This window comes from Abrus precatorius, unplaced genomic scaffold (assembly GCF_003935025.1).
Source record: "Abrus precatorius isolate BTA unplaced genomic scaffold, Abrus_2018 Scaffold8, whole genome shotgun sequence".
Classification (NCBI taxonomy): domain Eukaryota; kingdom Viridiplantae; phylum Streptophyta; class Magnoliopsida; order Fabales; family Fabaceae; genus Abrus; species Abrus precatorius.
Genome location: NW_020874428.1, coordinates 8,069,112 through 8,141,200, shown reverse-complemented (window position 1 = coordinate 8,141,200; position 72,089 = coordinate 8,069,112). Strand labels below are relative to the sequence as shown.

The 72,089-nt window shown below is 33.4% G+C and overlaps 2 protein-coding genes and 1 non-coding gene across 3 annotated transcripts; all 3 read left to right on the top strand.

Annotated features, from left to right (window-relative positions):
- Positions 1-10,790: 10,790 nt before the first annotated feature.
- LOC113874169 (formin-like protein 5) lies at positions 10,791-16,471 on the top strand. Its single transcript, XM_027512391.1, has 7 exons — positions 10,791-10,952; positions 12,237-12,786; positions 12,885-13,554; positions 13,635-13,843; positions 14,574-14,809; positions 15,560-16,289; positions 16,326-16,471. Exons 1-7 carry the CDS (start codon positions 10,791-10,793, stop codon positions 16,469-16,471), a joined length of 2,703 nt encoding a protein of 900 aa, XP_027368192.1.
- A 24,157-nt stretch (positions 16,472-40,628) lies between these two features.
- On the top strand, positions 40,629-40,735 carry LOC113848681. Its single transcript, XR_003501944.1, has one exon. It is a non-coding gene; the product is annotated as a small nucleolar RNA R71 (small nucleolar RNA).
- A 23,194-nt stretch (positions 40,736-63,929) lies between these two features.
- On the top strand, positions 63,930-64,701 carry LOC113874168. The gene is made up of 2 exons (XM_027512390.1): positions 63,930-64,259; positions 64,633-64,701. Exons 1-2 carry the CDS (start codon positions 63,930-63,932, stop codon positions 64,699-64,701), a joined length of 399 nt encoding a protein of 132 aa, XP_027368191.1.
- Positions 64,702-72,089: the final 7,388 nt, after the last annotated feature.

Here is a 72,089-nt window from a genome sequence, read left to right as displayed (position 1 = left end):
AAATTATGTTAATGAATTAAATATTTATAATGTATATAAATTTTAAAAGAAATAATTTGAATAAAAGATAAATAGTTACAATAAAATTTTATAATAAAAAAATATACGTGTATATTAAAAAAATTATATTTTTTTATCTGAAAAAATTAACAAATAAAAATTAACAATAATTTTTTATATTTATATCTTTTTAAAAACTTCTTTGAACATGAATAAATAGTAAGAATAATATTATTAAGATTTAATATATTATAGTTGTGCTTGTAATACATATGTTGCATAGAAAAATATTATTTTAAATTAAAATATAAAAAATAAAATTTAAATATTATTAATAAATAATAAGTTTACGGTAATAGTAGGTGATTGTAAAATTTATAAAATATTTACAATATATTTATTATTTATAATTTACTTTATGATTTAAACATCAATATGATTTTATTAACAAAAATATTTATGTAAAAATTATTTTATGTGTGTCATATATAAATAATATTTTAAAAAAAGTCAATCTCATATTAACTATGTAATAATTAAATTGTATTAGTCTAATTAAATGATATAAAATAGTAAATAAATTTTTCTATTAAAAATATAAACCAAAATAATTTTTTTGGTTTACTTTATTATCAAATATATTTTTATATTAATCTTATATAACTTCACATAAATAATATAATAATACAAAAATTCAATACATAATTGTAACATGAAGTTCAAGTATATATATATATATATATATGCGGGTACGGGGCAGGGTGGGTACTTAGATACCCATACCTGCACCCATCTCCATTAAAATTTACGAGTTTTTACTCACATCCATACCTGTTTCCGTATAGCGGGTAAATACCCTATCCATTGTGAGTAAATTTTGTGAGTGTCCATCGGGTACTTTACTCATTGCCATTCCTAAATAAGTGAATCATTGAAATGATAAAAAAAAAAAAAGGGTAAAAAAGATAAATTATACAATTCTAACGACTGCACATGGTTTTCGAAAAAAACAAAGAAGAAGAATGAAAGTTTTAAATGCAGTCAAAATACAAAACGATCATCTCCTCATATGAGACAACAAATCTGTGTAGCATATTCACTTTATTTAATTTCCTTTTTAAACAGTGAAACATAGCCAATTACAAACAAAACAGCCACGGTCGAATGAATTTTCCTCCCCAACGAATTTTATGTTTGAAACGTGTTTTCATGCATGTATTTATTTATTTATTGTCATTCCTTTTAACTTTGTTTATTCCAGCAAAACATTTATTCACACTTGATTCCTTAAAAAAATAATTGATCCTTCCTATTATCATCATTCAATGAATATAGATGAGGAGTCTAAACACTGATTGAGAATCTAAGGCTAGCTTGAGCACCTATATCTAAAAAAATGACCGGTGAAGCAAACATGCTAACAACCGGATTAGAAGTGTATTATTATCCCCTAATCAAACACAAATCCTAATCAAGAGACTTTGTCACATTCAAAGCAAATGGATATTATTTTCAATCGTCAATCCACCAACTAAACTTTTGTGCGAAAAGCAGGAAGATCAATCTCATCATGCCCGTGCAGTTGCCTCTTCAATTTCTTATCAAAGACCCACCATATATGGATCGGTCCCAACTCTCAACCACGGTGACACAAATATGATAATTTTGGTAAAAAATATTTACTATTATATCCCTTCATGTTACTTTAGATTTGTCCTCTTTGTCTTTTACCATTATGATTATTCATTAGACATACAAACAATGGAAGGACACAAGGCCTGCGATAATTCCAAGACATCAACATCATGTCGACCACACACCCTAATGATAACATAATTACGTATTGACAATCATTAGAATTGCGATTTTGATGATGCCCAGATTTGACCCTCCAATTAATAACCACAAGTCTATTTCCAGTAACTATTTACAGTAGAAATAAAATGTAGATCTATATTGCAATACAAGTCTATTTTCATCTTCCGTCCTAATTTTAATTCAATTATCAAAATTTTGTGACATATTTCTTCATATGTTCTTGTCTTTCCGCGTGAATAATTTAAGTTATATAGAAAACATTTTTTGTTCACCGACTTAAGATTTCATCAACTTGATTAAAAGATAATGGCTTTTGACAGAATAAATACAAAATGAATATATCGTATGATATTTTTTTTTAAAAAAAAGAGTTATATTTCGTTACTTAAAAATGAAATTACTACCCATTTGATTGTAACAGAATTGGCATCTACTTTAGACTTAGTAACGTTGGTGTCAGCTGATTAAAAAAACAAAGGTAATGTTGATGTCAATGGTTCCATTATCTGACATCATTTCCCCTTTCGTACTTGGTTACTCGTATTTCTAATGTAATTAATTTAAAGTATGTTTAACAAAACAAATTAAATGTATTTCATATTACATAAGTCACAACAAAATTTTAAAGTTAGAAAATCTCAACTTAATTTTTTATTTTAAAAAATTTACTATTAATATTAATTATTCTCATGATTTAAATACTATATAATGCTAGAAAAACAATATAAGTCTGTTTGTTTTATAACCCGAAACAGAAAAAAAATATTAAAGAACAGTTCCACATTGTTTTATAGAGCAATCTCTAATAAATATTGTTATCTTAAGTAGATATCACTTCTTTAAAGTATGACTATAAACTGCGAATCTAAAATTTAATTTTTTTTTATGAATTTTTCATTATGAATACACATTTTTTTTCTTTTTTTTAATTAAATAATGCAAAAAGAAAAGGAGACTCCGTGAAATGAGGAGCAAGCAAGCTCCAGCCACCTTTAAACATCTGCTCAGGATTGAAGTTACACAAAAATGGAATATTGTGCATGAACTGAGGTGAAAAGGCATGAATCAGCGGCAAAAAAAATAAACACATGGATGATTCAAAAACTAGAACAAAGAAGGGGATAAAAAAAGGAAGAACACTCAAGAGAGGGGAGGAACCTGAAAACAGAGGGGGACACTAGAACAACATAGATTGATAGAATAAAAAGAAAAAAAAAAAAAGGGACGGGAGACAGATATTAGGAGACTAGCAAATAGAGAGGGGAGGAAATATTTTTTTTATTGCTCTAGAATAATGAGAAAAGGGAGGAAAAGAGAAGATAATCGAAGGAGAAAAAGTATGCTTTGTGAGAAAGGACCTTCTTGAGAGACATTTTTTTCAAATCGATTCTTCTAAGCCTTTATATTATAAACAATGTCCCTCTCCTATTGACCTTCAGAGTTATTGAAGAACGAAGAGTTATGAATCGTTCTTCAATAACTCTTGCCGTGAACATGTAATATAGTAATGCATTGGTGTTTTGTTCATAATCACACACACACACACACACACACATATATATATATATATATATATCATGTGTTTAATTTTTTTTTAAAATATGATATTAATAATAAAAAGATTATTGAGTTAGTCATGTTTAATATTTGTTTGAAGCTTTTATGATGTTGATAATGTTAAAAATATTTTATTTTATTTTTATTTTTACCATTTTCATATTGTTGTTATTATTATTTATTTATTTATTTATATATTAATATTGTTATCTTTATCATTGGTTTATTTTAATATAAAGTTGATATGATTTGATTAGTAAATTATATTTAAGAAAATTATAAACAAATATAACAAATATATAAATAAAATTATATCAATTTATGATATTAACGTATAACTTTTTTATTCTTAAATATTATAAATTGATAAAGTCTACATGTACCTGCGTTATTGAGACTTTAGACAATATTAATTTATCATATTTTTCTTTATTGATAAATTTTTTTATCAATTAAGATGTATTCTCACTCTAATTACTATTGTACTAATCAATCAATTTAGATCAAAATATTTTTCATAAAATGATTTATGATATTAACATGTAGCATCTCTACCTTTATGCATTATAAATCGTTAAAGTTAATGTGTGCCTACGTTGCCATTAACTTCATGTGATATAAATTTTTTTTTAAAAATTAAATAATATTTTACTAATTATTTTACCTTTCTAAATTGTATCCTTTTAAATATTTTTATTTTAATCAGCAAATGATCGATTTATTAATTAAGTTAATGATAATAATAATCTCGTTGATACAGTAATTTATAAATTGATTAATCTAAATATCTTCTTTTAAAAATTTATACTTTAATTAATAAATAATTAAAAAATTATTTTATTAACTAATTTAATTGAGCAGTTTATATTGTCATTGTGTAGCGTTTCTATCTTTGTACGTTTTAAATCGTTGAGACCTTCGTATACTAATGTTATTTTAGTCTCACACAATGCAAACCTATTAAAAATATATTTCAACTTTCCTTAATCAAACGTCTATCTTTACTAATAAATTTAAATATATTAATTTGTTATCTTTAAATATTTTTCATTAAATACAATTAATTTCATATTTAAAAATTTTAAATTATGTTTCTAACTTTAATAAATTAAATAACCAAACATTCAAATTTTTTAATATATTTCTCTATTTTATTATGTTACACTTTGCGACATAGATGTGCGATCTACATTGCCTTTAGCTAACGAATAAGTCATGAGATATTTATGTATAGCTTACGCTGTCTTAAATTCCTTCAATATTAATTTTTTATATATATTAAAAATACTTTTTCATAAATTAAAATATTTGATCTTAATTACCACACTTTTTTACAATGACTTATAATATAGTTGTGTGATCTTATTTCACCTTCTGTATTATTTCTTATGGGGTACATGTATAACATCGGTATCTTTTATTCTAAACATTATAATTTTAAGAAAATAATTTTAATTTCAAAATAAACTTTCTTTTATTAAACTTATTTTTAATCAACCAACTTTGTAATTTTTTTAATATAAAACTATGTGACTTTAAATTCTCCATTGCACCCGAGAATACGTAAGAGCGGAATCATATCCATCGAGTGAAAATAATTTTTAAAAATATTTTTTTCTTTTCTAAGATATAAATATTTTTAATAAATAAATTTTCTTTCTTTAAAAATAAAAATAGCAAAATTTATTTTTATGGATTAAATAAATACTTTTCAAAATTATAATAAATTTGCACAATTAATTTAAGGTAACTGTTATTTAAACGGACGTTGTAGGGTGCTAACACCGTCCTTACACGTAAATGACTCTCGAATTCACTTTTGGTTTCAAAGATCAAAATTTTAAGTTTTTCTGAGATTTTCTTTGATAAACTTTGGTGGCGACTCTAATGATTTTTATTAAAAAAAAGTTTGTCATACCGTTGTGACCGTCTGGTTGTGACATAAACCAAAATTAATTTAGTATTTCATTTAAATTTGAATTTGTATGTTAGACATTTAAAATTTCTTCATTTTTATCTAAAATCAAAATTGATTCTTTGTCTCACGTATTAAAACTTGAGTCTGTATGTTATGTTAACTAAATAGTCTACATCTACATGAACCAAGCACTAATAAGCAAAGAGAAAAAGAATAAATTTATAAGATGTTTCACGGTTAATAGAAAGAAAAAGAAAGAAAGAGAGAACTTTGGGAAATGTACCTATAGATATGAAATAAATCAACTTTGTTAGCTCAATAAGACCAAAAAAAAGAACAAAACTTACAAACGTGAAAGAAACTAACTTTGTTAGAATAGATAAGACGAAGAAGTCAGAGAGATTTATAATGTGTGAGTTGAGCCATGTTTTATTTATAAAATAGAAATTGATGTGTATTTTAAAATTTTAATTTATGAGAAAATTTAACACTTAGAGAGACTTAAAGGCTCTTTAAAAGTGACTTTAAAGAGTATGTTTATAATGTAACAACTTTCTAAGAATAACCTTAGAAAGCAATTAATATATAACTACTCTCCAAATTCTTTCTTAGAAAGCAACTTTGAAGTAATTATTCTCTAAGTGTACTACGAAGAGCGATTTTTTGTAAACCGCTCTCTTAGTTGGTGAATTATAAAGTAACATTTGATGTAGTGTAAATTTTTGAACTATCAATATTGGCACGTGACGTACTAAGTATTCTCATTAATATTGTTACATCTAAATTTGCATTTGACATTGCCTCATATATCTTTAATAAGTGTAAGAATCGTCTCTTATCAAAATACATCAAAGCTTTGATGTGTACTCGCAATTAGATACATAAATTTAATAATTGTAGTAATTTATTTGTTTTACATATTACTATTATTTTAATTTGAACTATTAATTTTTTTAAAATTTAATGTTAGTAATTACTTCTTTAATTGTGATACGTAATTATATATATAAATAATGATGATGTTAGTGATAAGAATGACAATCAAAACATGTAACTATTATTTTTTAATGCAGCATCAAATTTAAATGTTTTAATTTAGAGGATGATGATTAAAACTTAAAGTTATTGTAATTTGAAATTTTATTTTGCTCTGTAAATTATGTTTTATGATTTTGACTTTAATTTATAGATTATTTATTTTGATTAAGACTTAAAAATATTGTGAATTATTATTTTATTTTGGTTCGTAGATTGATGAATTATGGTTTATAATTTAAACTTTTAAGATGTTAATTTGTGTTTTAAAATTATAAAATTATAATTATAATTGTAATTATATTTTTTTCTTTAATTTGTGTCACTCCTAAACGGGACATACTATACATTTTTGTTCAAATTAAAAAATGAGTAGTACTGCCTCATTTTCAGGCTTACTATAAGCGGGTCGAATTGACAACCTACTTTTAGTATCTAGCCTTCATATGTCTCATGCCCATCTACAGTGCTTTGGCTGGAACTCTTTAGATGAGACAAAAAAAATCTAGCTCAAACTCCCACAGAGGGAAGGCATCATATCAGAAGGATCAAAGAACTTCCCAAATAGCATTGGACTGAAAAGTGATCCATCAGCAAAAACCTTATGCACTGTTGGATTAGTCTAGCTGAAGAATCTTTTGAAAATCTCTTCTCCTAGTGAAACACACCATTCTTGTTAGAACTAGTCATTGATGCTTAGAGAGACTGAACAATTGTGAGTGGTGTAGAAAGAGTTTTAAGACCTTTCTCTTGTAGTGTGAAAGAAGCTATATGATAAAATAGAGAACAAATTCTTTTGGCATATTTGGAGACTGTAAAGCTATTAAAGGAATATTTTCTTTTATGGACTTCTCTCCTTTCTGGAGAGAAGCTATGTCAGGCAAATTACGCATGGCTAAGCCTATGTGGTATCCCATTGCATTTTGGTTGTTTAGCACAATAAGTGAAAAAATGGAAAGGGCTACTAATCAAGTCAAAGTCTTGTGACCGGTGGTTAATGCTCTAGCAAAATCTAAGAACCCTTATAGAAATGCTTTGGCTTAATTATTTGTATTATAATAATTTATTCTTATGAAATTCAAGTCATTCTTCTGTAATGGTTACTGATTTATTTACTTGCACTGTATATGTTTGGTTTAACTTGTTTTAAATAAATACTGGTTTACTTGTATCATCTTTTATAGAGAACTAACAAAAAAATGATTATTTCTCTAGAAAAAAAGGTCCCCACACATGCAAATATCAACCTCGCTCTATTTGTTACACAAACATAAGATGATTATAAGGATTTCAATCTTTAATTTCTATCTTCAACTATAAACCATATTCTTCTTCCAAGAGTTTGCTAATCACTGAACTAGACTAATTATGTGGGGCAGGATTTGTTCTATTCAATGAATCATGAATGTTTCTGTTTATTTGCTCTCTTGTCCAAACTCCAATTGAAGATTACTGTTCTCACAGATTGAGAACCGACAAGCATCAATTCTGATGTTGTTTTTCTTTGCCAATATACTTATCAGCTTACTTATTTAACTGTTTATCACGTGTCAAGCATGAAGAATTGATGCTTTCTTCCTGTAGATTTTTTTTCTCTTGCAACAATAGTGCATAAAAAAATTTAAATTTTCTAAGGAGATGTAATAAATTGTTTACATTTAACAATGTAATTATAAATTTTCTTACTGGCATTGATTTGCATTTTGCGGATCAATGTCAAGGTCCGCTTCCCAGTGATAAAGGTTCTGAATAGTAAGATTCAATTTTAATCTTCTCAAAAAGAGTAATAAGTCCTTTCCAATAATTCTGTAATTGGCTTTTCATGAGTTATGAGTTATCACCCAAATCCATGGCATATTAACTCCAGATTCTTCATGACGTGCCTTTTCAATAAGCAAAGGAGTGTGAAAGGAATCTTGATTCTTGCATGCCTCGGAAGGAATGATGTCTATTGTCTTGATGCGCATTCTCAATCAAAATAAGAATACATATACATGTATAGAATGTATCTATATGAGATAATTTTTTTTTATCACAGTAAGGAGTAATATTTTCATATATAGATAGTTAAAACGTTACGTAATAATTATATAAAATTAAATTTAATGGTTAAAATTTATCATTCTCATTCCCACGTTAAAAGTTCATCTCATTCAATACATTCTTTCTATATATATATATATATATAAACAGGAAGAGATCCAATTAGTGCAGTAATAAAAATTAGTTACTTATTTTATTTAATAATTTTTATAAACATTGAAATATCATCTTATTATACATATCAAAATTTAGATAAATTTTATTTAAAAAATTTATAAAATTGATATACTTTTAAAAAAAATTTAAAACAATGATTAGATTAATAAAATATTTTTTTAAGAAATTATTCAGCGAAAGAAGTTAACCAAAAAACTTAGAATAAGGTTATCTCATCCCTTCCTTGTATTTATACATTATGATTTTTTGTAAAGGACATTGAGCTTTTGACCGGTGGCAAGGAGGGTTAGGGCATTGTTAATCATTCATGGGACATCTCATAGACTTGCTTTTTTTGGCAAAAGCAGGGTTGAAATCTACTTGATAGATGTTTAGAGTTTTTAGCACATCAAATAATGAAGCCACTATGGACGGTGGATCCTTTAGCAGCAGGGCGGCGCTGATAGTATTTGTAGTTTATTATTTTTAAATTAGGATAAGCCAACTTCCCCCAGCCACCTCAAAAATATAGCAGTTGGGAATAAACCATAAAGTTGTTCAATTACTAATTGGAATTATATCCTCCAGTCTAAAGGGCCTAATTTTCATAAAGTAATAAATCACTGTTCGGCTGAAATGTGAGAGTTTCTTATTGCTACAAATATTCATATGATTTAAAAATTAAAATTATTTTATTACAATGTCAAATAATAAAAATATTTTAAAATAATTCAATAAGCCTTTATTCACTTCAACTCATAAGGTGGCTAAATATTAAGTATTTAAAACAATTTAGTTTACCAAATAAGTAATGTGCTGTTAATAATTCCTGCAATTTACTAAAAAACATTATTTGCCTACCCTTGATGGTTTTTTTTTATTGTATAAATCATCATCATTATTAAAAATATATTAAACAATGTCTTTAGAACACCAATTAAAAAATATAAAATACAAATATCTTATTAAAAAATTTAAAAATATATTCACTTTCATGTATTTTAATATAACTTTTTATAAAAAAATATATATTTATTGATTTCTTAACCATACATTTATTATTATTATTATTATTATTATTATTATTATTATTATTATTATTATTATTATTATTATTATCACTACGTGACAATGGTAAATAAAATTTTGATAAGATTTGAAGCATATAAATAACAATCAAAATATAATGGTACAAACTAATGTGTCTACACTCTAGGAATTTGCACATAAACAGAACAATATTCAACTGTCCAAATTATTTTTTACCAAAGGGAGATAAATAGTGAATCTGCCTTCATTATTATGTTGAGTCATATAACTAAAGATAGAGAGAAAATAATGAAATCTCTTATTTTACAACGGCTCATAAATTTTCATGTAATTTCCACAAAATTAGAAAATTGTAAAAGAAAAAAAGATTTGCAAAAAAAAAAAAATGAAAAAAAGAGAGAAGATGAGAGAGAAAGAAAGGAAGAGAGAGAGAGAAAAAGATGCATAAAAAGAGAAATATGTGTTTCAGAGTAGTCGCCAATGTCCTAATCCAGAAGAATTCATAGGACGGCCCTTTGCGCATGGTGGTGCTTGCGCCAAGAAACTCCCCAACCCCATCATCTCTTCATAATCCAAAACACATGAAAAAACCATTCACCAACTTTATCACTATTACTCATTATTATTACCACAAAAAAAATTGTCACATCTTTCAACATTTCATGATCAATAGCATGGCTTATTTGCATTGATCCAACATTATACATTTTTTGGTTACTTTCCCAGGATCTTGTCTCATGCAAATAACACAAAAGACCCCTTTTTTTTTTTTAATCTTCCCTAAAGCTTTTCGTTTGCATTTGCATTGAATTTCAACCGTGCATGTGCCAGGACCTATGGGATGTTATTCAAATGGATAAAATTTTTTGGAGCTATTTTTGATTGCTTTGTGGTGGATTTATATTTGTTGTTATTATAATTATTACCTTCTATTGATCGTGATCTGATTCAATAATAAATTGACAATTTTGAAGGGGTAGTGAAAAAAGGTTTTTGTTTGTGATCATTGCATATGATCCCATAATTGTGGCTTTGGCTGCATCCTCGGTGGGTATTGTGGAATTTGTGTCTGCAGTAATCTGCAGAGGAATAGAATTGGGTTGGCATTGCATGACAAAAGATGAAATTTTGTGGGTCGATGAAGACAATGTAGACCTGTGTGCTTGTTGGTTTTAGGCATTGATGTAATACAAAGCATACGAAGCACTTTGGAATGGCAATTCAACCATATATAGGTATCATAAAAGCTAGCTTTTGCATCGTTTTGGTTCTTAATATTGTGGCAGCAACCACAAATGATGAACAGAAGGAATTTCAAGAAAAATTCCTTAGCCAACTGTTTGATCCAGCATCTGGACTGTTGGATGAAGACACGGTGAGACTCGCTTCACTAGCTATTTGTACGTAGATACTTTTTAAGTTCAATCACTACCATCATTTTAACCCCCTTTCCCTTTTTTTTTTCCTTATACCAACTTGGAAAATTTGAGGTTTTGACTTTCAATGAGAATAATAGTTGTGTCTTTTGTTTGGGAGGATTCACTAATCATTAAATCATGCAGGTCCCACTCCTATCTAACAAGTTTTATTTATTATTTAGTGAAAGAAATATGAATCTTACTCAATAATACAGTGTGTTTAAGAATATGTTGCTGACATTTTTATTCTATTTCTTAACTTACTGTCTTAGTTGTCAACACCTTTATTCGACAATCCCATTCATGCTGTTAAACCCAAATGGTGCGAATGCCCAATATCTACCCTGCCTCATCCTAATAAAAATGTTACAATTTAGCATTTGGTTAATTTAGCAACTTCTCAGTCTCACGTAGGTAGCTAGTGTGATTACATAAACCCATCATTCCTTGATCGAGGGAAAAATTAAAAGCAACATTTTTAATGATGCCAGTGATAATGATAAAGTATACGCAAGAAGGATAACAGTTGCTATTTTCCTTCTATTTACCACGATTCATGGATTTGATAGTAAACTTGCATGCTGTCCGCTCGTTTAGCATTTTCTTGGTGGCCATTGTTTGTGTTATTGTGATTAAATCTATCCTTGCAAATGTCTTACCTTAAAGATCACCATAGGTCATACAGTTGCAATGTTTTATTGGATGACATGATTGCTTGAGTTTCTATATGAAATCTCAGATTTTTATTTTTTTTTTTAAAAACGCGTCCTTTTGTGTTTCATGTCAAATGAGAGGTATAAATACAACTGTGTTTTTATTTTAACCTGACTTTTATCTGAAACAGTAAACTTCCACAAGATTTAACTAAGCAGGCACTCTCATTTATAAGGATAAGTTTCAATATTTCCTTATGTAATTATTGTGAAGACTGTTAGATTTTTTTAAGAGTATTAGGTAGGGAGCCTTACAATGAGTAGACATCATAATGTAACTCCAAAACCTTAAGGCAATGAGTATATAGTCCATCTCTTTATAAACCCTTAACTTACTCATATTTTATTTTATGTGGGACTCAATTCACACTTGATTTCAATAAAGATCATATGCACTAAATTGCAATGCTTTGATTATTATAATCATTCATTAGATTTGAAAGCACATAATGGTTAACATTGTTGTGAGCCATTATTGTGAGAATGGATGAATGGACTCTAAAACTGGTTATAGTTTTATGACTGCAGGCAGAGGTACTCTGGATAACTTGTTGGGAAGATTTGATACATCTAAAGAAAGAAATTGGAGATCTTGACTTGTGCCCCCAAAGCACCAATGAAGTTAGTTCAGAAAATGGATTAATAGCCAGAGAAAATATCCAAAAATTGATTAATACCTGCTATCCTCAATTGAAGGAAAACTTTCTTAACTGTTTGAGAAAAAGTAACTTTCCATTCCATGTCCCTAAAGAAGAGGATGACTCCAAGATTTGGCATGCTGCTTTTATGGGATCACTTTCTTCTAGAAGATTGAGTCATGTTTTGCCCCAGCGCATATCACAAACACCAGACGAGGAAGACAGTAGTTCCGAGGGTCAAGACTCAAAGGCCAAAAAAAATAAGTCCAAGTCTTCTAATCAAGAAGAATCGCTTATTACTGCCATAGGTATAACTGCATTGGTGACATTTTTAGGAGCAGCATTGCTCTTTTTTTGTTGTTGTCGGTTATGTGGGAGTGGCCAAGTACAAACTGATGAGAGACCCCTTCTCAGCATGAGCATGAGTGACTACTCAGTTGGTACATATCTAATATTTCATTCCTTTATATTTTTCCTAGTTAATGTGATATAACATACATCTACATGCACTATTCTTGACAAAATGTACTTCTTACAGGTTCTTCCCCTCTTCATAATTCTTGTAAAAATTCAATAAAAGAGGAGAAACTTGGGTTTCAATCATCAAGTAAATCTTTGGTTGATGACAAGAACAACTCAGTGCACGAACCTCAACCAGTAAGAATTGCTAGTTCTGCTACTAGACCTTCATTTGAACTTAAACCTCCTCCCGGGAGAGCAGTAACTGCAATGCCTCCTTTGAAACCTCCTCCTGGAAGACCTAATCGTCTTCCACCTGAGCCACCTTCAGTTAAGCCTTCAGTTGATGCTGCTCCTCCCCCTCCTCCTCCTCCTCCTCCTCCTCCTCCTCCTCCTCCTTCTTCTTCTTCTCCTCCTCCTCCTCCTCCTGCACCACGAAAACCTGCTAGTGCTGGTCCTCCACCTCCTAGTGGCGGCCCTAAGCCTCCCCCACCACCACCACCTAGAGCAAAAAATGGTCCTAGACCTCCACCACCTCCCTTCAAGGGTGGTGTAGGTCCTCCAAAAGCTCCTCCCCCACTTGGCCCAAAGGTGACTAAAAATATACCTAATGGACCCAAAGCTCCTCCATTTCCTAATTATGAAGGTGATGCTCCTAAAGCCAAGCTAAAGCCTTTTTTCTGGGATAAGGTTCAAGCTAACTCAGATCAAACAATGGTTTGGAATCAGCTCAAAGCAGGATCTTTCCAGTGAGTAATGTGTCTCAAACTTCTTTTATTTCTCCTGAAGAAAAAAATGTTATTGGTTGCTAATGATGGATATTTGATAGGTTTAATGAAGAAATGATAGAGACGCTTTTTGGCTATAATGCTCCACCTGCAGCTGATAAAAACAAAGGCCTACCAAAAAAGGACGCTTCCTCCCAAGATTCACCTCAGTATATCCAAATCATTGACTCAAAGAAATCACAAAATTTATCTATTCTGTTAAAAGCATTGAATGTGACACAGGAAGAAGTTTGTGATGCACTTCTTGAAGGTGAGTATTTTGTTGCTTCAATTTTTTCCCCTAAAATTGTTGATAGATGTAATATTAAGTAATTAGGTTTTTCTGCTAAAAAATAAATCACTGCTTTATTAGTTTAAGTACCAAGTGATGCCTGCAATGTCGGATCAGCAGTATAAAGTAGGTTCTTTGAAACTAACATCATTTTCTTGTAGCTGGGGCAAACATTATAAGGGAATTGTTATTTTTTAATATTATTTTAAAACTATCTGACTTATTTAATCATGAAGTTAAGGATCAAGTGCTTCTCAAAACATTGTTATGAATTCTATTTTTTCTTTTATGGGAGAAAGTAGCTTCATCCAACTTATGCAATATTCTGACCCTAAATCTATAAATTTAGGCTTTGACATTTATTTAAGATGTCTACATGTGTGTGTCTGTGTCTACGGTTTAAAGACATACAATAGAGAAAATTCAATCTCTCTCTCTCCATAGTCACACACAAAACCTTCTAAATATTGGCCAAACAAGATGTGATTAGCTTGGTTATTTGGATTTTTTAAGTTTTATTTAGTTGTTCTATGTTACTATGATAAAGATTTCCTGTATAGATGCATTGTTTCCTTTGGAGCTCCATATGTGCTAAATCACGACACACATGTTGATCTGTGATAGAACTACATAGAAATGCAAGACAAAATAATTTGTGGTCTCTAGTTATGCTTGTATAATAGCTTTGAATCTTTTTTTGGCTTATCAGGAAATGAGCTCCCTCCAGAATTCCTTCAAACCTTGCTAAAGATGGCACCAACGCAGGAGGAAGAACTTAAGCTTAGATATTTCAATGGGAGCCTATCCCAACTCGGCCCAGCTGATAGGTTCCTGAAAGCCATGGTTAACATTCCATTTTCTTATAAACGAATGGAAGCATTGCTTTACATGGGTACTCTTCAAGAAGAGCTCACTACTGCTCTAGATTCTTTTGCAATTTTAGAGGTAGGATCTTCAAATTACATCAATATTTTGCCATCATAGCCAACGTGTTGCAAATTTTATACATTTTATATCGTGATGATCTTGACATCTAAGATATAGTTAAGCTAATGCAAGACAAAACCATGGAATGACTTGAGTGTGCTATCTCATGATATTCAATATCAGGAACACAATAACTCATACAAAAACTGCCAGAGCTAGGTAGAGTAAGACATTTGTTACATGTGTCCAAATGAATGTTGTAAGTAATATGCTAACAAATTTCTGGCCAAACTTGCTCATAATGATTTACAAATTACTTCAAGATTTATTTATATTCACACACTCTCGCTCTTTCAAACACATGCACTCTCACTGAGATCAAATTTAACAGGTATACATCATATAATTGGCATCCTTCTATTATTGATTTTATTTCCTTAATTTGTATTTATTTGTTCTCTTTTCAATATTAGTTTTGTTGTCTTTTATAAATTATTGAGTTCGAAGCTATGATATAATAAATTAATTTTTTAAAATTTAAAGGATCATGACACATGAAGTGAATTTCTTATACTCTTTGTACCAAGGTTATTATCGTGAAATCTGAGATATTGTTGAAGTAATGCAAAACAAGAACATATAATAACTTGGCAGGGGGTTACTTTCATGGGAATTCAGGGAAGGATTACACTCAATATTCTATTTTTGTTTTAATTATCCCCTCTTGAAAACAATTCTGATTCTTCTTGGACCTTCATATGATGCCAGGTTGCTAGTAAGGAACTAAGAAGCAGTCGATTGTTCCTTAAGCTTCTAGAAGCTGTTCTTAAAACTGGCAACCGTATGAATGATGGAACATTCCGTGGTGGTGCACTAGCATTCAAACTTGACACACTACTAAAACTATCTGATGTAAAAGGAGTAGATGGAAAGACCACTCTCTTACACTTTGTTGTTCTAGAGATAATGCGCACTGAGGGCATAAGAGCTGCACGCATGGCAAAAGAGAGTCACAGTTTCTCTAGTATAAAAACTGAAGACCTACTTGAGGACATCTGTTATGAATCAGAAGAGCACTATCGTGAACTTGGCCTTCAAGTGGTTTCACGTTTGAGCAGTGAACTTGAGAATGTGAAGAAAGCAGCAGCTCTAGATGCTGATGGCTTAATAGGAACAACTGCAAGACTAGGGCACGGTCTCATAAGAACAAGAGACTTTGTGAAGGATGACCTAACTAGCACTGATGATGATAAAGGGTTTTATGAGACAGTGAAGAGTTTTCTAGAGAAAGCTGAGGTAGATGTCACAAATCTGCTAGAAGAAGAGAAGAAAATCATGGGTCTTGTGAAAAGCACCGGTGATTATTTTCATGGGAATTCAGGGAGGGATGAAGGATTAAGGTTGTTTGCAATAGTACGTGACTTTCTAATAATGTTGGATAAGGTATGCAAGGAGATAAGAAATGCACCAAAGAAGCCAGCAAGCCAAGCACCAAAGAGTACTGTGAAACAAGAAAGTTCTAAACAAGAAAAAGAAAGTTCTAAACAAGACTCTTCTACTAATTCTAAAAGGTCATCTTCCTTCGAAATCCGTCCTCCCCCTCCTAATCTTCATTCGCGGCTTTTACAGGCCGTCCCAGATAGGAGGATGGACGATTTTAGTTCAGATGATGAGAGTTAGGTTCAAGTTGGAAGTGGCACTTGTAACTATTGTTTTCTTTGGCCATGTCCGTGTGTAGATTATTAGAGTCATGACTTATCTAACTTTGAAGGGACGATTATGGAATTGATCATTGAGAATTTGAATGTAGAGTCATGGTTTTACTATAGCTTTCCTTTTGCAGAGGGATGGCTTGGTTAAACATGTCTCTTCTTCAGTGGATGAACTGGCATGGTCTTAATGCTTCCCAAACTGAAAATGCCACGTCCACAAACATGGCTGCAGGAGCTGACATTAAGCAGAGCAATTGTTAATATTTTTTCTTGTTGGTCCAATTGGATTAGCTTCATAGTTTGAGAGAAAAAACCACTTCTGGGCCATAGTGACGTAGGGTTTTGATTGTTTATTTCCACTTTTTTTTTTTAACCACCTTGATGTTTTATGTCTTGACATATTTGTCTTGAAAGAGACAGGATGTAGCATGATATTCTTCGTATGTGAAAATTTAAATTATTTTTTCACCCAGCTCGATCCAGCCTTTGGATACTTAATCCAATTGCAAATTATTGCCTCATTTGTAGAAATAGAATTATCGGTGGAAGATGATCCGTTTCTATGCAAAAAATTAAATTTCAATAAACAAATGAGTTGATTCCTTAATACATTTCTTAAATTTTATTGAACTAATTCATCGCCCTTCTATTTAAAAAAATCAAAAACAAAATGAGGATCAGAACTATGAAAATAATGATAACTTGATATCAAAATAATGACCAGTAATAGTAAATGATAATTAATTAATTAATTAAAATTTAAAAGATCATTAACATGAATATATAAATCTTAAGGATGTAAATTCATACAACCCACTAAATTAGGCAAGTCAAGTTATAGTATTAAGACCCAATAATTCATCTCTCCCCCTGCATAACCTATTTAAAAATATGTAAAGGCAAATTCAGGATAGGTTGGTTAGCTGAGCTATTTTTTTTTCCTTTAAAGTGAATATTTGATAGAAGAAGAAAAAATAATTTAACTAATGTCTTTGATAATATCCCTTTTTAAATTAATTTTTGAGCGAGTTGATGGGTTAGCTCGTGACCCATTCTTAAATAGGATAGACTACACATTTTTATTCAAATTCAAAAAAAGAGTTAGCCTGATCAATCCATTATTAGTCAAGCTATAGCTCGGATCGACAACCCTACTCACATTCTTTTGTATTCTAAAATTAAGGAATGCTACCAACACTTTTTTTTAATATACTCTTAATTTTTTGTTATAGATTATTAAAAATTATAATATATATATATATATATATATTAAATTTAATTATATAATTTTTTTTAATATTTTCCCCTAAAATTAACAGCATGAACAAATAGCACTCAAAAATAATAACAATAAATTTAATAATTAATTTTAAAAATTATAATGGTATTATTTTCAGTTTTTAAAACTATGATTTAGTAATTAATAATAAAAAATTATTAAAAATAAAATATTTATTATAATAAAAATATTTTAAATTTTTTAATATAATAAACATTTTATTTTTTTAATAAAAATTATTATTTATGTTTAAACTCAATTTTAAAGACTGATAGTATTTTAAAAAAATATTAGTAGAGTCTCAATTACTTCATCAACGTGGAACACCACTTTGAATAGTAAGATTATCACGTCTTAATCTTGAGTTTTTGTTTATTTAATAATAAATTGAAGACATTCATTATGGTGCGAGGAGGACGAGATAAACAAAAAAAATAAAATAAAATTAAGGGATAAGATTAAAATGAAAGGAATAAATAAATAAATAAATTTTTACATTGTTTTTTATGGGAAAAACAACAACATAACAACAAAAGTACCAAAGTACACAGAAAAATAATTTTTTCAATTTGTAATAACTAACTAGAAGCAACAATAATAGTAAAGAATAATAGCAATCATAAAGAGACACAAATATTTTTAATGTAAAAAAATCTTCTCAATGTGAAGTAAAAATACATTGGTACAAGCCAATAAATTAAGCTCTACTGTGATCAAATAAGAAGTACAATAGAGTCAAATCAAATACACAAAAAAGTGCTTACAATCAACCAATACATCAAAATAATAAAGTTTCTAATTTAAAAGACGAAGAAGAAGAACTCTAAAACCAAAGTAACTGTACGAAATTGATTTATTTAACAGTAGACTTTCAATCCACGATTCCAATGGTCAAAACAAAGAACACTATGTTATGAACTGCTGTCAAATTTTCAGCCTGATCTAATGGTAAATGAAGCGAGAATCGCGATTTTACTAAGACTGATATATGAATACGTAAACTAATTTTTTTTTGCCCTCTTTCTCTCTCAAAAAGCTATGAAATTAACATCTTCTCTTGACCTAGAAGACCTTTCTCTACTTGAGTGAAGTGAGATAAAATAAGCTTGACAAATTTAGACTTTTTAAATACATAATTGGGATCTCAATTCAACAGTTTCTTCTCAATTTGAAGAGAAACGATTTTTGTGTCCATTTCATTTTTTATCTCATCATTCCCTTTTGTTTAGTAGAGTGAGAGAAGGAAAGAAAAAATAGTAATAAAATTGAAGAAAAAATATGCACAGAAAAATTGAAAGGAAAAGATATTTTATTCATATTTAAACAAATTTTACAACTAAATGTGTTTAGTAATTTTCTTTTTTTTTTGTACGATAAGTGTATCATTGAAACGATAAAAAAAAAGGTAAAAGGATAAATTATACAATTTTAACGACTGCACATAGTTTTCGAGAAAAACAGAGAAGAAGAATGAAAGTTTTAAATGCAGTCAAAATACAAAACGATTATCTCATCATATGAGACAACAAATCTGTGTAGCATATTCACCCTATTTAATTTCCTTGGTAAACGGTGAAACATAGTCAATTACAAATAAAACAGCCACGGTTGAATGAATTTTCCTCGCCAACGAATTTAATTGCTCGTTGCTCATTTATTTTAAGTTTCATAATTTTATTTATTTTCAAGTAACTATTTATAGTAGAAATAAAATGTAGACCTATATTGCAATACAAGTCTATTTTCATCTTCCGTCCTAATTTGGTTTAATTCAATTATCAAAATTTTGTCATATTTCTTCATATGTTGTCCCTATCTTTCCGCGTGAATAAAAAAAAGGTAATGTTGATGTCACTGGTTCCATTATCTGACATCATTTCCCCCCTTCTTACTTAGTTACTCCTATTTCTAATTAATTAATTTAAAACATATTTAACAATAAATTAATTGTACTTCAATTTGTATGCATTTGTAAAAAATACTAACTTTGGTTAAATTATTAAAAGAAAAAGGAATAAGACTTCAGAAATTAAAGTCCCTTAAACATGTAACATTGTCTTGAAACTCGAAACGTACATGTACACCTTTGTCATCTCACTACTAATATAAGAGTGGCAGGTGAGAATATTTTGAATGAAAAAATGAAATAAAGTATAGAATAAGATGCTTCCTTGTAGCGTCCGTCTTGTTGCCTTGAATTGGCCAGCTGGAACTATATAGCACACTTCAACAAAAATGACAAATATATGTATACGTGGTTTGTTTGTAAATGCGAATCTAACGACAATCTGGGCGTTCTGCTCTTTATTGTAGGTTTGGTTTGCATTGAAGTGTGGTCACTGGTCAGTGCCCCACTGGTGCTTGTCCCCATTTATTAGTACTTTGGGGAGATCTGATATATAATTTTATTTCTCTGGACCCATGTAATTAAGATAGCTTGCATATATGCATTAATCATTGTTGGTCTTTGTAATAAATCTCTAGAGTTAGTTAATACTACTTCTATTCTTTTTTATAAAAAATAAAAAACTAAAAAAGGTAATTAAGTCCCTTATATTTTTCATAAATATAAACTTTATTTTAAAAATAACTATAATATTAAATATTGTAATTAATAGTTTAGGATCGAAAGTAGTAATTAATTAGTAAGATACACTTTGTTTGTTCTTTATTATTTTTTTAAATTGTTATGCTTTTTTAATAATTACAAACGTTCTTGATTTCTCATAAATAAAATATTAAGTTTATATGGAGATGCCACAAATATTTATTTTTACAGCAAGCCACGCATTAATTACATGCTACACTAGGATTTAATGATGAGGGTATAAAAATTTAATATATGTATGATCCAATAGTCTTGAAAATGTATTTTTAGTCTAATCATTATAATAATACACCTAGGCAACATATTCCTTTTGAATAGCAAGATTTATAGACTTTATTGTTATTATTATAAACATTTTTAATTAGCTATATGTAAATACTAGCATAAATTGATAGATTGGAAAATAAACCTCGATTGAAATGAAATGCTTTTAGTATTAAAAAGCGCGGTGCATAGTTTTTATTGAATATAGAGTTAAATTATTAATTTTAATAATCTGAAATTTTCAAATAATTCAATAAAAATATAATAATAAATGCTTTTTGTATTTTAAATATTAAATATCGTTTACTTTTTATATTAACTTATATATATATATATATATATATATATATATAGACACACACTAACCCTTAAAGTGATTCTAAATATTTAAAAATGACAATTTTTTATTAAAAAAATTATCACATAAGAATATAAAAATATAGTAAACAATTTTAGTAAAATTTTATGATTTTTAATCGTTTAAAAATGATTTTAAGAATTGATATTAATATTTTTAAATAATTCTAAATTTTATACCTTTTATTTTTACAGATTCTCTTAATTTCTAAATAAAAAATATTAAGTATATTTTTATTTTATAAAATAAAATATATAAAACAAAGAGATTTGTTACAAATCTCTTTGTTTTGACCATTGCTCACGAATTGCGAAAAGATGTGTAAACTTGGCAAGGGCAAAGCAAGCACTGCTGGATTTGGGAGCATCACAATCACATTACCCACTGCTTACAGTTTTTCTCAAGTTCATGCAAGTGCAAAGTAAAACCAATTTATTCGTTATTCGTTTGGCAGCGTTTATGGGCATCTTCATGTGAAAAGGTGTGAGAAGCTTTTCACAACGCTATCACTAATCTATTTTTGCACACTTCTCTAACCGAGTCGTAATTTCCAACTCTTAACAATGAGGGTAAACAAAAGAGTGGTGAACACTTTCCACCCGTATCAATAAAGCAAAGTGGATCAGATCAATTTTATGAACGCTTGTCTAATGTCAAGAGGTTGGTGAATGATTCATTTCACATTAATGTTGAGCCAAAATCATATAGTTATTGGATTTACGGATATTACTTGTAAGTAGTAAATGACTATTCAGTGTAGCTCCCTAGTGTCTAGAACATGACCTGTCTGTGAATAAGTGCGGTGGTGAAACAGCGTTGTAGAATTGGTGGGATACAATGATGACCAAACATAGAGCGTCATTTTTAATAATTGTATAGCCATGCGTTTGATCTTTTGGTGTGGAAATTTTCAACCTTGCTTTGTTGGTACGAAAGAATTTTCTTGACAATGCGGGGCTCAATGTGGGGTAATGTAATGGGCGTGGCATCATCTCATATTATATACACTCTGTGGGCCCATCTATATACATAACGTCAAAATAATTCATGTTTCTTTTCTATTTCTATTATCCCAAAGATCTTTTATTTTCTTAGTAATTTTTTTAACTTTTTTCTTCCCTTCTTTCTTCGGATTCGATTTGCCTTTGGTATTCGTACAAGCAATCTCTTTAGCGCAAAAAAATAAAGCAAAAAGTCGCCGCTTATACTTCCTATCGTGCTTTCTGTTATTTTTCCCCGTCTCCCTCTGAATACTAAGTGTACTGCGTCCTATGATCCAGATCTTAACAACTTCTGTATTTTTATATTTACTTTTTCATATTTTATTTTCTTTTTCTTTTTATCTTTCTCTTTATTTTTTATCATACCATCAATGATAATTTTATCATGATAAAATTACTGCATGTTTAAATTTACATTTAAATAATCATTTATTTATATTTTTTTATGCAACTAATTATAACTTTTTCATTAAATTTATATTTATAATTTTTTAACATATTTTCAAATGCATTCTCAATAATTTCCACAAGTATTTTTATTAAATTATACACAGTTCCATAAAACTTTTGCTTTAGGATGAAAATAAAGGTAGAATATTCACGCTAAATGAGCGATTAATGTTGTTTTTTTATTGAAAATAAACACCATACTTATATCTAAAACTAGCAATTGCAAAATAAGAATAATAACAATTACTTTTTTAATATAATTTCCTTTGAAATATTTAGTGAATGATTTTTTTAATTATATTTCTAGAGAATGTTAAAAATAAGTTTAATATTTTTATGTGAGCGGGTTCATTTGAAAACAAAACATGAGTCACACAGAACTAATGCAACTTATAACATGAGGTGTGCTCAAGTTAGCACGGACACGTATGTTTCTAAATAAAATAGAAGTCGCTTAAAAGATAGATGCAACCTAGTTGATTTAGAAAAGGAACATAATATGTCCAAGGGTGATGAGATTTACAATACAGGATGTGCTCAAGTTAGCGTAGGCATGCTCATTGAAAATAGAACATAATTAGTTGCTTACGACTTATAGCACAATATCCTTGAGTAGCATAGACATGTTTGTCTAGATTGAATTTTCAGGCATTTTTAATTTTAAACTTCAAAGAGACATAACTTTTGTACATAACTTTAATTTATGCAAATTATATGTCCATTTAATATGACTACCTTTCTATCAATTTTATGAATGTGAATATTTGTTATGTAAGCTCACCCTTACATTTGTTGTACTAGTATGTGTACTGCGATGACTGTATAGCAGTAAATGAGCAGATGTGATAGGTGGTGCATTTACTTCCCATGTTAGAAGGTCTAACTGAGGAACATCTAGAGTTTAGCATGCTTTTGGGAAAGTTGTAGCCCTACTTATTTTGTTAGATTAGGCCCTAGGCAGCAAGTCTAGACTATTTAGGCATGATCTTGAGACATGTAATTATGTTTATAATCTTTATTTAAGCTTTATATTGAGTAACTCTTATATAAATATTATTATAGAATAATTATGTATGCATACGTTTATGATTGTATAATGATGTCTCGAGGTTCCCTTCCATTATTGAAACCATGAGCTTTCACTTTTTGGTAATTTTGTAGAATAAGACTCAAATCTTTCTAAAATAAAAATTTTTTGTACATGGGTGAATTGCATTAGTATGTCATAGATCCTTCCAAAAATGAGTTGTGACAGTAGCCAATTGTATATACTCATCATTGAGGCCAAAATATTGTTGAAGCTCTTGCTCTTAGTATGGCTTATTCTCATATACTTCATCTTCTCCCATTTCATACAAATCTCATAGCTTTAAATGTACAGCAACACTCCATCCTTCATTGACTATGTAACGCCTTGAATTTTGGTAATATTAATTATTATTATTATTATTATTATTATTCTTTTATATATATATATATATATATATTCATATGTGTGTTGATTTATTTGAAAATGATATTTTATGTGTATTAATTACATGGATATGTGTATGTATGACTGATTGGGCTGAAATGGGCTAAGTACCTAAGTACAGGGCAAGATACTGGGCTGTTCTCGTTACAGCAAGAGGATTCTCGCTGTAGCGAGAAGGCCCTGGGAGGAAGGACCAGAACTGTCGCCTTCTTGCTGTAGTGAGAGACGTCTCGCTGTAGCGACAATTTGGGGTGCATTTTTGGGTGCAGTATCGCTGTAGCGAGATTCTGTAGAAACCAGAGTGCAATTTTCTCTAGTTTTTTTGCTGTAGCGAGAGGGCGTGTCGCTGCAGCGAGAATATCTCGCTGTAGCGAGACTGTCATGACCAGAAAAGGATTTAAAGGGGGCTAGGGTTCGGGGAGAGTAATTTCTCCCTCTCCCTTTGAAATCCCTTCGATTCTTTCACTCCCAAACCCTATTCCACCGATTAATTGCCTCCATAGCCGTTCGGGAGCGAGATTGGAGCTTGGATTTGTGTGGGGAACGCTTGGAGGTGAGTTTTAAACGGTTAGGATTTTCGTTTTTCCTTCCCTTTCTCTGTTCTTGGTAATTTTCGGGGTTCTCATGGAATTCTTCCATATGTTTAGGCTGAAAGTTGTGTGGGGAGCATTTCCGTGGTTGAGCTTGGGTGTGGGTCTTCAATCCAAGGTAAGGGGGACTCTACCCTACTCCTTTATGTGTGATTTGCTGATATTTTGTGAGATATGTGATGTGGGCACTTGTGCCGTTTATACATGTGCGTATATCTGAATGAACATTGTGAAAATGTGGACCCGAGGGTCGTGTAATATGAATGGAAATAGGCTAGGGGCCGTGTGTCTTGAATGAATTGTGGGCTATGTGCTGTGAAAATGAAATGTGGGCCTAGTGCTGTAAAGTTGAACAAATATGGGCCTAGTGTCGTGTATTGTTAAATGTGGGCTATGTGCCGTATACTAAAATGTGTGTGATTGGGGCGTGTAACGCTGTTATAATGTGCTGTGAATGGTTCAGCGATACACTAGGGGTGTGGGAGATGAGGACGGTAAAAATACCTTAGGGAAGAGGGAGTGGTGGTCACACCAACTGTGGAACGGGTGCACCACGGGCCACACACTATCTTCCTGACTAGACCTCTGACCATTACCTTTGCTGAGCGACCCGTGACTACCCACGCGGTATCCATGAGGCGGGGTAACCGGCGACCATTCATGGTTTAAATCTGTGATCACAGTGTCAATGTGAGTGTGGCTGGTGTGAGTATGCATGTGTTTATGAATTGTGCTTATGGATGTGATAATGCTGCCTGTGCTTGTATTTGTTCAATGTATTGGAAATGTGCTGGAGGTGAGACTTTATGCTTAATTGTATGTTTTGGTAGTGTAGAGTATTCATTCTTACATTCATTTTTCAAATAATCAAGACGATCAATACCAGACTCAGTGAAAGGGGCAGATGAAACTGCTATAGGACTAGGATTTTGATTTGAAACTAATGTATTTGAATAGGTCCTGTAGTAGTGACTTAATAGAAATTGTAACCCCTTTCCTTATTTTAAAATATTTGATGAAACTAAAGGTTGAGAACCTTATTTGAAATGAAATTTATTTTATTCCGAATTTGTAAAATTATGATTTATTGAAATTAAACATAAGGTGTTACAGACTAGATCATCCATATAATACACCATTTGTGCTTGAGATGCTTCAATGTAGGACTTATGTTCTTCATGATCACCCATATGAATCAATCTATCAAAATTAACACAATTAAAATTCCAAGGATTCTTTTTATATCCTCTATGTCGAGTAGTATCAGCCCATTTACATTTGAAAAGAACAATCTTGAACCGACCATAATAGTTAATTTCAATAATATCTTCCAACTTCTCATAATATGGTAAGTCTGTTTGCCTTAAGTTCCTATCAGCACTGCTTGCAACGCAAGATGTGTTAGAGGTTAAGAAAACTTCATTATTTTGCGTTTTCAATCCTTTTTCTCGAGTCAAAGTTTGAAACTTAAACCCATTGATATTATAAGTAGTAAATCTTCTTGCATCATCTACGGGACCTCGAGCTAGAAACTTTAGATCAGTAGACATTGTATTTATTGAATCTAGATTCATAATCTAAATAAATAAATTATTTTAGTCATGTTTCTAATTTGAAAGTAAAAATGACAAAGAGAAACAAAACTACTAATTGGCTACTCACCCTTCTTTCAAACCAATCAACAAATTCTCTATACACTCTTTTTTCTATCTTTGTAGTTGAAGGTTTTTTTTCCCTTGAACTTCTTTTTATGAATTGTTTGAATTCACTACACCAAATATTTTCATTGTACTTAATGCACATGGCTAGAAAATGACAAATAGTATAATGGTGAATCATTTAATGTTTACCCTATGTACTTACTCCACAAATGGTGTGACTATTGCACAATTCAAAAGCACATATCCATGAGCTTGTAGTTTTTGCATATGGGTTAAAGTGAACATTAAGAAAGCTCTTACCGATTTACCCAATCAAGGGAAGATAGAGGACATTTCAAATGGCCTATTATCATTTGGGTCATCACAAATATATATAAGCACTACACAAAAAATGAGCTTTTAGAGCGCTACTTAGACAACGATTAATAGAAACCGTTCTATAATAATATACTTAGAGAGCGGTTAGCATTGAACCGCTCTCTAAGGTATACCTCTGAGAGCGGTTAACAGAGAACTGCTCTCTAACGTACACTGTTGAGAGCGATTAACGTTGTACCGCTATCTAATATATAATTCTGAGAGCAGCTCATAGATAATCACTCTCTAATCTATATATTAGAGAGTGGTTCTCTGTTAACCACTCTCTAATATATATATTAGAGAGTCAAAAGTATACATTAGAGAACGGTTAATGAAGAACTGCTCTTAGAAGTATACATTAGAGAGCAGTTCTTTATTAAGTGCTCTCTAAAGTCACACACTTGAGAGAAAGGCTCATAGATAATCGCTCTCTAATATGAACTGTTAATGAAGAACTGCTCTTAGAAGTATACATTAGAGAGCAGTTCTTTATTAAGTGCTCTCTAAAGTCACACACTTGAGAGAAAGGCTCATAGATAATCGCTCTCTAATATATAAGCCTTTCTCTCAAGTGTGTGACTTTAGAGAGCACTTAAAAGTCACACACTTAAAAGCCTTTCTCTCTAATGTATACTTCTAAGAGCAGGTCTTCATTAACCGTTCTCTAATGTATACTTTTGAGAACAGTTAATAAAGAATTGTTCTCTAAAGTATTTTTTTCTATTATATAAATGAAGCACGCGCTATAAATATTTTTGTCTTGCTAACAAAGTTAGTCTCTTCTACATTTGTAAGTTCTCCTTGTCTTTATGTTTTTCATTTTTTATGCGCTAACAAAGTTGGTCTCCTTCACCTCTATAGGTTTTCTTCGTCTTTGCTAACAAAGTTAGTATTTTTCCCATCTTTTGTCACCTTTCTTACAGCTCTCTCTATTCTTTCTTTCTTTCTTTCTTTCTTTCTTTCTTTTTCTTTATTAACAATGAATTATCCTATTAGTGTTGTAGATGTGGACTATTTGGTTATTACAACATATAAACTCAACTTTTAATTTTGATCTGTGATAAAACTGAAGAAATTTTGAACATAACAATAAATTAATTTTGGTTTGAAATAGAAAAATTATAAAGAAAGAAATTTCAAATTTCAGATTTGTAGTTCATACTTATACTTTAGAGAACAGTTATATTAACCACTTTCTAAGTGATATCCACGTTGTGAAAGCAGTTCCACATGGAACCGCTCTTTGATATCAACATGAGAGCGATTATTCAACCGTTCTCTTAAATACAACATATTGGATAGCGCAAGATTTTAGAGCAGTTCTAAACACTCTCTAAATTAAAACAAAACTTCTCTCACATCTCCTTTTTGACGTAGTGAGGCCTGTTAAACCTTGTCTCTATATCTTCAATGTAGTGAGGACAAAAAGTTAGCGACTCTTTAACTAAGTAACCTTCAGCTATGGAACCTTCTAGTTGTGCCTTGTTTCATACCAAGGACTTTAAATGACCTAATTCCCTATAAAAATTATGGGTAATTAGTGAAAACAACTAGAATTTACATAACAAATTAGTTTAAATCAAAGTAGTAATATTTTACCTCTCCGTAGGATACATATATTGGTAATGCACAAAGATACTTTCACAGAGTGTGCACTAAAAGTAATGTCACTAGTAACTAAACTAGTATGGTTATAGCAAGTTATAAAATTTTTAGAATTAGAGTTGAGTCCTAAGTATCGTCCTCAAGAGTTAGTTTTCTTAATTATCAATTCATAAATCAACATTTAGTTAAGCCATATAATTGATTGGAGAGTTTGTATTATGTAAAAAGAAAAAATAACAAATATAGACAAATGTAAACTTGAAGTAAAATAGAACCACAAATTTTGTATTTAGAACAAATTATTGAATTAGAGTTAGGAAATTACTTCACCAAAATTTTAGTATTAACTTAATCATGTTCTAAACATTCAAGTATTTGAATTGATTGATAATCAGTTTCATAAATTATTCGTCAAAAGTTAATTCCTTAACTCAATGACCCTAACATTCAACTCAATCACCCTAATGCCTTAAGTGTAATTGAATTAAGTGTTGCATTAGGAATTAGAAACCATAGAATTGTAAGATTAAGATGACTTATCCCTAAGAAATCACTAATCTTAGTAATTAATTCAGATATGAGAAACAAATCCAACTTCCATTGGTAAAAGCTTCTCTTTGATTAGTTAATTGAACTTCCATCCAAAAACTACTTTATTAACAAAATTACCTATACAATCCAATCAAATACTCATAGTTCAAATCCAAAATCAAATCCATACTTCCATTTCAGATCCATAAATCTATGACTACAAAGAGTTTAGAAAGCCATTACAACATCAGAAGAGAAAGAAAAAGAAGAAGGAGATGAGCAAAGAAACATCTTCAATCCAATCTTCAATCTAATTCTTCAAGATGTGAAGCTTGGTGTTCATCCCTAATCTCTCTCTGACTCTCTCAAGATGAGAAAATGTATGGAATAGAAAAACTGGAAAAAGATCCTTAATTCCAGAACTACATTTGTATTTATATTTTTTTCCTGCCCTTTTTGATGTGTTCACTTTGAATGGTGAAACTGTACATGTATAAGGTCTTTTGGAACCTTCCTAGGCTGAGGTGAGCACTTTAAATGCTTAGAGTGAACACTCAAAGTGGTTTTTCAAAATTTTATCATGCACGTTTACACTTTAAACACTTAAAGTGTACACACGCAATGTCACAACTTTTTTTTTTTTATATAAAGAATCAATAACATTCCGCATTTGCCATTCTTAATTAATTTATTCATCTACTGAATTATATATATATATATATATATATATATATATATATATGAGTTTAAAAGCATGATCTTATAGTAAAATTTAATTTTGGTATTCACATTAACAAAATAAAGAAACTCTTTTTTTTGTATATTTCCATGTAACACCATAATTTACATAAAAATTTATATATTTACAACATGATGATTCATTGATGATCTCAAAATACAAGAATTTAACTTATAATTACATCCATTAACAAATTAGAAATACACTAGGTCAGACCTAATACTCAAATCTAGACCAACAAAATAATTAGCACCCAAGCACTTGGATTTGACACTTGCACAAGCTGCCATAAAAGGGGGGGTGAATTTTGTACCTCTTATTCATGAGTTTAGCTTCACATACATTGAAAATTCTTAGAAAAAAAAAACACAAAAATATTATATTAGATCATGAAGTGACTTCTATAAATACACTATATTTGATTGCAATTTTGTGAATTCTGATTTTTTTTAAGTTGTTTTTCCCATTCTCACATGATTGTCACAATTGTAACTTTAAAATGAGGTAGCCTTGCCACTTTGTGCATATAGTTCTGAAAAAGTTGATTGTAAGGTTAATTGTTTGACATGTTCACTTTAAAATACCTTGGTGAGATTTGAGCCTCATGAATAACAATTCTTGTTGTGTGAAATTAATCTCATTTGTTGCTACACTTCTAGAACTTGCTTTGTTTCTTAATTGAATATGTAATTTGTAGATTTGACATATATGATGGAGGCCTTCTTTGATCATGCTTAGCTAGCCTAAATGAACCTCCCTTATGTTTGAGAAAATTCTAGTTCACCTCATTGTGCCTTTAGCTTTTTCTTTGAAAAACCTCAATATAAGCCTTGCTGAAAAACCACGAGTCCTATCCAAATTAGAAAGAGGCAATTTGAGTTTAATCAAAGATGAATTTTTAAAACTAAGTTTGGGGTGGACATCTTGTTTTGCATTGCTTGAGGACAAGCAAAGTTCTAAGTTTGGGGTGGGTAGCAGCAAAGCTCTAAGTATTTGAAAAAGAAAAATGAAAAGCAAAGTGTTAAAAAGAAGAAATAATAAATGTGAAAAATAGAAAAGAATTGAAAAAGAAACTCTCTGCATAATTGATACAATGATAATTCTTTAAATGCTGCATAAAGTTGAAAATTCTGTGCAGACTTAGATGAATGAGAAAGATGAGGTAACCTCAATTTAAGTTTTGAACATTCATCTACTTGAATTGCATCTTTTCTATTTGGAAGTAACCACATTGTTTCCCTAATTGATTGAACACCTACCTGTTCTTTAGCCTCAATTTCACCTGAAAAATCCTCTTGATATGTGACTTGCTGTATATTTGCAGAGGAGATTGAGAATATTTGCAAGCCTATGGTAGAGTGTGGTAAAAATGATGATTTTGAGAGCAAACATTAAGCCTAAAGGGCAGCAAATTTATGGTCAGAATATTTTTTGGAGTAGAGATGTTTTTAGCTTCATCTCTTGCACTCAACTCCCATGTAGTTCTAGGTCTGCCAATTTTATAGAGGATTTCAGTGTAATCCTTATCCATAACTCTCCCAAAATCTGAGAAATCCTGCTGTCCTTCTTCTTTTTCCACATTGATCTTCTAGACTTTGTTAATATTTTTAGCAGAAAAGTCCACTGCGGTACCTCTAACAGCAGTGTGATTTGGAGGTAGATAGTCTCCCTTGGTCCTTAAGGCATTAGCATAGAATTCTTGTGTAATATCCTTGGACCCTTTTCCAGCTAAGGTAGTAAAAATCTCCCATCCTCTTTTTTGAATCTGTTCAGAAAATTCAAGGTGCTCTCCTTCAGCTAGATCCAAATTCCTATCTTGAACTACTTTCCTCCTCAAGATATTAGCCTTAAAGTAGTTCTTATATGCAATGCTCCTGAATTTAGAATCATGATCAAGTATAGTCCTTGAAGAAGGACCAGCTGAGAATCTTCCCCTCTTAGATCTTGGAGTTCCTCTAAGTGTGCTTGCCATGTCTTTTGCTGAAATCGCAAAGCAATATAAAAGATATGAATTTCGGAACTTGATAAAATTGTAACAAGTATTACAGCAATCTCAACAATTTTTCTAATTTGAAGCACAGAGAATATTGTGTCCAAGGACTACGTACAATTTAAACAATTCATCAACAACTGCAAATCATCAATAATTCATTATAATTGCAACAATGTATAGGTGCAAAATATATGTTCATGCTCAGCTCAACCCCTATTTTTCATGTGCAGTGTATTAATATGCAAAGTGATACGATTAGCATGTGCAAAATCAACATTTATTGATAAGAATGTGAAATTTAGAACCAATCAGTGTAGTGTATTAGATGAAAAATTTCAGAACAAACAGCTCATAGATTTTCACTGCTATAAATCACATTAGTACTTATGAAATTCATTCTGAAAACCCTTTTTTTCACAATTAATTAATCAAAAATTATTTCAGAATATTTCTAGCAATTTCAGATATTAATATGCAGAAATTTCACAAGAATTTGCTTCAGAAATCAGGTCTCGTAGTCAAGTACAAGTGCAGCAACTGGAAGAGTGCAAATCACGTGACCACTTTAAATGTTTGAAGTGAATACTTAAACTACTGACCTGTGCGCGTAGCCACTTCAAATGGGCAGAGTAGCTACACACAGATGCACTCAGATGCGCATAGCTACTTCAAATGGGTAGAGTAGTTGCGCAAACATGCACGTAGCTACTTCAAACGCTTGAAGTACCAATGCAGGAACCATTTTTTCATCTTTTTCTATATAGCCTTACGCGTGGACACTATTAGTGGTTAGAGTATCTATGCACTTTTGCGAGTGTCCACTTCAAGTGGGTAGTGTAACTACGCACTTGCTTCACTTTAAAATTTAGAATCCATGGACTTCTGTGTAGACACTTTATGCACTTGAAGTCTCTACTTGAATGATCAATTTCAGGAATGAACTGTTGCGCTTCAATCCTTCTTCCTCAAAATGTTTACTTACTTGATGAGCATCATTCCGACTACAATTCCACATATTGATCTTAATTGAATTAAAATATGCAAACACAATTAACAATGTGATTCATTATTAATATGAAAATCATACTCCACCATTACTATTACTTTTAACTAAAAATTCAGAAAATGCAGAATTTTTAAAATTCAAAAATAACTAAAAGTAAAAATTCCTAAACTAGATTCTAACAAAAGTAAAGGGTTAGAAATGTAAGTTGCCTCTCATAGGCGCTCTTTTAACGTCACTAGTATGACGCTTCATATTTCTCATTCAACTTAACACAAAAGATATTCTTTGTGAATGTCTCTCCATGATAAACTTTCAACCTTTGGCCATTGACCTTGAATTCTCTTCCTGTTTTCTGATCCTTAATTAAAATTGCTCCAAAGGGGATACTTCCTTGATTAGAAAGGGTACAGACCACCTTGATCTGAGCTTCCTTGGAAATAATTTCAGTCTTGAATTAAACAATAAAACTTGTTGTCCAGGCCTGAGCTCTCTTTTCAAAATGAATTTATCATGGATCCTCTTAGTTCTTTCTTTTTACAGTTTGGCATTTTCATAGGCCTGTTGCCTAAATTCGTCCAGCTCATGTAGCTGTAAAATTCTCTTTTCTCCAGCACTAGCCAAGTCAAAATTCAGCCATTTAGTGGCCCAATATGCTTTATGTTCCAGCTCCAAAGGTAAATGACATGTCTTTCCAAAGACTAATTGGTAAGGTGACATACCAATTGGAGTCTTAAAGGCAGTTCTATATGCCCACAAAGAGTCATCTAACTTCTTTGACTAATCCTTTCTTGAATTATTCACCACTTTTTCCAGAATTTGTTTAATTTCTCTATTTGATACTTCAACCTGTCCACTTGTTTATGGATGATATGGAGTAGCAACCTTGTGTTTTACATTATACTTTGCTAAAATTGATTCAAGATGCTTGTTGCAGAAATGAGCACCGGTCACACTTTAGAAGAGAAGTTGATTTTACTAGCAAGTGTACTAGTGTTGATGTAGCAAGTTATAAAAATGATAGAACTGTGTTAGAGTCCCAAGTATCGATCTCAGGGAATAAAAGTATTCAATTACCACTTCACAAGGCCATAATTATTTGAGTTTCACGAACTTCAAAAAGTATTCAGAACAATGAATATGTAAATGTGTGATGAATAGATGTGGAAAACATAGCTAGGGAGTTGTTTCACCAAAACTCCAATGTTGAATCAATATGGTTTTGAACTTTCAAGTAATTAGAAAGAATGACAATCAGTTTCACGTTGTATTATTCAGAGGTTAATTCCTTAACTCAGTGAACCTAACATTCAATCAAATCACTATAATTCCTTAGATCTGGTTCAATTCAATGTTGCTTTAAGTGTAAGAAACCAGAAGATTGCAAGATCAAGTTCTCTTATCCCTAAGAAAGCTATAATCCTGATAATTGATTTAGATCTGAGAAACAAATCCAATTTCTATTGATAAGAGTTTCTCTATAATTATTTGATCAAATTTCCATTCAATTACTACGTAACGTACAGAGTCAACCACTCAATTCATTCCAATACTTGAAATCCAGATCCAGAATCAATTCAACGTGTTCATTTTGGATCCACAATCCCTAACTATGAAGAAATTACACAACCATTACAGCAGAGAAAGAAAAAGAAAGAGAAGATGAGAAGGAACGCAGAAGAGCTATATTAAATCGATCTTCAATCTGATTCCTCTAGGTTGAAGCTCGGTGTTTGTCTCCAATCTCTCTCTCCACACTAAGAAACAAAGTGGAAGTGAAAATTGAGCAAAAGCTCTAAAGATCTGAGCATTTCTTCAATTTATATATTTTTCGCCATGAGCATGTTATCACTTTATTTCACAAGAGTAGCCACACGCAGGCTTATCTGGTTTTCTGGAAGATTGAAGTGATCACTTTCATTCATAAAAGTAGCAATGCTGGGAGTTGAGTTGTACACATGCTCACTTTCATGAGGAAAAGCGACCACGTGCAACTTGCAAAGCTGAAGGTCTCTCTGGAACACTCACTCTTGTTGGCGAAAATGACCACACGCTTCTCACTATGTATGGAGTATCTTTGGAACATTCACTATTGCCAACAAAAGTGGTAACGCGTTCTTTGTTGTGAATTGGATTCTTCTGCAATGCTCACTTTTGCCAGCAAAAGTGACAACGCGCTACTTGCTAAGTCTAAAATCTCTCTGAAACGCTTACTTTCACCAGCAAAAGTGACAACGCACAGACTTCACTTCTCATTTAAACTCTGGATCATTCACTTTCATTGAAAATAGTGATCACGCCCAGCCCAAACTCCCTTGTTCTTTGAGTTCAGACTTGCTACTTTTCTTCTATCTTTCCGTTGATATTCCATCTTCATGAACTATGCTCAAAATTTTCTACAAAAACATGCTTGAATTATTAATTTCTACACAAAAAATTCACAAATGCTAAAATAACTACGTATTTAAAGAAAACCTTCAATCATTCTATTTTTATGAGTTTTTCTACTTTTTTCAACACATTTTCCTTATCAAATGGATTAAAACTACATTAAAATACTAGTAAAAATATGGATTTATCAGCACCTCCATCACTTATTAAAAATCTAGGCACTTCAAATCTAGCAAATATATTCCTTTTTATAAAAGAAATTACCACCTTGGCTTCATTTGTCTTTGTTGGAATGGCTTCCACCCACTTAGAAACATAATCAACCTGCCACAAGAATATATTCATGAGAGAAAGATGTGGGAAAAGGTCCCATGAAATCAATCCCCCATAAATCAAATAATTTCACTTCTAAAATATTTGTCAAAGGCGGCTCATGTTTCCTAGAGATGTTGCCTGTCCTTTGGCACTTGTCACAGCTCTCAACATAATTCTTGACATCTTTAAAGAGTTTAGGCTACAAAAATCATGCTTCTAAAACTTTTACAGTAGTTCTTGAACTCCCATGGTGGCCTTCATAGTCTGAATTATGAGAATGCCATAATATCTCAGCTTGTTCATTTTGTGGGATACATCTTTTAAGTAGACCATCCACCCCAATTTTGAATAGATAAGGGTCTTCCCACACATAAAATTTGTTGTCATGTAAAAATTTCTTTCTTTGCTGCCAAGTAAATTTCTTTAGCATGAGTTGAGTAGCCTTAAAGTTTGCAATATCAGCAAACCAAGGTAGATCTTCCACAGCAAGTCCTTCTTCATTAATGTCCAAGGAATTAGAGGTCAAATTGGCCAATGGAATTAGAGGTCAAGCTACCCCATTTTCCTTTCCCTTTTTATCTCTAATTTCCAATTCAAACTCCTGTAGCAGTAAAATCCATCTCAATAATCTTAGCTTGGTATCCTATTTGGACAACAAATATTTAAGTGTAGAATGGTCAGTATAGACTATGACTTTGGATACCATCAAATATGATCTAAATTTATCACAAGCAAACACAATAGCAAGGAGTTCCTTTTCAGAGTTGTGTAATTTACTTGTGCAGAATTTAAGACTTTTCTGGAATAGTAAATGACATGCAATTTCCTATCCTTTTCTGTCATAGAATAGTACCTATTGCACTATCACTTGCATCACACATTAATTCAAAAGGTAAATTTCAATCAAGTTTTGCAAGAATAGGTGCAGAGATAAGTTTTTCTTTCAAAATAGAAAATGCATGCAAACAAGAATCATCAAATACAAAGTCAACATCTTTAACAAGTAAATCACTAAGAGGTTTTGCAAGTTTTGAAAAATCCTTAATAAACCTCTTATAAAAACTTGCATGACCCAATAAACTCTTAAGTCCCTTAACATTAATTGGTGGAGGCAGTTTACTAATAACTTCTATTTTTACTTGATTCATCTCCATTCCTTTTTCCGAAATTCTATGGCCAAGGACAATTTCCTCATGCACCATGAAATGACACTTTTCCCAATTGAAAACAAGGTTAGTATCTTGACATCTCTGCAAAACAATGGACAAATTAGCTAAACAATTATAAAAAAAAATGCCAAAAACAGAGAAATCATCCATAAACACTTCAATAATTTTCTCTACTAAATCAGAAAAAATGGACAACATACACCTTTGAAAAGTAGCGGGAGTGTTGAACAATCCCAATGGCATTCTTCTATATGCAAAGACTCCAAATAGACATGTAAATGCAGTCTTCTCTTGATCCATAGGGTCCACCGCTATTTGATTGTAGTCAGAATATCCATCAAGAAAACAATAAAATGCATGTCCAGCTAGTCTTTCCAACATTTGATCAGCAAATGAAATTGAAAAGTGATCTTTTCTAGTTGCATCATTTAATTTTCTATAATTGATACACATGCGCTAGCTCGTGACAGTCCTAGTAGGAATTAATTCATTCTTTTCATTAGGCACAACGGTTATCCCTCCTTTTTTATGAACAACTTGGACTGGACTAACCCATTTGTTGTCCGAAATTGGGTAAATAATCCCTACATCCAACAGCTTCATTACTTCTTTTCTCACTACTTCTTTCATGGCTGGATTTAGTCTTCTTTGTGGCTGTACTACCGGTTTAAAATGTTCTTCAAACAGAATTCTATGCTTACAAAAAGCTGGATTGATCCCCTTTAAATCTAAAATATGCCAACCAATTGCAGACTTATGGGCTCTTAAAATCCTCAGCAATTTCTCTTCTTCTTCTTCCTTGAGATCATTGCTAATAATCACCAGATTTTCATGTTCTTGGTCTAAGAAAGAGTATCTAAAGTGAGAAGGTAATTGTTTAAGCTCTAGTTTCTTAGTCTTCTCTTCCTTCATTTTATTTTTCAATTCTTCCTTTGCTGGATTTTCCAAAAAAGGAACAATTGGCAAGGTGTCCAACTGTTGCATGATGAATCCATATTTTACAAGTATTTTAATATAGTTTTTAACCCATTTAATAAGGAAAATATGTTAGGAAAAGCAGAAAAACTCACAAAAATATAATGATTGAGGATTTTCTTTTAAATACGTAGTTGTTTCAGAATTTGTGAATTTTCTGTGTAGAATTTAAGAATTTTATTATGTTTTTGTAGGAAAATCTGAGCAAGGTTCATGGAAATGAAGAGGAAGAGTAGCAATTCTGGACTCAAAACACAAGAATTATGGAATGCAAGCTGGGCGTGATCACTATTGTTAGTGAAAGTGATCATTCCATAGCTTAAAGGAGAAGTGGAGTCTGGGCATGGTCACTCTTACCAGCGAAAGTGAATGTTCTAAAGAGTTTCTCGAAAGAACACGTTGTGCGTTACCACTCTCGCTGGCGAAAGTGAGTGTTCCAGAGAAGACTTAATATTAGCGAGAAATGCGTAACCACTTTTTCTGGTAAAACTGGATGTTTCAGAGAGTCCTCATCTTGACAAGTTGCACGTGGCCACTATTGCTCTCGAAAGTGATCACGCACACTCCTTGACCTTTTGCGTTACCACTCTTATCAACAAAAGTGATCATTCCAGTCCTTCAAAAACCAATTAAACCTCTGCGTAGCCACTCTTATAGAGCAAAGTGACGACGCGCAGAGGTGGGAATTCTTATAAATATCAGAGCAAGCTCAGATCTCGAGGTCTTTTGCTCATTTTTTGTTTTCACTCCATTTTATTCGTTCAGACAGAGTCAGAGAGAGGATTGGGGATGAACATCAAGCTCTAAGAAGAGGGATTGGATTGGGGATTGTTGAAAATGGATCTTCTGCATTTCTTTCCTTCTTCTCCTTCTTTCTCTTTCTTTGTTACAATGTTTGTTTAATTCTTTGTAGTTAGGATTTATGGATCTTGAATTGATGTATTGATTCAAATTTTTCTTCTGAACTTTGAGTTCTTGGATTAATTGAGTTGTTAATTCTGCTGTTTACGTAATCTTTGAATGAGAATTCCCTTGATTAATCAAAGAGGAACCTTTACCAATGGGAATTGGATCTGTTTCCTTAATCTGAATTAGCAACCAGAATTAGGGATTTCTAAGGGATAAGGGAACTTAATTCTGCAATCTTATGGTTCTAATTCTTAATACAACTTGAAATTGAATCTCACCTAAGGGATTAGGGGGGTTTAGTTTATCGTTAGGGTCAATGAGTTAAGAGATTAACCTTTGACTAGTTATATGTAAATCTGATTGTCAATTAACCAATTGCTTGAATGTTCAGAGGGTTTAATTGAATTAATATTGATATTCTTGTGAAATAAATTCCTAACTATCCTTCATTCATATCTCATCTCAAAACAACTTTCATTCTCTGTTTTACTGCAAGTTTAATACTCTGTATTGTTTTGGTTATTCCTTTTACATGTTACTACTCTTCCAAATAGTACTCATTACTTGCTGCAATTCCTATGCTAGTTTTTAGAAATTGTACAATATTGCACATATTCTCTCAAGTGTTCTTCCTTTTTTACAGCAGCAGAATGATTCCCTGCAACTATTGTCTCCTTTAACAATGAAATTTCATCAGCATTATCAATAAAATAAGGGAAAGTAATAGAATCTATAATATGAACCCTCATACAAGTAACATCATCATTGGAATGTTTAAGTGCCTCAAATACATTAAATATAACCTTCTTATTCTGCACTCTCAACATAAGTTCTCCCTTTTGAACATCAATTAAAGCTCTTCGTGTAGCTAATAATGGTTTGCCCAAAATTAAAAGAATATCGGCATCCAGTTCCATGTCCAAAATTACAAAATCTATAGGAAAAATAAATTTGTGAATCTTAACTAGCAAATCCTCTACAACACTATAAGGATATGTGTAAGATCTATCTGCAAGTTGTAAAGTTACGCTAGTAGGCTTGACTTCTTCTATTCCAAGTCTCTTCATGATAGCAAGAGGCATGTGATTAATGCTGGCCCCAAAATCACATAAAGCTTTCCCCACCAGTCAATTTCCAATAGAACATGGAATGCTAAAAGAATCTGGATCTTTTAATTTTTGAGGGAGCTTCCTTTGTAGAATAACACTGCATTCTTCAATCAAAGTGACTGTTTTATCATTCTCAAGCTTTCTTTTCTTTGATAACAGCTCCTTCATGAATTTAGCATAGGAAGGCATTTGCTCAAGTGCTTCAGCAGAAACAATATTTATTTGAAGTTTCTTGAAGACATCTAGAAATCTATCAAATTGTTTTTCTCGTTTTGGATTGGGCATTCTTTGAGGGTAAGAAGTCTCTTGTATTTCTCCTTATCAATAGGTTGATTAGCTTCCTCAAGCATTTGCCCTTTGTCTTCCTTACAGCCCTTAGAGAACTCTCTTTTTGTGAATTTTCTCTTTTCAGCGAGGTAAAATTTCCTTTATCTAGGTCAGATTTTAATTTCTCCTCTGCAGCAGGATTATTTCCTCTTTTTTGGGCAAGTTTGGGACTCCCCACAACAGCTCCACTCCTAGTGATTAGAGCTTGACATTGTTCTTTTGGATTAACAACTGTATTGCTAGCAAATCTCCCCTCTTCTCTACTAGATAATTGTTCAGCCAGCTGTCCAATTTGAGTTTCAAGCTTCTTCATGGAAGATTCTTGATTCTTGAAGCTTGTTTGGGTTACTTTCATAAATTATAGCATGGTTTCCTCCATCTCATTCAACTTTTCAGTCATAGGCTTGGAGAATTTTTTATTCCTTTGAGGTTGAGTGGTTGGATTCCCTTGAAAATAAGATTGTTGTGCTACTGGACCTGCACCAGAAAAAGGTAAAGCAAAATTAAAATTCTTTGCAGTAGAATATTGAGTGTTCCAATTAGAGTACTGCTGATTTCTGCTATTAGGATACTGAAAACCAGGTGGAAATGAAGGTTGGTTTCTCTGAAAATTTCCCATATAATTAATTTTCTCTTGAGGTTCATTTGTAGATGCATCACATGCTCCATTAGCATGATTTCCTCCACAAAAATCACAAGTTGAGTATTCTAAATTGGAGTAGCCTATAAGTTGCTTATTTGTTGAGTTAGTGCAGCAATTTGTTCTGATAACATTTGACTTTGCAGCTGGTTTTGTGCAAGAAAAGTCTCAAGAATTTTCGCTTCATACCCTTCACTCCTTGTAGAGTGTCTAGAATTAGAATTTTGATACATAGATGAAGTCATCATCTCTATAATTCGTTGAGCTTTTTCCAATGCTTTAGTATTCAATGATCCTCCCGCAGCTGCATCAATCATGGTTCTAGTGGCTGGACTCATTCCATTATAGAAAGTTTCAGTTGCATCCATTCTGGTATGCAATGGTGTGGACATTTCCTCAATAATTCTTTATACCTCTCCCAAGCTTCATATAAAGATTCCCCTTCTTACTGCATAAATGATGTAATTTCTCCTCTTAGTTTGGCAGCTTTAGATGGTGGAAAATACTTGGTAAGAAATTTATTGACAAGATCTGCACAAGTGGTGATGCTTCCTTGTGGTTGAGCTTGCAGCCAACATTTAGCTTTATCTCTTAATGAAAATGGAAATAGTGTCAATCTAATTGCATCCTCGCTAACTCTATTCATCCTTATTGTATCACAAAGCTGTAAAACGTTAGAGATATGCAAGTTAGGGTCATCCAAAATTGAACCAGAAAATTGTTCTTACAGAACTAAATGAAGTAAAGTTGGTTTTATTTCAAAATGGTTTGTTTGTATGATAAGTCTAGCTATAGAGGAGTTGTATCCATCCATGTTAGACACTGCATAATCCCCTAAAGTTCTCATCATGTTCTGTTCAACCATTATCTTCTCTTGAGGTGTTTGTGGTGTAAGAGAAGGAATTTGAAGTTCTTCTGATTTAGGAGTATAAGGTGTAGATTCCAATTCTTGCTATTTCCTTGCTGAATTTTCTGCTCTTAATTCGTTTCTCAACCTCCTTAATGTTCTGTCTATGTCCAGATCAAATACAAGAGCAGTCTTGTTTTTATTTTTCCCACGCATATAACACTAAGAAAAACTGAACACAGCAGAAACACTAAAAGAAAATGATGAAAATATAGAACAATATAGTGTAGAAAATTTACTAGCAGAATATCCTATGAAGAATTAAGAAAGAAACATAACATCTCAACTTGTAACTACACAAAATCTAGTGGCACAGAAATTATACAAAACTGGACAGCAAAGGTGTACAGGAAAACTAGTAGAAAATGTAATATGAAATTCAATTGATAAAAAATAAAATTTTCAAAAAGAAAACAGAGAACAAATAGCTTAATCTAGTTGTCTTCTTGCTACTAATGATAAAATTTAAGAGAAATACTAACTAGCAAGTGTACTAGGTAGTTGTAGCAAGTAATAAAATTTGAAATTCAGTATGAGCCACAAGTATTGTCCACAAGGATCTTATTTCAATTACCACTTCACAATTTAACAATTAGTTGAGCAAAACAATTCAATTGAAAGGTTTGTAACATGTAAAAGTAAGAAATAAAAATAAAAAAAGGTAATAAACTTGCTGTAAAAACAGAGTACGAATTTTGTATTAAGAATGCTATATGAAAAATAGTTAGGAATCACATCACCAGATTTTCAATTGCAATGTAATCATGTTCTGAATTCTTGAGAATTTTAATTGATTGATAATCAATTTCACTTCTTTAACCAAAGGACAATTCCTTGCCTCATTGATCCTAATAGCTAATTAAACCTCCGTAACCCCTTAGGTGAAATTTAATCAAATACTGCATTAAGTTCTGGAAATTATAGGATTACTAGATCATGATACTTATTCCTAAGATCTTAATAACCTAGGCATATGATTCAGATCTGAGAAATAAACTCAATTTCCATTTATGAAAATTCCTCTAAATTCAATTGAATGAAGGATTAGTCCATAACTGCATTAAGAACAGAATCATATACTCAATTTAATTAAAATATCAAGATTGAATCCATAATGATATCAACACATTAAATCTAGATTCATAGATCCCTAACCAAAAAAGTTTAGAACAACATTACAATGAAAGAGGGAGAAGTCAGAGAAGAAGAAGACTTCAAGCAGAAGAACATCTTCCAAGACCCAATCTTTACACTGATTCTGCTAGCAATGAAGCTTGAAAGTCGCTCCCCATCTCTCTCTCTAACTCCCCTTGGAAGTTAAAATAGTTACAAAGTGAAAAATAACAAAATTTAACCAAAGTCCCATTTTCTGAACCTCTAACTTCTATTTCTAATGTTTTTCCTGCCTTTTTCCTTTCTACACATTAATCTCTGAGAATTCTAGCATCAAAGGTCTTCTAAAAGCTTCTAAAACTGAATTAGGAACTCAAATTGTCCAAAGTTGACACTTAGAAAGTGGTATTTAAAATTCTGTTACTTTTGCGCAGACACTTTAAGTGGTTGAAATGTCCACGTGCACGTGTTCTACATGGGAAGATCCTCACGCGTAGCTAATCTCAGCACTTGAAATGGCTACGCGGTTACTGCGTAGCTACTCTGAGCACTTAAAGTGGCTATGCGCTAAATTGCATAGCTACTCTAAACACTTGAAGTAGCTACGCGCACTGTGCAATTTTAAATTGGCCTTCGGCATAGCTACTCTGAACACTTGAAGTAGCTACTTTCTTGATCTTCATGAATTTTCTTCTTCAAAGTGTTCACTCTATGTACTCAGAGTGATTACTCCCTACACATAACACTTGATTCTTCATCTTTCAAGCTCAATTCATCTACTTTCTTCACTTCAATCTTCAACTCAAATTCTCAGTTCAAGCTTCTGCATAAGGATTAAGTTATTTTAATTCAAATTGTTCAAAATTCGACTAAAAATCTAAAAATCAAAACTATTTACACAATTATGAATATTAATGCAATTTTTATGGTTCTCTTTATTTACTAACAAAAACTAGGCTAAAAATATAGTAAAATGTGGATTTATCACCAAACATGCAAAATAAGTTGTTACAGACAAAATTTGCAACAACCCTAGCATCATTAGTCCTGGTGGCTTTAGCTCTCACCCATTTCTAGACATAATCAACAGCAAGAAGTTTATAAAAAAAAAAAATCAAAATATGACAGTTTTATAAAAGAAATTTCTGCAACATTCAAATCAAAGGGGTTAGATTCAATTGTACTTGCTGAACTGAATAAAGCACATTCTTCCCTTCCTAATTTTCAATCTCTTCAATATCAGAAGTTGCAGAATTTATATTCAAAAAGTCAGAAATACAAGTGTCACACATAGAGGAATTATTACAATGTTCATAAATATAAGTATCTATACATTCAGAAAAATTAAGAGAAAAGTCCTCTTATAAAAACTCAAAAAATTGTTCATTCATCAAATCATTGATAACCACGTCGCAATGGTATCAAACAAGCTAGATTTTCTCAAAAATTTGTGCAATACAAGAAGCAAACCTAGGTCATCTCTCAAGGACATAAAATGCATTTTATTTTTAGTTCCATCATGCAATTTCAAATTAGATTGGGGGAGGATTTGTTTTGAATTTAAACGACAAAATAACAAAAACGAAAATTAAGGATTATAAAATTCAACCAATTCAAGATCTCAATCCCTACAATGCAATTCTCGTCGTTCACACAAATATGATCCCAACGAATTTCCAATCACACTAATTCAATGCGCATCAACAACCCTAAAATCTAAATCTAGATTATGAATTCCATCAAAACAAGAACCGCAATCGCAAACCCAATGCTTTAACAAAATTTAGAACAATTAATTGATTAAATTAGGTGAATCCAATTAATTCAAATCTGAAATTAACCTATTCTTTCTATTTAGGATGCAACGAAAATTCCATATCATGAAAAACGTAATTAACCTAATTAGAAAAGAGGAAGGAAAGGAGGAATTCGATAAAACCTATTTTGAAACTCGAATACAATGTAGTTTTTGAAACCTTGAACTGGTTGATGAATTAGTCTTGCTTCATAATCATGTTGCTTGACCAATTAGAGAAGGGGATGAAGTTTCCGAAAATAAAAGAGAGGGAGACGAGAGGAATCCTTACGAAAGCTTTTTATTTAAAATTCTGAAAATTAAGGCAAAAAAGAGGGAAGAATATCCCCACGCGAAATCATAAACCCTATTTAAAGACAAAATAATTGGGCTTAATTAAGGCCCGGCTTCCTAACGAGGTTCCTAAAACCCTAATTAAGTAATGTCAACAATAAAACCAAATTCTGAAAAATTCATTGCAGGACCGCAACATTGTGACGCAGTTTTGGGCCTAAAGATGTTCGAACTGGATTTTTCTTGCAACATATACGTTGTAGATCTCTCTCTTATCTTTCCAGGGACACCAATTTTGTCCAATTCCGAGTAGTGTAGCTCCAGATATGGTCTTTTCAAGAAACTGTGTCAAAACAAGAATTTATGGCAGGAATTAAGAAAGATTTAAATTTAAATCCTAAATGACTTACCAACACAAATCTAAACTAACACATCAAAATAATATACTAAAAAGACTCAATTAAATCAAAAACATAGAGAGAAAGATGTATTAAAATATGACTATCAATCATCAAACAAATCAATCTAAAAGACAGAATGTTCATCAGATGGATGCTTCATGCCATCCAATATGTTGAAGTGCACAATATTGTCTCCAAACTCCATAGTGAGTGTCTCGACGTGCACATCAATTTTCGTTCTTGAAGTCTTCAAGAATGGTCTTCCTAAGATAATTGGTGCAGCATGATAAATCCACATTTTACTATATTTTTAGCCTAGTTTTTGTTAGTAAATAACGAGTTAAGTAGTAAATAAACTTGAAAATATCATAAAAATTGCATTAATATTCATAATTATATAAATAGTTTAGAATTTTAGATTTTATTCCAATTCTGGACAATTTTGCTTAAAAAGACTTAATTTTGTGCAGAAGCTTGAGCTGATGATGTTTGAGTTGAGGATTGAAGTGAAGAAAGTAGAGGAATTAAGCTTAAAAGATGAAGAATCAAGTGTTATGTGTTGGGCGTAGCCACTTTGAGTGCATAGAGTTAACACTTTGAAGAAGAAAATTCATAAAGATCAAGAGAGTAGCTACTTCAAGTATTCAAAGTAGCTACGCAATTGAGCGCGTAGCCACTTCAAGTGCCTAGAGTAGCTACACAGTGCGTGTAACCACTTCAAGCATTCAGAGTAGCTACGCCCAAGGCTAATTCAGAACTGCACAGTGCGCGTAGCTACTTCAAGTGATCAGAGTAGCTACGTAATTGAGCGCGTAGCTACTTCAAGTCATCAGAGTAGGTATGCAATTGAGTGCGTAGCTACTTCAAGTACCCAGAGTGGCTACGCAGTTAGCGCGTAGCCACTTCAAGTGCTCAGAGTGTCTACGTAAAAGTAATAGAATTTTAAATATCACTTCTAAGTGTCAACTTTAGACGACTTAAGTTCCTAATTTAGTTATAGAAGCTTCTAGAAGACCTATTATGTATAATCCTCAAAGATTAAAGTGTGGAAGTGGAAAAGACGGGAAAACATTATAAATAGAAGTTAAGAGTTCAGAATTGGAAGTCTTTTGCCAATTTTTGTTTTTTTTTTCATTTTCACACCTTAGGAGAGTTAAAGAGGGAGATTGGGGGCGACTTCCAAGCTTTGGACCTTGAGGAATCAGGCTGGAGATTGGATTTATGAAGAAATTCTGCAAGTCCTCTTCTACAACTCTTTCTCTCTCTTTTTCTTTTAGGAACATGTTCTGATTTCTTTTTGTTAGGGATCTATGGATCCAGATTTGATATTGTGATGTAATTTTGGATCTAGACCTTGAGGTTTTGATTGAATTGAGTATGTGATTCTGTTCTTAATGCAATTGTGAACTAATCCTTCATTCAATTGAACCTAGAGGAATCTTCATCAATGAAAATTGAGTTTATTTCTCAAATTTGAATCATATGCCTAGGTTATTGAGATCTTAGGAATAAGTATGATAATCTAGTAATCCTATAATTTTCAGAACTTAATGCAATGTTTGATTGAATTTCACCTAAGGAATTAGGGAGGTTTAATTAGGTATTAAGATCAATGAGGCAAGGAATTGTCCTTTGGTTAAAGAAGTGAAATTGATTATCAATCAATTAGAATTCTTAAGAGTTTAGAACATGATTACATTGCACTTGAAAGTCTGGTGAAATGATTCCTAACTACTTTTCAGATAGCATTTTAATACAAAATTTGTATTCTGTTTTGCTGTATTTTTCATATTTCTGCACTTTATTGCTTTTGTTTGTTAAATTATTCAAAACACTCCAAATTCATTTGGCTCAACTAGTTATTGGTTTGTGAAGTGGTAATTGATAGACCTAATCCCTGAGGATGATACTTAGGACTCACATTGATTTCCAAATTTTATTACTTGCTACAACTACCTAGTACACTTGCTAGTTAGTTCTCCAATTTTTGTGACACAACATTCTTCATTGACTCTCCCTCTTGCATATCCAGGATGTAAAAGTCAGCTGGGAAGATAAGATCATTTACTCTAACTAGCACATCTTCAATAATCCCAGCTGGGTTTGTTATGCTCCTGTTGGCTAACTGGATAATTACGCCTATAAGCTGCAGAGGGCCAAGAGACAGTGAAGTAAAAATGAACAATGACATGACATTTATGGATGCTCCTAAATCTAACATGGCATTCTCAATCCTATTATTACTAATGATGCATGGAATGGTGAATGTACCTGGGTCCTTACATTTCTCAAGTATTATGGACCTTTGTTTCTCAAAAAGTGCATAAACATTCCTACCCATGTTTACCTTTTCATTACCCTTAAGACACCCCCTGTGCGTGCACAAATCTTTCAAGAACTTGGTGTACTTGAGTATTTACTTGATTGCATCTAGTAGAGATATGTTCCCCTCTACCTTCCTGAAAGTCTCTAAAATCTCTTCTTCATCCTCTTCAATCTTCTTACTTGGCTGGAAGACTCTCTGAGGAAATGGTAGAGGAATTGTTCTTTCAACACCTTCTGCTACCTTTGGTTAGGCATATGCAGTTTCTGGTTGTTCTTGAGTCTTTTCCTCTCCATTTTGATCAACTGTAGCTAGAGTACATCTTGAATCTTCTTTCTCCTTGGGCATTGTGGGCTCTTGCATCACTTTTCCAAATCTCAGGGTGATTGCACTTACATTTTTAGGATTTACAATAGTTTGTGCAGGAAGGTTTCCTAAACCTTGAGATTGCATCTAGTTCAGAGAGGAGGCTAATTGGCCTATTTGATTTTCCAAAGTCTTGAAACAAGCCTTGATTCTTTGCTGGAAAGTGATGTTGTTCATGGTCAATTACTTCATTAGCTCTTCCAATGATGGCTCATTTTTCTAGGATGCATTGGGTAGTAAAAGATGGTTGGTGATATTGTTGGGCTTGTTGTGGTTGATGTTGGGGTTGATGGAACCTATTTGGGCCAGCATGATTGAAACACCAATTTTCTACCAAGATATCATTGTTCATTCAAAGGTGCCTCCACGAATAGTCATAATAAAATTCTTGCTCATACTACCCAACACTAACCATGTCAATTTACAGTATTCTCAATTTAACCATATTTCAATTCATCGCACAACTCAAATTAAATTGAAGAGATAATAAATGCAACAAAGCATCTCCATTGAGTCCATTCATCACAAAATTATATACTTTAATTAGTCCAGTATCTTAACAACATGCTAATCATTTTTGTTAATCATCCAAATTATTCGTAAAATGATTTTTATAACAATAATAGAGGTAAATGCTTAGTATCGCACACCAATTGAAATAAAAGTATGAAAGTATGATGGGAAACATATAGATAAAAGAAAGTATACGTATATAAATCTTCCAGCCAAAGTGTCCAAGGTAAAACCACGGTAAAACAAAATACCAAAGTTTAGTATTTCAAACAGTAGCAAACAACCCAAAACCTATAAGTAGTGTTCATCCATGACAAAATAAAATAACAAAGTACAAATAAAACTCTAATAGAAGGGAATCCTCACTAGGGTCGAATTCCATTCCATCGGAGTCGGGAGAATCATCCACTGGCTGAGGGTGAGGAGAAGGGGGCAGGTTATCCGGATCACTGTCGATCCAACCGATAGTGGGTGGGGGTGAACGAGAGGTAGGTGGTGGTGGTGAAAGGCGTCGGGTGGAAGGTCCAGCTTCATCAGAAGAGGGTGCCAGAATTTGCAGAGAGTGACGGGGTACAGGCCTAACAGAAGACTAAACAACCCCGATGTCTTTCCACTCAGGTGCAAGAGTAGGACTGGGACAGGGAGTAGGCTTTGGGTCGAGGTCAATGTTGGTCTTACCTTTGTCAACAAAAGTTTTAAGTCGTTTGGCAGAGGGTTCTTAGGATGATGGAGAAGGAGGGGCTGAATGGTTAATAATACTCCGTTCAGGTGGTAATGAGATATCACCAAAAAAGTGGTCGCTCCAATCGAGATTCCATCCATCTTCAGCGAGAGGTCCCATGGTCATAGAGATCATCCCTTGGTACGTAAGGCGGCGCGTTGCTGGATCGTACGTCTATGCTTCCTTCCCTCCAGAGTCCTCTCCCCAAATCATCACTCGTTGTGGGTCCATCTGCCACACAATCATGCAATACATACAAAAACGCAATACCAAATCATCATTCTTGGATGGCACGCCCAAAGAGCAGGGAAAACATCACATTTAACAACCATTATTTCAATGTAAAATGAACTCAACACTCAAATCGTGACATCCAAATAAAATAGTAACATTGAAATTTCAAGAGTCCCCTTTTTACCAATTAAATCACAGAATACATTTTAGGAGGAATAGTCGTGACCATACACATTTGCACTCGGTTTCCAGATTAAGATGAAGAAAAGAATAAGAGTATAGGAGAAGTGGAGATGATTATAATACGTTCTCAAGAAAATTTTGAAGAAAGGATAAACATTTTTAAGAAAACAATATGGAATTTTTTTACTCAAGGTAACTGTGGATTTACCACCATGCAAAAAATCAAGTTTTATAAAATAATAAACAAAGCAGATCTGAGGCTAAGAATGAACTAAATCGTGTTTAGTTTAGGGTTAACTTTAAATCTTTATTTTTACGAAAATTATTCCCTTTACTTTCAGTCAAACAAAATAAGATTAAGGTTGATATTCTTTCTACAAAATTTTGTCAAGAAAGAGAAGTAGGCGGTGAGAAAGTAGAAAAGAAAATCTTACTAAAGAGGCTATATGCAAAGGAGTAGCGAAAACATGGGTCGAGAAGAGATAACGAATATAACAATACAAGATACCACACTCTTTACTTTGAAACTGTCCCTTACACCCAACCGAAAAGCATCAATGAAGAACAAAGGTAGGAATATCATACAAGCATTGACATGCAAAATCACCCTAACTATGATAGTTCATGCAAACCATAAAAATGAAATCTTTACAACATTATTCAAGTAAAATCATCGAGGGATGAGAGGAGGTCTTTTTTTTTTTTACTTAAAATTTTTTCAACAAGAACTTAGAGAGAGGATGAGAAAGAGATGCATGCAAAGTAGACAACCGCACACACAATCGAGCACAAGCATGAACTTTCCTAACCTTGTTCGGTTTAAGAATGAGAGAGAGAGTGGAAGACTTGGCCTTGGTGCTTGCAGGAATTCGATCACGACTTGAGTCTTTAGTGGCGGCACAATTGTTTAGAAGAGGGGGTGTAGGCGGTGTTGAAAACTCCTTGGTGTTCGTTGTCTCCTTGAGAGAGTGGTGGTGGAGTGTGTTGCTTACGAGAGAAAGAGAGTAGAAGGTTTAGTGTGAGTGTGAAAAGATGTTGAGAAAGAGAAGTAGTAATGAGGTTGAGAGCATTTTGGAATGAAAGAGAGGGAAAAGGGCGCGTGAGAATAAGGAGGGTCCTTATATAGTGTAAGTATAGAGCCTCTGTCCATTCATCTTCCAGGGGCTGGCGGTCAAGAGCTGCATAAGGAGGGCTTTAGGGTTAGGTTAAGTGAAGTGACACAACCTTTTGCCTTCCCCTTGGAACGGTCGTACCCCCTGGTGCTCTGGTGTAGGTGAAACATCCCATTAAGAACATTAAATGCACATAGTGCAAAAGAAGTAAACAATCAATGCTCCACACGTTTCCACAATTAATCATCATGGTGGAGTAACCGAGTGGTGGGTTGGCCTAGGCAAGAGCGAGCAATTAATATAGGTTGGCGGCTAGGGTTTATTTGTGGAGGGAAATGGGTTCAAACTCTTCGTGTCCCACGAATTTGAAAGGGTTGCGTCCATTGAGTGGCTAGTGAAAGAGTAGTGCCTCCAACATAGTCGTGCAAGTGAAAGGTCTCCTCAAGAAATGAGGATTACAACAATTAAATGGAAGTTTAATGGTGGGCACGGTTTGAGTCATTGAAGGAGGGAATGGGCATGCAAAATGTCTCACTGAATTGCTCATGAAGGGTGGCGCCTCCTTTGGGGTAGTGTGCGCACATAAATTTCATAATGAATAAATATGAATGTAATGCAATTAAAGAAGGAATATGCATTTAATATCATGCACGATTTTAGGGTTTTAAATGCACTATAGGGTGACTTCCCACATTGATTTGTTACTTCTTCAATGCAGTTGGCGGTTCCAATCATTTGGGGGGAGGGAATTGGAGTGTGTGTCTATTCCTTTTCTCAAGAGGTTGAAAATAAGTGGGAGGCAATTAAGGCAATTATGGCGCCTTTAACGGCTAGGTGAAGGGTTTTTCGAGGGTGTGATTAAGCATGAGGGATTCCTCAATAAATGGCCATGGGAATGAATGCTAAATTAAACCAAATTGACCAACTTTAATTAAGGACATGAGAATAGGAAAAATTCACACTTTGGGAAGGGATTGGGACTCCAAATTTTTTGATTCTCGATTACACCATTAATGAGGGAATCTCAAATGATTATCACGCAGGGTGTAACAGTTCATGGGTGGCGACTGTATTCATTTAGAGTAATTAGGAATTTGAATATTGCATTAAATGCATTCATTAAGGTCAGGATTTTGGTCATTAAAACCAATTCTCTCTTTCCTCACATGCATTAAACAAAATTCGGTTGCCCTAATTAAGAGAGAGAGGGTATTTCGAATGTCATTAAGGTGTCTCTTCTAATTCCCTTCTTATTCACACGTGAAATATGGTGTGATAATGCCTCATTGAATGGTGAACCTAGGGTGTATGACATTAGGGAAAAAGACTCATGCATATCTTGACTAGAGTCACGTGGGTAATTAATGTAAGAGACTAGGGAGGGCAAGGGTCACACGAATAATTACCTTTAAATTAATAAAATAAAAATATAACCATGCCACATAAACAAATAAAATGAATTAAGGGGGTAACATTAGCAATAACAATTTGTAATAATATTAATCACGTGATCAGTAAGGCAGGGCCCACCCATCCAAATCAATGGTCATCTGTATTCCAAAATTTGTCGTACTATCCTAGGGTTGCTCAAGGTAATTCATCACATGATTTTATAGGTATGTATATACGAAAATAACTAAACATACCCTAAGAGAAATAATTATGCAAGCAAAGGACACAATACGATTCAACAATTAATCACAAAAATTTATAAGGAAAAAAAAATAATTAGTTATTAGAAAACATCTTAATGCGTAGCAAGAACTAAACTAAAGCAAAGAAAATGAAGCAAAGAGTCACTAATGAATAACCAACAATCCATGCCATGCTAACCGAAATTAGGGATATTACAATGATGTCTTTGATACCGATTGCCTTGTTGTTGGTTTTGCTGTTGAGAGTTGTTCCCTCATCTCAAATTTGGATGGTTCCTCTAGCCTGAGTTGTATCTATTGGAAGATAGATCCTAATTAGGCTGTTGCTGCGAATTTTGAAAGGGAAACTTATTAGTATAAATATTTGTAGCATAAGCTTAAGGATTACCTTCTAGAGTGTCAAACTCTTGCAATGTAGGGCAGCTATAAGTCTAATGGTCTATAGCTGAACAAATGCCACATATTATGGATGGAATGCATGGTGGAGGAGGTGAAGATGCAGCAGCACTTTTCTGCCTGGAAGCCAATTGCTTTACCATTGATGCTAATTCATCAAGCTTGTGTTCCAGCCTACTGGGTTCAGCAACTTGTATTTCGCTTACACTTCTGGTAACACAAGAGTTTTGCCTTGTTGCAAATTGTTGGGAATTGGCAACCATGTTCTTAATCAAATTGTGGGCTACAACTGAAGTCTTGTCTACCAACCCCCCTCCACTTGCAGCGTCTATCATGCTCCTATTCATAAGGTCCAGTCCCTCATAAAAATATTGAATCAACAATTGATCACTAATTTGATGGTGAGGGTAGCTGGCACACAATCTCTTGAATCTTTCCCAATATTCATAGAGGATTTCTTTTTTAAGTTGTCTTATCCCACAAATTTCCTTCCTTATAGATGCAGCTTTAGATGCTGGGAAAAATTTATCCAAGATAAACCTTTTCAAGTTATCCCAACTGATAATAGATCCAGGAGAGAGATAGTAAAGCCAATATTTGGCTGCATCCATTAGAGAAAAAGGGAAGGCTTTCAATTTGACATGCTCTTCAAGTACACCTTGTGGCCTCATGGTAGAACAAACTATGTGGAATTCCTTGAGGTGCTTGTGTGGATCTTCAGCTGCAAGGCCATGGAATCTAGGCAATAAGTGTATTAGTCCGATCATAAGAACAAAAGGGGCATCAACGTCAGGATACTATATGCATAAAGTGTGATAAGTTACGTCAAGTGCAGCCAGTTCCTTTAATTTTCTTTCAATATTAGTAATTTGGTTCAATTCAAAATCTAAAGAATGCAGTGATGAGTAGATAGATAAAGAAGATGAAGGTTCCTCAAAATTTTTGGAATCATGCCTATGTGTTCTAACGTTACTATGAAATGTCCTATCAATCTCTGGATCAGGTGGATACAAGTCTCTAGGATTTGATCTGGTCATGCATTAGAAACTACTGTGAGAAATGTGAAAGAAGTAAACTAAATGAAATAATAGAAATGCAGGAAAATGCAGATAGCAATTACGCAAAAAAATAATGTCTACGTGTAATAAAATAAACCAAAGATGCTAAGCAACAAGAACCAGAAAGAAACTACAATTAATTGCAAGAAAAACGTAGCACAAAGTCAACAAATTCTACAGAATTCTGCAAAATTATGCCTGCAAAATTATGCAGCAAAAGCAGAGCACTAAGCAGAAAATTTAGAGGTGCAAAATGATGAAGTTAAAAATGCAGAAATTAATAATCAAAAGTTGTAGAACTATTCTATCTATTAAGAAGCTATAGCAATGCCAAAATATTCAAGGTGCAGAAAATTTAAAAACAGAACGCTAAAACAGACTGTTTGACAAATTCAATGCAAAATTAACACCAAAGTCCTCGGCAACAGCTCCAATTTGATGATCGCTCAGATTTGCATAAAGATTTATCTTAAATCCTCATCAAATATGCAGAAATTTTATGTAGTCTAAGATGCAAGCCTAGGTTGTCTCCAATGACTTTGGTTGAAAATATGCATTAAACATGTTACAAACATTTATTATGAGAGCAATTAAAAAGGGGGGTTTGTTTGATTTCCAGATTCAATAAAAAGAGCAAGGAACAAAATGGTAAAATTCAATCAATAATGTGTAGCAATCCTTAGTTCATTCACGTGGTTCTATCCCTATTCCTCTCAACATTTAACACTCTTCCTCTTCCTTTGAATTAGATCAATTCAATAAGCGAGAATTAATCTGAAAACCCCACGTAAATTTAAGCAAATTCAATGGACTCCTACCCCTTTTTCCCAAGATTACGCAACCTTAGCAATTAACTCAGAATTAAGCAACCTAAGTTAAGAATCTCATTAAAACAAATTAGGGTCAATTAAGTAATGTCCCCCTCATTCAACCATTAATTCAATTCAAAGGATTGGGGAAAAGAAATTCATGAAGGAAAAGGAATTGTATTAACACTAATAACCCAAGAATTCAAGAATCTAAGTGAACTCACTAAGGATTACAAAGGATTTAGCCCTCCATGAGGATGGGTCTCACAAATACAAGATGAAAACAAAGAGAATTCCATGACATGAATGTAAAAATTAAAGAAAAGTAAAGAGAAAATGTGAATCAAACCCTAGGTTAGGGCCTTGGTTGTCACCTAAAGCTGACCTAAGCTCTACAAGTGTTTCTAAAATGGCAAAAATATCTCAGTGCAAAAAACTCTCTAACCCTAATTTCTAAAAATCTATTTATAGTGAAGTAGTAGCTACTATGAAAGCCATAGTAGCTCATAGTAGCTACGCACAGCATCCTAGTCCTGTTATTCCTCTCTAAAATTGTCACTATGGAATCTGAAAGTGACTACACACAGCACGCATAGCTACTAAGGTTTGAAAGTGGCACTATGCCAGAATGAAGATCTGAGAGCGATTCCATTTTAAATTAGAAAGCGTTTAGAACTGCTCTAAAATCTTGCGCTATCTGATGTTTTATATTTAAGACTTAAAAGTTAAGATTGAAGAGCGGTTCCGCGTGGAACTGCTCTCCAAAGTATAAATGTAGACCGCGAATCTGAAATTTGAAATTGGTTTCTTTTTGAGTTTTCTGTTGCAAAGTAAAATTAATTTATTATTACATTTACATCAAAATTTGGAATTGATTTTTTTGTGAGTTTTCTTCATTTTTATCACAAATCAAAATTGAATCTTGAGTTTATATGTTTGGTGTTAACCAAACAGTCCACATCTACATGAACCAAACAGAAAAAAAAAACAAAAAAGAACAAATTAGTAGGATGATTTTTAACGTTAATAGAGAGAAAAAAGAAAGAAAGAGAGAATGAAGAAGTACCTACAGATGTGAAAAAAAAAACTAATTTGTTAGCGCAGAAAATATGAACAAAGCAGGCTAACAAAGAATGAAGGAGTACCTACAGATATGAAAAAAAACTAATTGTTAGCGCAGAGAAGATGAAGAGAGCAGGCCAACAGAAAATGAAGAGGTACCTACAGACGTGAAAAAAAAAACTAATTTGTTAGCGAGAGAAGACGAAGAGAGCAAGGTAACAGAAAAAGATGAAGAGAACATAAGAGAGCAAAGAAAACGAACAAAACTTACAATAAAAGAGACCAATTTTGTTAGTTAGGAAGAAGAAATGCGTTGAACGTGTTTCATTTATAAATAACTTTAATGACTTTAGAGAGCGGTTAATAAAAAACCTCTCTCAAAAGTATAGTTTTGAGAGCGATTAATAGAGAACAGTTCTCTAATGTGTGACTTTAGAGAGCGGTTAATAGAGAACCGCTCTCAAAAGTATAGTTCTGAGAGCGGTTAACAAAGAACTGCTCTATAAATATATAGTTACAAAGTGGTTTAGCGCTACAAAAACTCATTTCTGGCATACTGTGGCTACGCGCAGCGCTGGATCAATTTGGCACTTGTTGTAGTTGTCACTATGGGTTTCAAAGTAGCTACGCGCAGACCTTCTTCAGTCTGGGGTCTTTGTAGTGTCCACTGTCACTCTAAAAGTGATCACTTTGGGCTGCACTCTGGATCTAGCTTGCTGTAGTGCCCACTATCACTTCTAAAAGTGGTCATTTTCAACTCAAATTTTCTCAAAGGCTAAAACTCCATGGAATAAGTCTAGAAATTCTTCCACAATTATTCAAATGATCCAAATTGCAAGTTATATCTATGTAAATCAATGTAAATTAACCAAAAATTAAGAAACTTATGATATTTGACCAAAATGATATTTCTATGTTATTTACACTTCCTAAGTCTACTTTTTCTACAATGGACACTAAAAAGACAAGTAAAAATTCAATAAAATATGAATTCATCAAGAACAAAATTATTTTAAATTCATTGCCCAGTGCCTTTTTGCTACAGCGAGAACATGTAACATCCTGTATTTTGATTTAAATAAACTGAGGTTTGTTAAAGTATAATTGGAATAGATTTGGATAGAATTTATATTTATTAAAAAAAAAATGAACAGTAAAACTGCCAATGAACAGTGTCAATGAACAGTAAACTGCGTATGAACAGTGAAACCGCCTATGTACAGTAACGATAACGTCATCAATGACATTAGCATGACGTCATGGCTGACGTCACATCCGCGTACAGTCCGTGTACAGTACATGTACACAGTGTTTCTGGCGTGAACAGTTACCGCGAACGGTGTTTTCGGCATGAACAGTGTTTCTGGCAATGAACAGTAATTCCGGCGGTGAACAGTAAATTTCAAAAATTTTCTATAAAAAGGAGGTTTCACATGAAATTTTCATTTCTTCACTCCTATTTAAGGTTCTCAAAGGTTCTAAGGCTATATCTCACCATTTTCTCTCATACTAAACCTCCTAAACTTAGATTTTTCTTCAAATTTGTGATTCTACGTCTGATCTAAAAGATTTCAAGTAAGTTTCTCTAAGTTTGAAGTTAGATTTACCGTTCGTTTCTCTTCTTCTTCTTCTTCTTATAGATGTTCATGATGTTCTTAGGAAATACTTCGTTCTAGAGTTCAAATCTTCAGTTAAATCTTTGTAAAAGCTCTATTTTGAGGCAAGGGGGCTCTACTTTATCATTTTGTTATGTTTATTACTTGTATTCTCATGGATCTTGTCATGTATGTGATTATATGTGGAATAATCCTTGTTTTATGAGAAATAATCGGTGAAAAGTGAGAATAATTGGCTGTTTATGTGATTTTATAATGAATACATAGCGAAAATGTGATATTATCTTCAAATAGGGCATGATAAGGTATATTGAGGATGTTTGATATGATTTTATGATTTTGTGATATGAAATATACAATGAGATGGATGTTTCATGTTTGACTATATTGTGTTTCATGTAAAAATGATGTGTATTGTGAATATGCCATGGTTTGATGTATATGATAAATGGCATATGTGAACATGTGAATATACTCAAAAGAGTATAAGATGAAAAAGGATATGATGTAAATAGTTATAGAGATACATTGGGGGAGTGGAAGATGGAGACGATATGGTATATCTTGGGGAAATGTAGGGTGGTGAGTGACATTTGGGATTGTGCACGAAATATTATGTTCGAATGCACCACATGGCCACACACTCGTTTCGCGACTTGACTCCTGACCATTACCTTTGCTAAGGGGCCATCTATTGCATGCGTTGTATCCGTATTGCATTGGGCCATCCGGTGACTATTTACATGGATGTGTAAGACCTCGGGATAGAGGCATCGGATAACTGTGGCCACAGGGTGCAGTAAGCGCGGATAAAAGTAAAAGAAATTGTGAATCTGTGGAATGTAATATGTGTTGAGATGACAATATGCTTTATATGACACTGTGATATGTAATGCCATGATGTTTTCTTTAATCGTGATAAGATGTGTTTTGTGATAAATATGTGTAATGTATGAGTGGTAGGGTAGAGACTCACCCTTACACAACATTTTTCAGGAAACCAGGATGAATAGTACCAGGCTCACAATGCATGGATAGATGAGAACTGCTATAGGACTTAGTTATTTTGAGTTATGTAATGAATATTTTCAGTTCTATAGCATTCTTTTGAAACAGTTGTAAAACTACTATTTCTTTTCGTTGCTGATGAAAATTTTAGAATCTTTGTTTTTCTAAAGAACTTTTATGAACCTTATATCATTTCATCGTTTCTTTCTTATTAGAAATTTTTTGAAAGAACATTTACTTTACCATTTAAATATTTATGAAAATTTATCGTATATTGAGGAAAAAAATATAAGGTGTTACAAAACACTCCTACTGTTCACACTTAGCCTATATATTTAATCAATTCAATCCAATCACATTTCAACCATGCTATATGGCTATCTCTATAGTCATATTCACATTCATACTTACATCTTTATCCACATATTATGTATATATATATATATATATATATTAACAATCAATATTACAAAACCCCATTGTTTTAATTGCTTTCATAGTAAATGTTTATATGTTCAATGGATGTTACAAACCAAAGTCATTGGAGACAACCTAGGCTTGCATCCTAGACAACATAAATTTTTCTACATATTTTGATTAAGGTTGACGACAAATCTTTATGCAAAACGTGAAAATATTCCGTTCATCAAATTGGCGCCATTGCCGGGGACTTTGGTGTTAATTTTGCATTGAACTTGTTAGTTGCTCTGTTTTAGTGTTCTATTTTTAATTTTCCTGCACTTTATTCTATTTTTGCTGTATAATTCTGTAGAATTTGTGCTAGTGTGTTGCATATTTTTGTGCCATATGTTTGCAACTTCTTTCTATTTTGCTGTCTAGTGTTAATGCTTCATTTTATTGCACATAGACACTAGTTTTCTGCATAATTATCATATGAATTTTTCTGTATTGTTGCTGTTTCATTTACCTTACTTCTTTTCATTCCTTGTAGTTAGTTTCTAGTGCATGACCAGATCGAATCCTAGAGACTTGTATCCACTTGACCCAGAGATTGATAGGACATTTCATAGTAGCATTAGATTGCATAGACATAATTCTGAATATTTTGAGAAACCTTCATCTCTTTCATCTATTTATTCATCACCTCATTCTTTAGAACCTGAATTTGAAAATATCGCTAACAATGAGAGAACATTAAAGGAACTTGTTACACTAGATGTAACATATCAAACTTTATGCATACAATATCCTGACATTGATGCTCCTTTTGTTCTAAAAACTGGACTAATACACTTGTTACCTAGATTTCATGGCCCTGCAGGTGAAGATTCACACAAGCACCTCAAGGAGTTCCACATTGTTTGTTCAACCATGAGGCCACAAAGTGTGCCTGAGGAGCATGTCAAATTAAAGGCTTTCCCGTTCTCTCTGATGGATGCAGCCAAGGATTGGCTCTACGATCTCCCTCCTGGATATATTGCTAGTTGGGACAACTTGAAGAGACTTTTTCTGGACAAATTTTTCCCAGCATCAAGAGCTGCATCCATAAGAAAGGGAATCTGTAGGATAAGGCAGTTTGAAAGAGAAACCCTTTACGAATATTGGGAAAGATTCAAGAGATTATGTGCCAACTGCCCTCACCACCAAATTAGTGATCAATTGTTGATACAATACTTTTATGAGGGACTGCACCCTATGGACCGAAGCATGATAGACGCTGCAAGTGGAGGGGCATTGTTTGACAAGACTCCAGTTGCAGCCCGGAATTTGATTGAGAATATGTCTGCCAACTCACAACAATTTGCAGCAAGGCAAAATTCTTGTGTTACCAGAAATGTGAGTAAAGTTCAAGTTGCTGAGTTTCGCAAGATAGAACACAAGCTTGATGAATTGGCATCCATGGTGAAGCAATTGGCTTCCATGCAAAAGAGTGCTACTGCATCTTCACCTCCTCCACCACCTATTCCAGCCATGTTGTGTGGCATTTGTTCCGCTACAGACCATTACACTGATAACTGTCCTACGCTGCAAGAGTCTAATACTCTAGAAGGTAATCCTCAGGCTTATGCTGCAAATATTTATACTAATAAATTTCCTTTTCTAAATTTGCAACAGCAGCCCAGTTGGGATCTACCTTCCAATAGATATAACTTGGAGGAACCATTCAAATTTAAGATGGGGGAACAATTCTCAACAGCACAACCAGCAATAAGACACTCAATATCAAGCATATCATGTTGGCCCAAATAGATCCCATCCATCCCAACACCCACCGCAACAAGCCCAGCACCATCACCAACCATCTTCTTCACAACCAAGTGCATCTCAGAAAAATTAACCATCACTGGAGGAGCTCATGAAGCAATTGACCATGAACAACATCACTTTCCAGCTAAGAACTGAGGCTAGTATCAAGACTTTAGAGAATCAAATGGGATAACTAGCCTCATCTCTGAACCAGATGCAATCTCAAGGTTCAGGAAACCTCCCTGCACAAATAGTAGCAAACCCAAAGAATGTGAGTGCAATCACTTTGAGGTCTAGAAAAGTGATGAAAGAGCCCACAGTGACCAAAGAGAAAGAAGACCCAAGCTGTGCTCTTGCTACAGTTGGTCAAAATAGAAAGGAAGAGATTCAAGAATAACCAGAACCTATATCTGTCCAACCAAAGGTGGCAGACAATATTGAAACGACATTTCTTCTCCCATTTCCTCAGAGAGTTATCCAGCCAAGCAAAAAGATTGAAGAGGCTGAGAAAGAGATTTTAGAGACCTTCAGGAAGGTAGAGGTGAACATACCTCTACTAGATGCAATCAAGCAAATACCCAAGTACGCCAAGTTCTTGAAAGACCTATGTACCCACAGGAGGCATCTTAAAGGTAATGAGAAGGTAAATATAGGTAGAAATGTTTATGCGCTCTTTGAGAAACAAATGTCCACAATGCTTGAGAAATGTAAGGACCCAGGAACATTCACTATCCCATGCATTATTGGTAATAATAGGATTGAGAATGCCATGTTAGATTTAGGAGCATCTATAAACGTCATGCCATTGTCCATTTTTACTTCACTGTCTCTTGGCCCTCTGCAGCCTACAGGTGTGGTTATTCAATTAGCCAACATAATCATAACAAACCCCGCTTGGATTGTTGAAGATGTACTAGTCAAAGTGAATGATCTCATCTTCCCAGCCAACTTTTACATTTTAGACATGCAAGAGGGGGAATCAATGAAGGGTGCTGCATCAATCATTTTGGGAAGACCGTTCTTGAAGACCGCAAGAACGAAAATTGATGTGCATGTTGGGACGCTCACTATGGAGTTTGGGAACAGTATTGTGCGCCTCAACATTCTGGACGCCATGAAGCATCCGTTGGAAGAACACTCTGTTTTTCAAATTAATTTGTTGGATGATTTAATAGATGACCAATTTTCTGAATTTTTAGAAGAGGATTTTGCTCTTAATTTTTCTGATTTTATAGACAATTTCATTTGTGAATACTGTAATAATTTTTCTGTATGTGATAATTGTATTTCAGACTTTTTGAATATAAATTATGGAACTTCTGGTATTGAGTAAATTAGGAAATCAATAGGGGAAGAATGTGATGTTTTGAATTCAGCAAGTACAAGTGAATCTAACCCCTTTAACTTGAATGTTGCAGAAATTTCTTCTACTGAAAGTGCCAAGTAACTTCCATCTGTGGAGCAATCTCCCACACTAGAGCTGAAAACATTCTCAGAGCATCTGAAATATGCCTATCTAGAGGCAAATGACAAGCTCCTAGTGATAATCTCCATCAAGTTGAATATTGATCAAGAGGAGAAACTCCTAGAAGTGATAAGGAGGCACAAGAAAGCTATAGGCTAGACCTTTGCTGATATTCTTGGAATCAGCCCCTCTCTTTTTATGCACAGAATATTATTGGAGGAGGGTGCTAAGCCAGTGAGGCAGCCTCAGAGGAGGGTGAATCCCATCATTTTAGATGTAGTTAAGAAGGAAGTCACCAAGTTGTTGCAAGCTGAGATTATCTACCCTATATTAGATAGCACGTGGGTCAACCCGGTCCAAGTGGTCACAAAGAAATTTGGACTCACTGTGGTGAAGAATGAAAAAGATGAGTTGATACCCACTAGAGTCCAGAATAGTTGGAGTGTCTGCATAGACTACAAGAGGCTTAACCAAGCGACCCGGAAGGATCACTTCTCATTGCCTTTCATTGATCAGATGCTGGAGAGGTTGGCTGGTAAGTCTCACTATTGTTTTCTTAATGGTTTTTTCGGTTATTTTCAAATTTGCATAGCACCTGAAGACCAGGAAAAAATCACTTTTACATGTCCTTTTGGCACTTTTTCCTATAGGAGAATGCCCTTTGGCTTGTGCAATGCTCTAGGCACATTTCAAAGATGCATGCTTAGTATTTTCTTTGATTTAGTGGAGCATTGCATAGAAGTCTTTATGGACGATTTCACTGTGTATGGCCCATCTTTTTTCTGCATGCTTGGTTAATTTAGAAAAAAATTTGAAAAGATGTATTGATACTAACCTTGTACTAAATTTTGAAAAATGTCATTTCATGGTAGAGCAAGGTGTAGTATTAGGCCATATCATTTCTGAAAAGGGAATTGAAGTAGATCCTGCAAAACTTGATGTTATTGCACAATTGCCTTACCCCTCTTGTGTTCTAGAGGTTTGTGCTTTTCTTGGCCATGCAGGGTTCTACAGGAAATTCATCCAGAATTTCTCCAAGATTGTCATTCCCCTTTCCAAGCTGTTGCAAAAAGAGGCTGAGTTCAATTTTGATGAAAAATGAAAGGAAGCATTTAATATGCTTAAGGAAGCCTTAACCACCACACCCATCATCCAACCCCCAAAATCGACCAAACCATTCGAATTGATGTGTGATGCATCCAATTTTGCAGCGGGGGCTACGTTGACTTAGAGGGTTAGTAAGTTTCCTCACATAATCTATTATGCCTTTAGAACCTTAGATCCTACACAGTGTAATTACACCACAACCGAAAAAGAACTATTGGCCATAGTATTTGCATTGGACAAGTTTAGATCATATCTACTAGGGTCAAAAGTTGTGGTTTTTACTGATCACTCTGCTTTGAATTATTTGTTAAAAAAGACAAATTCTAAACCTAGGCTTATAATGGATGTTCCTACTTCAAGAGTTTGATCTGGAGATCAGGGATGGAAGCATAACTCAAAATTTGGTAGCTGACCACCTGAGCAAGATAGAGGGAGTTCCTAACCATATTCCAATTTTAGATGACTTTCCTGATGAACAACTCTTAGAGTTGTATACTTCACAGGCACCCTGGTACGTTGACATTGTTAATTTTCTTGTTGTAGGAGTTTTTCTAGCAGGTGCACCAAAAGCCAAAAAAGGATAAGATAAGGAGTAATGTCAAACACTATGTTTGGGATGACCCTTATTTATGAAAATTCTAATGTGACCAAGTCATTAGAAGATGTGTTCCTGATAAAGAGATCACATCCATACTACAGTTCTGTCATGCCTCAGTTGTAAGAGGTCATCAAGGACCCTAGAGGATTGCAAGAAAAGTATTGGATGCAGAACTGTATTGGCCTTTCATTTTCAAGGATTCATGGCAAGCATATTCCACCTGTAAAAGATACCAAAGAGCGGGCGAAGTAATTACCTGGAGACAAGAGATGCCCCAGCAACCCATCCTGTACTGTGACATCTTTGATGTCTGGGGTATTGATTTTATGGGACCATTCCCTTCCTCTTTTGATTTTCTTTATATACTTCTTACTGTTGATTATGTCTCAAAATGGGTGGAAGCTAAGACCACCAGGACTAATGATGCTAGAGTTGTTGCAGATTTTGTCCGTAGCAACTTGTTTTGTAGCTTTGGAATCCCTAAAGCCATCATTAGTGATCAAAGAAGTCACTTCTGCAATAGGACTATGGAAGTCTTGTTGAAGAAATATGGAGTTGTGCACAAAGTTTCCACTGCCTATCACCCACAGACAAATGGGCAGGCTGAGCTCTCTAATAAGGAAATCAAGAAAATACTTGAGAAAGTAGTGCAGCCCCATAGAAAAGACTGGAGCCGCAGGCTTAATGATGCCTCGTGGGCACATAGAATTGCGTTTAAGACACCCTTGGGAATGTCACCATACAAGGTAGTCTATGAAAAAGCCTGCCACTTACCAGTTGAGGTGGAACACAAAGCCTACTGGGCAATAAAGACGTGCAACATCCATTATGACTCAACTGGAGAGCAGAGGAAATTGCAACTGCAAGAGTTGGAAGAGCTACATCTTGAGGCATATGAGAACTCTAGAATTTACAAGGAAAAGACTAAACAATACCATGACAAGAAGATTTCAAGCAAAGAGTTCTACGTTGGTCAAAAGGTCCTCTTGTTCAATTCTCGCCTCAAACTCATGCCCAGAAAGCTTAAATTAAGGTGGCTTGGACCCTTCACTGTTACAAAGGTATTTTCCCATGGTGCAATGAAAATCATAAGTGACTCCACTAGCAAAAGCTTTATGGTGAATGGACACCGGTTTAAGCCATTCTCGCAAAATTCAGTTACCTTGGAGGAAGTTGAGGAGATTGAACTGCACTCACCATGCACAAATCTCTCTACAACATATGGCCTGAGTAATTCACTTTATACGTCAAGCTAATGACGTTAAAGAAGCGTTGTGTGAGAGGCAACTCACAATGTTCTTTAGAATTTTAGTTATTTTTCTGCAATAAATGTTGGTCTTACATTTGAGCCTTTCTAATTTTACTTAAACATCACTTTATGCGCTTTGCCTCAACATTTGACACGGTTTTTCTGCATAATTCTCATTTTTGCAGGGTAAAATTGTGATTATAGGGGATAAATGCTGCACAAAGTCAAGGAAGTTTGGATGCAGTGATGAATGATAAGTTTTCATTTCGTTTTGCAAAAAGATTTGTCGTCAACCTTCATCAAAATATGCAAAAAAAGTTTGTAGTATCTAGGGTGCAAGCCTAGGTTGTCTCCAATGACTTTGGTTTGTAACATACATTGAATATGTTGTGAACATTTACTATAAAGTAATTAAAACAAGGGGGTTTTGTGTAATTCCAATTTTAATGTAAAGGCAAGTGATGAAATTAATGAATCCAATCAATGAAATATGCAATCCTTAGTTTGTTCATGCAATTCTATCCTTATCCCTCTCAAGATTCAATACTTTTCCTCTTCCTCTGAATTAGGGTAACTCAAAAAGCAAGAATTAACCTTAAAATCCCATACAAATTAAGCAATTTACATGGGCTCCAATCTCTCATCCCCAAGATAACGCTACCTTAGAAATTAATTTAGGATTAAGCAAACTAAGTTAAGAATTTCATTAAAATGAATTAGGGTTAATTAAGCAATGTCTCCCTCATTCAACCATTAATTCAATTCAAAGAGTTGGGAAATGTAAATTCATGAGAGAAAGGGAATTATATTCACATTCATACCCAGGGATTCAAGAACCCATGAACTCACTAAGGATTACAAGAAAGTTTAGCCCTCTCCATAGGAATGGGTCTTATAAATTCAAGATGGAAACAAAGGGAAATCAACATCATAATGCAAGAATTAAAGGGCAATGAAAGGAAATTGCAAATCAAACCCTAAGATTAGCCTTGGCTCTCACCTAAGGATCCTAAGCTCTGCAAAATGCTCCAAAAGTGGCAAAGGAATCTAAAGAAATGTCAAAAGTCGCGTACCCTAATTTTTCAATTCCTATTTATAATGCAGAAATTTTCGCCCAAAGTGACTACTATGATTTCATAGTGATAACGCGCAACGTTCCATAGTGTTTCACGCACTCCATAGTGGTTACGCGCAAGACCATTGATTTGGGTCTCTCTGGAGTTGTTACTTTGGCTTCATAGTGATAACGCGCAACGCCCCAAAGTGGTTACTCTCGCTCCATAGTGTTTACACGCAGGTCCTGTGTTTTTGGCCTCTCTGGAGTTGTCACTTTGTCATCGGGTGATAACTTTGGCTACTCCAGAGTGTCTACTATGGTTCCATAGTAGCTACGTGCAAGCCTTGTACTTTTTGGCCTTTCTGGAGTTATCATTATGGGTTCATAGTGATCACTCTAGTCTACCTTTTTGGAACTAGCTTGCTGAAGTTATCACTTTCACCTCAAACTTTCTCAAATGCTAAAAAACCATGGAATAAGTCTAGAAACTCTTGCATAATTATTCAAATTATCAAAATTGCAAACTATATCTATGCAAATCAATGTAATTTAACCAAAAATTAAGAAACCTATGATAAATTGACCAAAATGATGTTTTTATGTTATTTACAATTCCTAAGTTTACTTTTTCTATTAAGAACCATCAAAATGACAAGTAAAAATCTAATAAAATGTGGATTCATCATGCAGTAGGATGGTAAATATTTTTCAGGCTTAAGGTAATCACTTTGGTAAGAAAACAAAAGATCATCCTGAAAGTAATCACTTTCCTGAACAAAAGTAATCACTTTCAGCTTTAACCTGCATATTCACTCTCTATGGTGAGCACTCTCACAGTTGATAGTGATTACTTTCATTGCATGTAAGCCCAAGGTGATGTGCATGTTCACTCTTATTTGTCATAGTAAACACGCCCAAGCACTTTAGCACAGCCCCCAGGGTGAAGCCTCTAGAGTGTTCACTCTTCAAAAAGCCATAGCGAACACGTGCAGTGCTCTTTCCTAATTTTGAACTTGGGCGTCTCTAGAGTGTTCACTCTGAAAAAGTAGAGTGAACACGCGCAGCTCTAATATACCAAAATCTTTTGCGCGTGTTCACTATTAATTTTTGAGAGTAAGCACTCTGGTCATATATTCACTCTTACACACCCTCACCCTATTTCTAAGCGTCCTTCACTTCCATTCTCAATCCCCTTGCCTCTCCTCACTCGTAATTGGCTTCTTGCACTAAGGATTCAGTTTGATTACCCCTTTTCCACAATCTGCACATCCAATTCAGGTAATTATGTAACCTTCAATTTTTGGAATTAAGGTTCATTGCTGAAAAATTGGGAATTCTGAATTAGAGACTCCTGGACTAGATTTGGTAATTTACAGTTGTCATTACAAGGATGTTTGTATGATTGAAGGATGATGGGAGCATTTAATTTGATTGTTTTGCTGAAATTGGAAATGTTGAACCCTAGGGTAGCCACCCCCATCTACGAGAGTTCTCACTTTGAATGTTCTGCTGTGCTAGTGCTTAACCTAGGTTCAATTAGGATGTGTAATAATTAATTCATGCTGCATTTCCTAAATTTATAGCCAATTACACAGTTCCTTTGTGTTATTCTAGTTGTTTTGGCAGCAAATATGCCTCATAGTGTTTATTGCCATGAACACAAGTAATCATTTTGTCTGCATCTTCCCCCACCACAGTGTGATATTTTGGGGATTCTTTGTTGTTTTGAATGCGAAAGATTTTATCATTGCTGCACTTTTACTATACACACTCAATCAACAGTGTACACTTCTTTTAATGTTGTGTTGAAAATCTACACTGTGTTGAAATCTGCATTATTATACACTGAACACACATCATTTTTAATGTTGTGCACATTGAGAATGGTCGCTTTCATGTCCCAAATATTCCCTGTCCATATGTGCAAACTCTGCAGCTAGAGTAGTTATTTTGTACTGCATTCCATCTGCTTGAACTCATTATTTTTGTTATCTGTTGCACCAATTCACCCTCTGATAAGCACATTCTTTTGCATTTTCATTCACTACTGTAAATTTCCATATTCCTACACTTATGTTGGATTGCTGCTGCGTAACACCTGACAAACTTAACATCCAAAGTAGTTATTGTCTGTCATTCTTCATATTGAGCATTTAGGTGCCATAATCATCATTTTGCAAATGCATTCACTGTCTGTATCTAAATTTTTTGAAGCCTGAATAGTCACTTTGAACTTTAACCCACATGCTTAGCCTAGTCATTTTTTTAAATTTGTTGCATAACACTTGCTAGGACTAGGTTCCACAGTGATTACTGTGTGCCACAATCATCATTTTGCAATATTCTTTACTGCATATATATAGCATATCTGTCACCACACATGCAATAGTTATTTTGCACACTATTTATTATCAAGTCTACCCTTTTGAACTGCTTTGTTTTAACTTTTATGCATCAATTGTTTGCTGCCCTATATCCAAAGTAGTTACTGTCATTCCCTGTAGTGAATACTTTGGAAGAGCAAAACCTCATAGTGCTCACTCTGATACTCACTTTCACTTTGAATCTAATGCTAGTTGACTTTAAAGCTTGTAACTGTTTCTTTTCACAACCAACTCACTATTCCTTTTCATTCCCTGGCAGGAATATGGTGAATACCCCAAGGAAGAACACCCCTAGACCCAAGAGAGACAGAACTGCTAGAGCTTCTTCATCCAGACCTCTTCCTGCCCATGACCCGAAGTTTAGATCCCTGGCTCATGAAGATTAATTCAGAACCAACATCCTGTGAAGGCAGATAGTATAGGACCACAATTTTGAGATCCAGGAGGGGACATATACTCAATTTCAAGAAGAAATTTAGAGATGGAGCTGGGAGCTGTTTACCACTTGTGCTGGAAATGGGTGGAAAGAGATCACCCAGGAATTCTATGCTAATGCAATGAGGGTTAAAAGAGACCAGCTGCCCCTCAGACACACCATGGTGCGAGGTGTGGAAATTGATTTTTCTCCATCCAACATTCAGCGGACTCTAAACATACCTCTAGTGGAGAGGCGAGCTGGACAGCTTGATTTTTCCACATTCAGCTATTTGGAAGAGAAGGACTACAAGCCCATACTTCAGGTAATCTATAAACTAGGGGAAAGTTGGGAGTTTGACATGCAGCTCATGCCTAAGAATTTGACCACAAAGCACCTCTTTCCACTAGCTAAGGTGTGGAGCATTTTCCTTTTGAGCTCCTTCATACCAGTACGCCAGTCATCTACATTGGCTGTCAAGAGAGATGAACTTATATATGCCATCCTCACTAGCATACCCATTCATGTGGGAGACATTATCAGTAACTTCATCATGGGAATCCTAAGCACCAAGAGGGACTCCCTTGCTTTTCCATCCATCATCACCATGCTCTGCCAGAATGCTGGAGTAGACATAGGTGAATACCAGCAGAGAATCAAAGCAGCCTCTCCCATCTCTACTGCCATGGTGAAGGATCTTTTTAATGCTAAGAAGACTACTAACCGAGGTCTCTCCCTACCTGCTGAATATAGGAAGAGAACCCAGTTGAACCTTAGAGAACAAGTTAAGGAAATAGCACTGAGGCAGGATATGATCCATGCTGGACAGAAATCAATGTTGACCCTCCTAGAAACTATGTCACTTAACATAGGAAAGAAGCTGGGCATGACATCAGACCAAATTTATGACACCCCTACATTCACTGCACATTTCCTCAGAGCAGCAGTTAACCAGGATTTACCTCATTTCAGAGCCACCACCCATGCACCTACAACTGAGAAAGATAGCAGCTCTAGTTCTCAAGAGGAGGAAGAGGATGATGATGACCTTTCATCCTCCAGCTCAGATGAAGATCTCATTTAGCTCCATTTTCCCTTATGTCATTTACATTTCTGCAATTTCTAGTTCATTTCCCTATATTTAGTAACTACTACTTTTCCTGTAATTATCGTACTTTACCGTCTTTAGTACCATCTCTCCCTTTATTTTCCTGCATCACCCCCTTGAACAATATTTGACGCTTTTATATATATTATTTACAATTTAATTTCCATTATTATACTTTGTGCTGAATCCACTATGCGTCTTTGTGCAGAGAATGCCCTCAGTAACATTAAAAGGACCATGAATTTGATCTCTGAGTGTGACTCTGAAAGGGGGTGATCTCTTTGCCTCTGTTTCACATTGTCTTAGTCTATTTTTCCTGCATAGTTCATAGACAAAATACAAAAAACATTCTCATTATTTCTTTATTTTTAATGAAGTTTAGTTTTGTAATTCTGATTTTATATTCTGATTGCACTTCCCATTCAACTCTTAATCATTCTCTGTTTTGTAAATAATCAACATTCCTACCATACTGAGCATATTTTCTTGTAAGGTGAACTGTACTCACATGTTGCTAAGTAATTATCATTTTTTACCATGGTAGAGAATTAAGCCTTAAAATTCTTTTCTGTGTGCACATTACATGTATTTTTGCATCTATCCTCTAGAACTTGCCCTATTTCTTAATTGAATATGCATTGTACAATTTTTCATCTAGATGATTGAGGCCTTCTTTACACATACCCACCCACCTAGAATACCCTTGCACCTAAATTTCCTTGTTCTACATTCTCTTCTTTTGCCCTACTTAGTCTGCAAACATAATTTCCTTCCTTTAAGAGAAATATTTCTTCTGAATTGCATCAAGACTAATTGCATGAAACTAAGTTTGGGGTGCTAATTATGACTATAGTTGCTTGAGGACAAGCAAGATCTTAAGTTTAGGGTGGTGAGCATTATACATATCAATATTACATGTCAAAAAAAATGCTTGAATTTGAAGAAAAGAATGATTAATGAATCAAAAAATTGAATGAACGGAAGTGAAAGGAAAAGAAAAAGAAAAATACAGTAGGTCATTTTGATAAAAAAAAAAAATTTCCACATAAGGCAAAATAATGAAAAACATGGTGAAAGAATGTTTGAACCTCATAAACTGCATCATTTAATGCATTCCATTCTAGTTGTTGTACTCATTCACTCAAAGGAATTTCCTCCTCTTATAAACCCACTTAAGCTTTTGTCCTTCCTTGATCAAAATTGAACCTAACCTAACCACATTTGTGACTAACAAAGCCCTTATGATAGGTGGTTCATTGTATCTAAGCAAAGGAGATTGAGAATATGGGCAAGCATAGGTAGGATGAGGCAAAATGCATGAATTGAGGGAAAACACTTAGCCTGAAACATTAATGAGTGAAAACTGAAACACTATACTGTGAGTTGGATAATTTCTCTGCATTGTGTGAATTGCATAAAACCTTGCTGGATTTTTGCTTCAATTTAGTGGGACTTTGCATGAAAATACTTGATATGAGTGTGATTGCTTTGTTGAATGAATCCATGATTTTGGAAATATTAGAAGTGCCAATTAGGGTCTAATATTGGAATGAAAATTTTGAGAAAAATTTTTGGATAAATCCAACCCTTTACCTTCAATTTTCTTGAGTTTTGATTTGCTTGAGGACAAGCAAAAGTTTAAGTTTAGGGTTATGATAAATCCACAATTTATAGATATTTTGTCTAGCTTTTTATAGAATTTTAATGAGAAAAATAGACTTAGAGATTGCAAATAACATAAAAACCTCATTTAGGTCAAATATTATAGCTTTCTTAATTTTTGTCTTATTTCCACTAATTTTTGTGAATATATTTTTCAATTTTTATCATTTGAATAATTGTGCAGAAAATTCTAGACAAATTTCATGAATTTTTGGCTCTGGGGAAAATATGAATTGAGAGTAATCACTCTTAGATACCATAGTGATCACTCTAGGGAACTGATTCTAAGGGATATCCCAGAGTAACCACTCTTAAAAGTAAGTAATTACTCCAGAAAGCTCCAGAATCACAGTGTCTGCGCGTAAACACTCTCAGAAGTGAGAGTGATCACTCCAAAGAGCTTCAGGATGAAGAGCCTTGCGCGTAATCACTCTCAGAAGTGAGAATGATCACTCCAGAAAGGAAAAAATCTGAAGTTGTTGCACGTAATCACTCTTGTTTATAGAGTGATCACTATGAGGCCATGTCAGACTTAGTATATATAGATTTTTAGAAATTAGGGTATGGATCTTTTCATTATTTTAGATTCTTTTGCCACTTTGCGAGCATTTTGCAGAGCTTGGGATCCTTGGGTGACAGCCAAGGTCAATCTTAGGGTTTGATTTACAATTTCTCTTTACATTTCTTTAATTCTTGCATTGATGTCAATATAATTCCCTTTCCTTTATGAATTTATATTTCCCAACTCTTGAATTGAATTAATGTTTGAATAAGGGGGACATTGCTTAATTAACCCTAATTTGTTTTAATGAAAGTCTTTACTTGGTTTGCGTAATCCTAAGTTAGTTTCTAAGGTTGCGTAATCTTAGGGAAAAGGGTTAGAGCCCATGTAAATTACTTAATTCGTATGGGATTTTAAGGTTAATTATTGCTCTTTGAGTTACCCTAATTCAGAGGAAGAGGAAAAGTATTGAATCTTGAGAGGGATAGGGATAGAATTACATGAATAAACTAAG

Bases quoted from the DNA above. Each gene is read 5' to 3' on its own strand.
- LOC113874169 (XM_027512391.1), top strand. From the start codon at position 10,791: ATGGCAATTCAACCATATATAGGTATCATAAAAGCTAGCTTTTGCATC. The intron at 13,555-13,634 runs GTGAGTAATGTG...GATATTTGATAG, and splicing joins CTCAAAGCAGGATCTTTCCA to GTTTAATGAAGAAATGATAG. The intron at 16,290-16,325 runs GTACTGTGAAAC...AACAAGAAAAAG, and splicing joins AGCAAGCCAAGCACCAAAGA to AAAGTTCTAAACAAGACTCT.
- LOC113874168 (XM_027512390.1), top strand. From the start codon at position 63,930: ATGTCACCATACAAGGTAGTCTATGAAAAAGCCTGCCACTTACCAGTT. The intron at 64,260-64,632 runs GTATTTTCCCAT...TCATTTTTGCAG, and splicing joins GACCCTTCACTGTTACAAAG to GGTAAAATTGTGATTATAGG.